Source organism: Phalacrocorax carbo, chromosome 7 (assembly GCF_963921805.1).
Source record: "Phalacrocorax carbo chromosome 7, bPhaCar2.1, whole genome shotgun sequence".
Lineage (NCBI taxonomy): Eukaryota > Metazoa > Chordata > Aves > Suliformes > Phalacrocoracidae > Phalacrocorax > Phalacrocorax carbo.
Window position 1 is genome coordinate 37647352 of NC_087519.1, and position 68369 is coordinate 37715720.

General features: G+C 51.4%; 5 protein-coding genes across 7 annotated transcripts; 3 read left to right on the forward strand and 2 right to left on the reverse strand.

The window, feature by feature from the left end:
- The first annotated feature begins 1634 nt into the window (after positions 1-1634).
- Positions 1635-5775, forward strand: SLC51A (solute carrier family 51 member A). The gene is made up of 9 exons (XM_064457567.1): positions 1635-2658; positions 2860-2954; positions 3318-3472; positions 3590-3663; positions 3745-3903; positions 4036-4147; positions 4844-4990; positions 5173-5278; positions 5400-5775. The coding sequence occupies exons 1-9, from the start codon at positions 2624-2626 to the stop codon at positions 5534-5536; spliced, it is 1020 nt and encodes a 339-aa protein (XP_064313637.1). The 5' UTR covers positions 1635-2623; the 3' UTR covers positions 5537-5775.
- A 7113-nt stretch (positions 5776-12888) lies between these two features.
- Positions 12889-33814, reverse strand: PCYT1A (phosphate cytidylyltransferase 1A, choline). Of its 3 annotated transcripts, none has more exons than XM_064457568.1 (9): positions 33679-33814; positions 27126-27266; positions 21938-22037; positions 21212-21328; positions 19069-19220; positions 18179-18257; positions 17268-17410; positions 16043-16231; positions 12889-15465 (listed from the first exon to the last, which is right to left on the reverse strand). In XM_064457568.1, the coding sequence occupies exons 2-9, from the start codon at positions 27240-27242 to the stop codon at positions 15259-15261; spliced, it is 1104 nt and encodes a 367-aa protein (XP_064313638.1). In that variant the 5' UTR covers positions 27243-27266; positions 33679-33814; the 3' UTR covers positions 12889-15258. The 3 variants fall into 3 exon arrangements, with proteins under 3 accessions (XP_064313638.1, XP_064313639.1, XP_064313640.1); XM_064457569.1 differs by having other exon boundaries at positions 33655-33805; XM_064457570.1 differs by lacking the exon at positions 33679-33814 and having other exon boundaries at positions 27122-27193.
- A 1311-nt stretch (positions 33815-35125) lies between these two features.
- DYNLT2B (dynein light chain Tctex-type 2B) lies at positions 35126-40615 on the reverse strand. Its single transcript, XM_064457571.1, has 5 exons — positions 40402-40615; positions 39721-39854; positions 38023-38092; positions 36175-36238; positions 35126-35571 (listed from the first exon to the last, which is right to left on the reverse strand). Exons 1-5 carry the CDS (start codon positions 40467-40469, stop codon positions 35524-35526), a joined length of 384 nt encoding a protein of 127 aa, XP_064313641.1. The 5' UTR covers positions 40470-40615; the 3' UTR covers positions 35126-35523.
- A 4680-nt stretch (positions 40616-45295) lies between these two features.
- PDCD1 (programmed cell death 1) lies at positions 45296-51552 on the forward strand. The gene is made up of 5 exons (XM_064457572.1): positions 45296-45526; positions 47734-48066; positions 49057-49212; positions 49870-49904; positions 50678-51552. The coding sequence occupies exons 1-5, from the start codon at positions 45418-45420 to the stop codon at positions 50894-50896; spliced, it is 852 nt and encodes a 283-aa protein (XP_064313642.1). The 5' UTR covers positions 45296-45417; the 3' UTR covers positions 50897-51552.
- A 9368-nt stretch (positions 51553-60920) lies between these two features.
- On the forward strand, positions 60921-63139 carry RTP2 (receptor transporter protein 2). Its single transcript, XM_009514142.2, has 2 exons — positions 60921-61188; positions 62288-63139. Exons 1-2 carry the CDS (start codon positions 61043-61045, stop codon positions 62847-62849), a joined length of 708 nt encoding a protein of 235 aa, XP_009512437.2. The 5' UTR covers positions 60921-61042; the 3' UTR covers positions 62850-63139.
- The last annotated feature ends 5230 nt before the right edge of the window (positions 63140-68369 follow it).

Here is a 68369-nt window from a genome sequence, read left to right on the forward strand (position 1 = left end):
AGTCCCTTGGGAGGCAGTCCTGAAGGGCAAAGGTGTTCAGGAAGGCTGGGCATTCTTCAAGAAGGAAGTCTTGAAGGTGCAAGATCAGGCTGTCTCCATGTGCTGTAAGATGAACCGGTGGGGAAGATGACTGCCGTGGCCGAACAGGGAGCTTTTGCTGGGACTCAGGAAAAAAAGGAGAGTTTACCACTTTTGGAAAAAGGGGCAGGCAACTCAAGAAGAGTACAGGGATCTCGTTAGGTCATGCAGAGACAAAATTAGAAAGGCAAAAGCCCAGCTAGAACTCAATCTGGCCACTGTTGTAAGGGATAACAAAAAAATGTTTCTACAAATACATGAAAAACAACAAGAGAGCCAAGGAGAATCTCCATCCTCTCTTGGATGTGCGGGGGAACATTGCCACCGAGGATGAGGAAAAGGCTGATGAGGAAATGCTGCCTTTGCCTCGGTCTTTAATAGTCAGACCAGTTACCCCCAGGGTATTCAGCCCCCTGAGCTGGAAGGCAGGGACGGGGAGCAGAGCAAAACCCCGTAATCCAGGAGGAAGCAGTTTACAACCTGCGGCACCACCTGGACACTCGCAAGTCTATGGGGCTGGATGGGATCCACCTGAGAGTACTGAGGGAGCTTGGCGCCTGCTTGGCAGTAGAGCTTGCCAAGCTATTCCCCATCATTTATCAGCAGTCCTGGTTAAGAGGGGAGGACCCAGATGACTGGAGTCTTGCCACTGTGATGGCCATCTTGAAGAAGGGCCAGAAGGAGGATCCGGGCAGCTACAGGCCTGTCAGCCTGACTTTGGAACCGGGGAATATATTGGAGCGGTTCACCCTGAGTGCACTCACCAGGCATGTGCAGGACAACCAGGGGATCAGGCCCCGCCAGCATGGCTTCATGAAAGGCAGGTCCTGCCTGACCAACCTGATCTCCTTCTATGAGCAGGTGACCCGCTTAGTGGATGAGGGAAAGGCTGTGGATGTTGTCTACTTGGACTTTAGTAAGGCCTTTGACACTGTCTCGCACAGCATCCTCCTAGAGAAGCTCATGGCTTAGACAGGCGTACTCTTTGCTGGATACAAAACTGGTTGGATGGCCGAGCACAGAGAGTGGTGGTGAACGGAGCTAAATCCAGTTGGTGGCTGGTCACAAGCGGTGTTCCCCAGGGCTCAGTTTTGGGGCCAGTCTTGCTTAATATCTTTATCAATGATCTGGATGTGGGGATCGAGTGCACCCTCAGTAAGTTTGCAGGTGACACCAAGTCGGGTGGGAGTGCCAATCTGCTTGAGGGTAGGAAGGCTCTGTAGAGGGATCTGGACAGGCTGGATCGATGGGCCGAGGCCAGTTGTATGAGGTTTAACAAGGCCAAGTGCTGGGTCCTGCACTTGGATCACAACAACCCCATGCAACGCTACAGGCTTGGGGAAGAGTGGCTGGAAAGCTGCCAGGTGAAGAAGGACCTGGGGGTGCTGGTTGACAGCTGGCTGAACGTGAGCCAGCAGCGTGCCCAGGAGGCCAAGAAGGCCAACAGCATCCTGGCTTGTATCAGGAATAGTGTGGCCAGCAGGAGCAGGGAGGTGATGGTGCCCCTGTACTCGGCACCAGTGAGGCCACACCTCAAGTACTGTGTTCAGGTTTGGGCCCCTCACTACAAGAAGGACACTGAGGTGCTGGAGCGTGTCCAGAGAAGGGCAAGGAAGGTGGTGAAGGGTCTGGAGAACAAGTCTGATGAGGAGCGGCTGAGGGAGCTGGGGTTGTTTAGCCTGGAGGAGGCTGAGGGGAGACCTTATCGCTCTCTACAGCTACCTGAAAGTAGGATGTGTGTGTTGGTCTCTGTTCCCAAGTAACTAGCGTTAAGATGAGGGGAAATGGCCTCTAAGTTTTGTCAGGGGAGGTTTAGATTGGCTGTTAGGAGAAATTTCTTGACTGTAAGAGTGCTCAGGCATTGGAACAGGCTGCCCACCTGGCACTTCAGGGCATGGTTTAAGAGGCATGGGGGTGTTGGTTTGACAGTTGAACTTGGTGATCCTAGAGGTCTTTTCCAACTTTTATGATTCTATGATTCTTTCAGCAGGGCTCAGACCGAGGCTGCTGTTAGCTGAGCCATTGCAAACTCCTCATACAGCCTGCAGAGACATGCAGTGTCTGGCAGGCTTCCCATGGTGACATAGCATCACCTTCTGCGTGGCCACTGCTACTGTGGGGACACAAGGATGCATCCTGGACCCTGCATGGAACCACAGGGACCCCTGGTACCACAAACCCATCTCTGGGCTGCCCGTGGAATGTGTAGGTTGCATCACCCCAGCACAGGTGTCCGGCTTCCCATGCTTTGGAGACACGCAGGCGCATCGGCACAGGTGGTAACTGCCTCCCCAGGCATCCTGGGTCAATAACCCGGCGGCTGAGGCACTTGTTAGGGCCAGGATTGCGTGGGGGTACGCCCATGGGTGTTTGCAGCAGCGGGAGAGGGAGGAGAGTGCTGGAGGCTGTTGGTTGAACCGGGATAGCCTCCCCGCGGTCCCTGCCCTGAGGACTCTGACCCCGTGGGCCGGCGAGGGGAGCAGAGGCAGGCAGTGCCAAGCAGTCCTGCAGTCACTGGGACAGAGCCGGGGAGGAGTAGCACAAGATGGACCCCACCGTGGAGCTGGCAGACGACCCCAGGTGGGTGCCAGGGACCCTGGTGCTTCTTTGCAGCCAGGATAATCCAAATTTTTGGAGCAGGATTTTGGGTTATTCCCTCTGTAAAGGAAGGGAGGTGCTTGGGGGTAAGGCGAGCCAGCTAGGGGACTCTGGGGACCCTGTGGGGCTGGGTGCCTCTGTGTCCCTGCCAGCCACATGCAGCACTTGCCGCCTTCTCTGCAGGTTCTCCCGCCCATTGGTGGAGATGCTGATGAGGAACTTCAGTGTGCCGGCAGCCTGCTTCTCCCTGCCGCCCACCTCCCGGCAGCTACTGCAGCGTAGGTGGAGGGGACTGGTTAGGGGGACCCTCCTCTTGTCACTGGTGGGAGCAGGACAGGGATGAAGGAGGTAGGGTGGCTGTGGTGGGTGCAGGCAGGGAGCAGCCCAGAGGAAGCGGGAGGCAGCGGGGTACTGCCAGGGTCTCAGCCTCCCACCCCATAGCCTTGCCTGCAGGAATGGGGGTGGCCCAGGGAGGGCCAGCACTGGGGCAATGACATGGGAGCAGCAGGGCAGAAGCATTGAAGACACGGCCAGGGGCTTCCCAAACCTGTGGAGTGGTGGGTTGGGTGGCAGCTCCCTGCTGTGGCGGCCCCAGGGAGGACAGGACAGGATGGAGCCAGCTTCTCACCCCTCCCTGGCAGAGCTGGACATGGCCCAACTTGCTATTATGGGCCTTGCCACTATCATGACGCTGCTGTCAGTCGCAATCTTTGTGGAAGAGGCTTTCTACCTCACTCGCAAGATCCGTTGCCCCATCAAGATGAAGACTCTCTGCTGGAGCAGCTCAGCCCCTACGGTGAGCTGGGGTGTGGGAGTAGTGGGTAGCATCACCTTGGGGGGGCCAGGGCCACCCAAGGGGTGCCAGCCCACAGGAGGGGGGGGCGGCAGTGTACCAAGCTCACGACTTCCACAGGTTGTGTCTGTGGTGAGCTGCTTTGGGCTGTGGATCCCGCGCTCCATGATGGTGGTGGAGATGGCTATCACGGGGTGAGTATCGCCTACCCTGGGGCAGGGGCACTGGGGAGCCCACAGGGCCTGACCTGCCTTCCTCCTCCTCCTCCTTCCCAGGTACTTTGCTATCTGCTTCTACCTCCTGATGCTGGTCATGGTGGAGGGTTTCGGGGGGAAGGAGGCGGTGGTCAGCACCCTGAAAGATGTACCCATGGTGGTCAACACTGGGCCCTGCTGCTGCTGCTGCCCTTGCCTGCCCCGAATCACCATGAGCAGGTGAGGGAGAGCCAGGGTATCTCCCTGCCCCTGGGGAGGGCTTTCACCCCCTGCTTCTGCTGGGGTGGAAGAGAAGTCCGTGGCAGGGGCTTAGGGACCCTGGGGTGCTACAGGTCTCTCTCACCGTGCCAGGAGAAAGCTTCGACTGCTGATGCTGGGGACTTTCCAGTATGCCTTCTGCAAGGTGGTCGCAGTCTTCCTGGGGCTGGTCCTGGCCACTGATGGAAACTACAACCCTGCTGATGTAAGTACCAGGGTATGGCAACGGGCAGGGTGATGTCCAGACAGGGAGCCTCCACCAGCTCTCATGTTGTCATTTAGCCCCACTCAGCAACTAAGCCCCACACAGCCGTTCGCTCGCTCCCCCCACCCCAGTGGAATGGGGGAGAGAATCAGAAGAGCAAAAGTAAGAAAACTCGTGGGCTGAGATAAGCACAAGTTAATAATTAAAATAAAACAGTAATAGTAATAATAATTTAATGAAAAGGAGAATAACGAGAGAGAGAGGTGAAACCCGGGGGGAAAAAAAACCACCACAAGTGATGCAGCTGCTCACCACCTGCCGACCAACACTGCCAGTCCCTGGGCTGCAATCTCTGCTTCCCCCAGTCCGTATACCGGGCATGACGTCACATGATACAGAATATCCCTTTGGCCAGTTCGGATCAGCTGTCTTGGCTGTGCCCCCTCCTCTCCCAGCTTCTTGTGCACCTGGCAGACCATGGGAAGCTGAGACAGTCATTGCCCAGTGTAAGCACTGCTTAGCAATGACTAAAACAGCAGTGTGTTATCAACATTATTCTCATACTAAGTCCAAAACACAGCACTATACCAGCTGCAGTGAAGAAAATTAACTCTATCCCATCCAAAACCATGACACCCTGTGCCTTGCCCAGCAGCTTTGTTAGCCCAGGCTCATTTCCTGTGTGTCACCCCACAGATCTCAGCGGAGAGCGTGGCCCTCTGGATCAACACCATGCTTGGTGTCTCCACCCTCTTTGGGCTGTGGGCCCTGGGCATCCTCTTCCGGCAGGCCCGGCTGCACCTGACTGAGCAAAACATCAAGGCCAAATTCTTCTGCTTCCAGGTGAGCCCCCATCCTGCCCTGTTGCCCCCTAGGTGAAGGGCTTCTCCGGCACAAATGGGATGAGGTGGCGCAGGGGGAGATGACAGGGCAGGAGCCAGGTCTGGCTGTGAGAGTGGGGAAGGTGAAGGGCAGGAGCCTGGCAGTGGCGTAGCCCCCATCACCTTGGGTGTTGACGGTTGCAGGTCCTCCTCCTCCTGACAGCACTGCAGCCTGCCATCTTCAGCATCTTGGCCAACAATGGCAGCATCGCTTGCTCACCACCGTTCTCCTCCAAGGCCAGGTCACAGCGTAAGTTGGGAGATGGGGGAGCAGTGTTGCATGCACCCAGCTGAGCCCCTCCCTTGCACAGCAGGGCATAGGCAAAGGGCATGGTGGATGAAAGCTGCTTCAAATGACCATTCTCTTCCAGAGATGACCATGCAGCTGTTGATTCCACAAACCTTCATCCTGGCAGTGGTGACGCGGATATACTACCGCAAGCAGGATGACAAGCCGGGTTACCAGCCTGTCAGCTTCACACCCACAGGCACCGATGTCAAGGCATGAGCAGAGAGAAGCAACTGGGGTGCCAAGGGGCAGAGTGAGGTGAAGGGATGGTCTGCTCTGTACAGCCTGCTCCTCTGGCCCTGGAGAGTTGCCTGCAGCAGAGGCGGAAGGGTGGAAAGGGCATCTCAACATGGGGTGAAAAGGTCTGAAACCCAAAAGCCACAAGCCAAAGGGATCCGTGAAGCTGCCCTCAGCCCAGGGGGCTCTTGTCTGGCACTGAATAAAGATATAATTTTGTACCCGAGTCTTGCGTTGGTTACTGGGCTCAGATCATCTCCTGCCCAGGCTGGGTGGGAGATGACTCCACAAAGGGAAGACGGACCCCAGACCAGCATAGCCATGGCATGGGGCTCTCACAGGGTGCCCAACATCCAGCTGTGACACTGACCTCTGGGTGCTGCTTGCTGGGGTCTGATGGCCAAGGCAATTCCAGGGCAGCAGCATTTTCTCCTGATGCTCTCTGGATGGGTCTGGCCTGTCCCCGGGACACATCCTCCACAGCAGTGGCTGCTCCAAAGAGCACAGCGGGAGCATCCCCACCTGCCAGCCTGGGGCCACGCAAAGGAGTCTTGAAGCACCTTCATAACACACAAAATTAGTTAATGCTGCCTTAACCAGCCTTGCCTGGGATCTGCTCCAGCATCAGGATCTGGTCTACACCTACAATAGAAGTGCAGACAGACATCAGGTGTGATGATGACTTGCAGAAACCACTGTAATCTTTTGACCCCCACTGAAGCATCTTCTCCCTCAAACCACTGCTAAGATGGCAGATGAGGAGACCACGATGGGAGCTGGCTGTGCTAGGATGGCAGAAGAGATCTGGCAAACACTGAGCAGTTATTTGGCTAAATATAAAAGCCAAAAACCCAACTCCAGAAGAAGCCAGTAAGAGACACAGTGGGAACACCGGCCCATACAGAGAAACCAGCACAGCACTTATCGGGAAGAGTGAGCTTGAAGCAGCTGCTGCTGCGGTGCTGGAGATGATGGCAAGTCCTGCCATCGGGTGATGCACCGTGGCTGGAGATGGGCAGCAGATGCCAGATCATCGGTGCTAAGACCAGAGCCTGCTGCCAGACACCAAGGAAGCTTTCCCTTGACCTGCACCCTGGTGCCCTCTCACCATAATACCTCTGGTCAGTTTGAGACGTTAGGGAAGCAGAGAGTGACATAGCCAAACCCCCCCAATTTTATTTATTTGATTCATTTTGGGGGAAAATAAAGTTTTCTGTACCGTGAGGGGGAAAAAATGACTCAGAGCTTTTTTCAGGTGGCTGTGTTCAAAGTGAAACAGCTCAGCTGGAAGAGGCACTGGTGATTTGTTATGAGATTACCAAATTCACCAGACACCTGGCTACAGTACACCGCCATTAGCAACAGGGCTTTCTAGGCACCAGCAGAAGCACTGGGACCCACAAATCTCATGGTTTGCCAAGAAGCAACACACATGTAAGCAGCAAAATCTGGGACTCATCTCCTCACCAGACAACCAGACCCAACTCATTACCTGTGGCAGGTAGGAAGTTCACAACTTTACACCAGGGATCCTTGGCACTGAGAAGCCCAACCTGAGAGGAGGGGGCAAGACATAGGGTATCATGGTTTTGGATGGGATAGAGTTAATTTTCTTCACTGCAGCTGGTATAGTGCTGTGTTTTGGACTTAGTATGAGAATAATGTTGATAACACACTGCTGTTTTAGTCATTGCTAAGCAGTGCTTACACTGGGCAATGACTGTCTCAGCTTCCCATGGTCTGCCAGGTGCACAAGAAGCCGGGAGGGGAGGGGGCACAGCCAAGACAGCTGATCCAAACTGGCCAAAGGGATATTCTGTATCATGTGACGTCATGCCCGGTATACGGACTGGGGGAAGCAGAGATTGCAGCCCAGGGACTGGCAGTGTTGGTCGGCAGGTGGTGAGCAGCTGCATCACTTGTGGTGGTTTTTTTTCCCCCCGGGTTTCACCTCTCTCTCTCGTTATTCTCCTTTTCATTAAATTATTATTACTATTACTGTTTTATTTTAATTATTAACTTGTGCTTATCTCAGCCCACGAGTTTTCTTACTTTTGCTCTTCTGATTCTCTCCCCCATCCCACTGGGGTGGGGGGAGCGAGCGAACGGCTGTGTGGGGCTTAGTTGCTGAGTGGGGCTAAACCACGACAGTCCTTTTTGGTGCCCAACGTGGGGCCTGAAGGGTTTGAGGTAATAGCAGTTGCTGGTCACAGCATTGACTGATCTCTTCTCAATATTGGTTTATCTGATCTGCACTATGACCTTGTTTTGGCAGCACATGTTGAAGATTGGTGTTGGCTATTGTAGTTTCCTGTGCTCTGCAGTGAGTAGCAATGTTTGCTTGGGAGATTTGTTATTAAAACAATGGCCTTGACCTTTATCTGGTATTTGGGTTTTGCATTGAAGCTGCTACTGTATTTCGGGTGCCACCTCATGGAGACAGTTAGCAAATTATACCTCCTTCTCTGAGAGGCTTTTTGTGGAGGAAATACAGAATGGCGCCTTTGCTACCTTCATCTGTGATGTCTCCTCCTTTGTTACAACAACTTTTCAGCACCTTGAAGATCCTTGGGTAGTTAAGATACATCTGTTGGTATTTCTTGGGAATATTGTTTTTGTTTTGTCTAAGGTTAATAGCAATTTAAGAATATCATCCAGAGACCCGCCCCAAGGCTTGATAGTTATGAGAGGCAGGGTACGTGGGGTAGTATGGGCAAATGCCTAGGTCGGTGGGCACCTCCAGTGATTTGGGACCTCACCCCTGCACAAGTGCAGTATCCCGAAAAACTAGTAGAGTATTTGGAGGAATTACGTTGTCACCCCGGCAACTCCAGAGAGATACAAGTCACTGCAACGTGCGGGAGCCTGGCCCATGCCTACCGAGCCCTGTTCAACGCTATTCAGTACCCCTAAGGGGAAGAGAAGGCCTCTGGATCTAAAAAGACAAAGGAGAAGAAAGCGACAGGCACTGCAGCCACTCAAACCCCCACAACAGGCACTGCAGCTGAACCAGAGAACAAACCCGTGCCAGTATCAGTCACCCCTATACACAAGAAGAAATCTCGGAAGCAAAAGTCAACTCCTTTAGAAAGAGATGATGGCAGAGCAGGGTCATCACGAGGAGAGGAGGAAGAACTCATAAACCGGACAGAAACCACCTGATCCCTCCCCTTGAGGGAGCTGCGAGGTACGTGAAAAGATTTTGGCCGTTGTCTAGGTGAACACGTTGTCACCTGGCTGCTCTGATGCTGGGATAACAGGGCGGGTAGCCTGGATTTAGAGGGGAAGGAAGCCAAACAACTGGGGTCCCCTTCTGGGGAAGTCGGGGCATTGACAAAGCGATTGGAGAAGGGGCACAAGCCCTCGGCCTCTGGAGGCGACGCCTGTCTGGTGTGAAAGAAAGGCATCCTTTCAAGTAAGATGTTATATATTGCCCATGAAAACGGGCCACCACAGAGAAAGGTATCCAGTACCTGAGGGACTTAGCCATCCTTGAGGTGATTTATGGTGACCTGGACAACGAACAGCCACCCAAAGATCCAGAGGAAGCCCACTGCATGCAACCCATGTGGTGGAAGTTTGTTCAGGGCACACCATCGTTGCATGTAAACTCACTGGCAGTAGCGGCCTGGAAAGATGACGAGGCACCAACGGTGAGCGACGTGATTGTCAGACTCCAGGATTACAAAGCACATGTCTCTTCCTTTCTCGTCTCTGCTTTTGAGAAACTGTCCCAAGAGTTCCAGCAACTCAAAGAAGATACGTCCTAGTCCCCACCTGTACGGACCAGTATCTCAGCCATTAGGAGTAAGCGTCCATTTGCTCAAGAGAGGGGATACACACCAAGGGCCACCCTCTGGTTTTACTTGCGTGACCATGGAGAGGACATGAGGAAGTGGGATGGAAAATCGACCCCGACCCTAGAGGCACAGGTATGTGAGTTGCAAGGAAAAACAATCACGCAGGGGGGTTCTTCCAGAAAAGCTGCTGCTCCAGTTCCCAGTGAGCAGGTCCCCAGGCAGAGGAGTAGAAGCACTGATTTTATTTCTGATCTTCATAGAGGGACGTTTGATTCACGTTTACAGGAAGTGAGCGAATACTACGATCAGGACTAGAGGGGCCCTGGCTCCAGCCAGGTGGAAGAAAGGGACAACTGGCTTTACTGGACTGTGTGGACCCGATGGCCTGGCACATCAGACCCACAGGAGCATAAGGCTTTAGTGGGCACCGGTGCACGGTGCACCCTAATGCTGTCAAGCTATACAGGGGCAGAACCCACGTGTATTGCTGGAGTGACAGGGGGATCCCAAGAGCTCACTGTATTGGAGGCTGAAGTGAGCCTGACTGGGAATGAGTGGCAAAAGCACCCATTGCAACTGGCCCCGAGGCTCCGTGCATCATTTGCTTAGACTACCTCAGGAGAGGGTATTTCAAGGACCCAGAAGGGTACAGGTGGGCTTTTGGCATAGCTGCCTTGGAGATGGAGGAAATTAAACAGCTGTCTGCCTTGCCCGGTCTCTTAAAGGACCCTTTTGTTATGGGGTTGCTGAAGGTCAAAGAAGAACAGGTGCCGATCGCCACCACAAGAGTGCACCGGCAGCAATATTGCAGCAACCGAGACTCCCTGATTCTGATCCATGGGCTCATTCACCGACTGGAGAGCCAAGGAGTCATCGGCAAGACCCGCTCACCCTTTAACAGTCCCATATGGCCAGCGCAGAAGTCTAATGGAGAGTGGAGACCAACAGTAGGCTATCGTGGCCTGAATGAAGTCACTCCAATGTTGAGCGCTGCCGTGCCGGACGTGCTAGAACTTCTGTATGTGAACTGGAGTCCAAGGCAGCCAAGTGGTACGCCACAATCGATATCGCTGATCCAGACCGCCCTGGAACAGGGGGAGGCTCTGCAACACATTGTTGACATCATCGTGTGGGCAACACAGCAGAAGATGTTTTTGAGAAAGGGAAGAAATTACTCCAAATCCTTCTGAAAGCTGGTTTTGCCATAAAACAAAGTAAGGTCAAGGGACCCGCACAGGAGGTCCAGTTTTTAGGAATAAAATGGCAAGATTTTGGATCCTGTCAGATCCCAATGGAGGTGATCAACAAAATAACAGCCATGTCTCCAACAACAGGCAAAAAGGAAACAAGCTTTTTCAGGCTTTGTGGATTTTTAGAGAATGCATATTCCAGATTACAGTCTGATGGTAAGCCCTCTCTATCAAGTGACCCGGAGGAAGAATGATTTCAAACAGAGCCCTGAGCAACAGCAGGCCTTTGAACAAATTAAACAGGAGAGAGTTCATGCAGCAGTCCTTGGGCCAGTCCGGGCAGGACAAGAGGTGAAAACTGTGCTCTACACCACAGCTGAGGAGAATGGCTCTACCTGGAGTCTCTGGCAGAAAGTGCCAGGGGAGACCCGAGGTCGACCCCTAGGGTTTTGGAGTCAGGAATACAGAGGGTTCAAAGCCTGCTATACTCCAACTGAAAAAAAGAGATATTGGCAGCATATGAAGGGGTTTGAGCTGCTTTGGAAGAGGTTGGTACTGAAGCACAGCTCCTCCTGGCACCCCGACTGCCGGTGCTGGGCTGGATGTTCAAAGGGAAGGTCCCCTCTACACACCATGCAACTGATGCGAGATGGAGTAAATGGGTTGCACTGATCACCCAGCAGGCCCTGCCCAATCAGAGCTCTTACATAATGTGGAAGGGGATAAAGTCCCTGTAGTGCACGTAAAAAATATGCTGGGGAAAACTGTCTGGGTTATTCCTGCCTCGGGCAAAGGGAAACCCACTTGTGGAATTGCTTTTGCTCCAGGGTGGTCGACCACCTTGGTGGGTGATGCGGAAAGATGGAGAATTGCAATGTACCTCAAAGGGATTTCACTTTGGGTGAAAAGAGCCAATGAACTGAATGGTATGCTGTTCATTGCTATATAATATTGTATGTCATCACTTCTGTGGTTGCTATATGCTGTATCAATGGTATCACAGTAGGAATCTCCCAAATCAACGGAGAATGAACTGTCATTAAATGGAGCAAAGTAAAACAGTGGTGGAACAAGGACTGACTTCAGCATGCAACAATCCAACACCACAAAGACCATCTGTCCTGCCCTGAAAGACTGTTACGATAGATGGAGCCCAAAGTCAGGGACTGAATGAGTTCAATAGACATTTTGTGGACATTTTCAGATATTTTAAAGCCGGGAGGGGAGGGGGCACAGCCAAGACAGCCGACCCAAATTGACCAAAGGGATATTCCATATCATATGATGTCATGCCCAGTAAATTTAACCAGGGAGAGTTGGGTGGGGGTAGCAGTGATCATGTCTCAGGGACTGGTGGCATCAGTCTGTGGGTGGTGAGCAGTGGCATCACTTCTTTTTTGTTTGGTGTCTCCCCCATCCCATTTTGGGCCCCCCCCCTTTTCCTTTTCATTATATTGTTATTATTACTATTACTGTTTTATTTTAATTATTAAATTGTTCTTAGCTGAACTCTTAAGTTTTCTTACTTTTACTCTTCCGGTTCTCTGGGTTGGGGGGAGCGAGCAAACGACTGTGTGGGGCTTAGTTACTGACTGGCGCTAAACCATGACACGGGGTCAGTCCAACCGAAGTCACCGCTACTGCCAAGCGTATTCGCTGCTCCAGCACCTGCCACTGCTTACAAGAAACAGACCACACAAAAAAGTCCCAACCCTCTATAAAACGAACAAAATCACATCAGTGCAGGCGTGTGCCATAATTTTCTTAAAAGATTAAAGACTATCTCCCACAGCTCTAAGCAATATGCTGCTGAAGTACCACACTCTTCATGTCTTGCTTCTAGCAGCATCCTTGGCACCTTTCAGCTTTGCCCTGCTGCTGCTGTTCTTTGCCATCAGAAAATCCTCTCCCAGGGGCTGGCTGCTGGTGCCAGCAGCCTCACACCCCAGTTCTATATAGGCACTGAGGTTGGGCTGTCTGAGGTAGGAGTCGACGCCTCTGTATTTAGCAGCATCAAACTTCACACATTCTTCAATGCATGCTAGTAAAGTTTTATTTTTCCAGTTTACCTCTTACTTCATGCTTAATTCAAGCATGTCTCTTCCAGATGCTTCTTTTGAAGAGCGTGGGATGGGTTAGGAGTGTGCAGGACAGCCCTGAAGCAGCAGCAACTGGGTATATCTGTGGGTAACAAGATGTTCCTGGAGAACTTGGCTCACGTGTTTTGCCCAAAGATGAAGCTCTGTCCTATGTCTGATAGGACATGGCAGCGCTCAAGTTGAGGTCAGTCCAGCGGTCCAGGAAGAAACAAAAAAAAAAAAAGTAAAAAAAAAAAAGACTAGCCTGGGATTTGAGTGTCCGATTTAATTTAAGTGCAAGGAGGAAGCAGGGATTATTGGTTACAAGAAACAGCTCTATTATTCCAAGCTACATGTAAAGCCATGGCTGGCTTCTTACCAAGCACCCCAGGTTTTGCAGAGAGACCAAGAAATACATTAAGGTCTCTCTGCAGAACAAACCACCATCCAAAACACCATTGTCCAAATTTACAGAACACTCTTGCATAACTTGTGTTTAAAACAGTAGTAAGGCTCTAAAGCAGCCTGGCCTTCGTGATCCTGCTTGGGAAAGCAACACAACACCCATACTGAGGGAAGGGATGGTGGGGAAGATGAGGGAAGAGAGAACATGGGTGATATAAAGTAAGTACTCTACCACTCATAAACCAGGGAATTAACAACTGGCTTGCACCAAGTGACCATTATTTGCTCCTTACAGCTTAAAATCCACAGCAGCCAGCCACGTTCCCAGAGCTGTGCACATCCCTGCTGAGAGAGGTCCAAGTGGCAGATGAGGAATCCCCAAAATACCCTTTCCCATATGACCTCTGGCCTCAACAGAAGCACAAGCCCTTTGGGCAACGTGACAAAGGATTAGCAGGATAAAAGGTGGAAAGAAGATGCAGCCTGCTCCTACCACAAGGCCACTGCGTCCCCTGGAAGCATTACACCATGCAGAGCCTGTGGCAGCACTTGAGAATTTGCCCCCTTGCACCTGTCGCTCCCCGAGCCCCACAGCCTGCTCTGAAGACCTTCCTGCAGTATTGCTGATCCGGCTCGGAGCTGTCCTCTGCTCCCAGCATTGCAGGACACAGGCAACTCAGCCCAGCAGCTCCACCCAGAGACAACAGATATCACAGGCAAACCTGAATAGAAAAGCAAGTGGGAGCTTCACAGCTACACAACACGCAGTCCAGTCCCTCCACCGCTGGCTGCTGGGACACACTGTACCAGCCTGCTCTGTGCACAGGCATGCAGCACTGGGAGGGCAGCTGCCCGCAGGGAGCCGCAGGCCACAAAGCTCAGTGTTTATTAAAGACACGATAGCAGGCACAACTTGGACCATGGTTTCAAACAAGCAGATTACATGTTTAAAATCTTAAAAAAGCTGCAGCACACTCTGATGCTCTTTCCTGCCTGCCTCAAGGAATGGAATAAGCAGGCACTGATTTGTGCATTTATTGCGCAAGCCAGGTAACCATCACACAGGACCAGGACCCTTCACTGGGGCAAAACGTGCCCTTCATCTGTCCAGCTGCACACACGAACACAGACAGCAAACTGGCTGTACGGATTCACGTTTTGTCCTTATAGCAGCGATTTCAGGGCACCAGTGCAAAGGACTGCTCCAGCCCTTAAAGCACAGCAACTGAAACACAGACAAACGCACAGAGCACAGTGTTGAGGGGCTGTTTGGACAGACAGTAAAACTTATTACACACCAGAGACTGGGACTTCTTGAAGTAGTACGTGCATTCACATCCTACCTGGGCTCTCACAAACCCAAGGAAATGCACAGACAGCAAGTGCCCCAAAGCAAAGATTCATTTTCTTTTCTCCAACAGCAACCGATGGCTGAATTTTAGCTCAAGATTTAGCAGTCTTGTTAAGATTAGCTGGAATGGCCTTTCCCTGGTAGCCCCTGTACAATTTGGAACTGCAAATGCCGCAGGCTTACAGGGTGCGTGACTCTCATGTTGCTGCGTGTTCTTCCAGGCTGTAACTCCTGCGTGCTAAGCTGGTAGCCCCCTGCCCAGCACGTCCTCACTGACATGCTGGGAAGCTCAGCTAAGAGGCACGCGAGCACTACAGGGTTGCTGGATAGATTCCTATTGGCTCCAGCGCAGCAGAGATGCCTCTATTTCCTAGAAGCCTCTTTACACCACTGCTTTCTGCGTGCCCTCAAGGTCACGCTGGTTGAGGAACCGAGGGGTCTTTAGTTTGGCAGCAGCATGAATACTGCCTGGGGGTGAGGGGAGTAAGACCGGGGAGCTGAAGGAAAGAAGAGACAGATGGGTCTTCCCACTCTCCCTCTTGCCTGGAGGTTCAACAAGGGAAAAGAAACCAAAACAAAAGCCACGCTTGAGTGCTATTCTTTGCGCTTTAAAAGAGTATTTTCTTAAAATATAAAACCATCTTCCCCCTGGAAACCACTAGAACGTAAACAATAAAAACGGGATTTGGGGACAAGAAGGGAGAGGAGGTTTGAATGTGCTTCCAGGCAGCAGCCCTTGCTAAGAGCAATGGGTGCCTCCAAGGCCCTACTCTCACCGTCAGCCCTGTTCCTATGGCTCTCTTGCTCATTTAGAGTTCTCCAGTGGGTTCAGCCTTAAGATTCCGTGATTAGCGGTTTGCAGCAAATCCTGGCTGGTAGCTTAATCCTCTTCATCCTCACTGATGTCATAGGTGACTGTAGACTCATTCCTGGAGCGGTTGGCCGGTGAGGAAGGAGGAGTCTTGGTTGAAAAGGGCCAGCGGAAGGAGGGAGATGGGGAGCGGTCGTGTGTGGGGCTACTGCTGGGACTCTGCTTTGGGCTGATGGCCTGCAGCATCCGGCCCTTGCCCTCTTTCAGCATGTGTTTCTAGCAATGGAAGCAGGAAGATAGTTAGCATGGCTCAAACAGCAATGGGAATAGACACTACTTACAGCTTGTGCAGCATTTATAGTAGTTGTGCCCCTTCAATATTTCATGCAGTGTAAGAGCAGAAAAAACCCAAGTGTTGCTCTAGGCTTCGGAAACTGCATGCAGTGTAATCATCACCCATTTTCTAACATGAAGTGCCTGCAACATTTACCCAGCAGCACAGGAGAACCTGGCAAAAACAAGTAGCTTAAGATTCATCCCATGCCAGTGACAAAGTGACCGCCAACCTTCTGGCTGCTCAGAGGCCTGCAGGACACAGGCTGGAATTTACAGGCTGGCTTGTGGGACACGGGGACTTTACATGCTACAACCACAGCTGGTGTTATCCAGTTGGCAAGGGTAAGGGCTCCCTGTAAACAGGATGCCCAAGCCTGGGACAACTTGTCTGGGGACTGGCAGCACACTGAGCACTGCAACAAACTGTAAACCTTTGCTCTGCATACCGTGGGCTCCACAAGCCCTACAATGACTGCCAAGCTCTCCAAAATACCCTTTCCCCAGAGTGGCTCCTTACCAACGCGCCTTCTGGGCCAAACATCTCCAGGAAATTGCCAATGAACTCCCGGGACTTCTCTTCCCACTTCTGAATGAGATCGATACTCTTCTCCTCCACTTTCTGGACAAATTCCTTTGACTTCTCCTCTACATCCTTCACCCTCTTTTTCACCTTATCCACGCGCTCCTGGAGGTGGTATTTCTTCTCCTGTACAGTAAGCGGTGGATCAGAATACAGCTCACCAGATCTGAGTGGCGACCACCTCTGCTGTGTTATTACACTGAACTGCTGTTTAAGACTCAGCATCTCCATTAGCCTCGTGACACTTCTCCTTCACTTCAGTGACACTTCTTCCCTAGACTAAATGGCAGACACAGTGGGGCTGTGAGATGCTTTGTGGCAGGCACTGGGGCAGTACACAGAGCGAGACTAAACCCAGAGATAAACACTATCTAATAGGAGTGCATGGAAGAGGGAAATATTTATACAACATACAGATTAGATTTGAGTGACCTGCTGTAGGTCTTTCTGCATATCACAATAGCACAAGTCTTCTTGCTGGGCATTTTTGAAGAGTTACATGCCAAAGAGAGGCCAAGCAGCCGTTACCTCTCCTGTTTCAGTTTTTTATTCAATTATATTTTAAAAAATAGGCATAGTATCTCAGTGATTAAAAAAATGTTTACTGCTTAACTTCCAACATCAGAAGAGCCTTGTGCCATGTATTCTGCTTGTGGCCTACAGCTGCTCAGCACAGGATCAGAGCATGTCTTTCTCTCCTACCCAAGCACTGCTGCTCCTGCAGCTCCAGGAAGGGAATAGTACAGTGACAACAGGATCAGATTTTATGCTAACAAATGACTACCTTAAGAAGGTGGCTGTGGGAAGTGGAGAGAGATGAGACACAGCAGCTGCTGCCAAGAACAACCCACACTTCATTCAAGAAAACACACGTCACCACACACCCTGCCTCCAGGTCTTTCAACAGGTAAAATGTTGACACTTCTGACAATGGAGCAGTATTAGCAAAACCCCAAGTTCCTCTGGGTGGGTCCCAGAGGCAGTTTCAGGGTCAGAAGTAGTCTAATTTCTACTCCAAGGACACTGGTTTGGTGCAGCTGCTTAGCTCTGCAGACTGGCCTTTTCTGGCCTATGGCAGGAGTGTGCTACCACTAGACAAGACTCTCCACACTCTCTAAGATTCTGCTTAATGCAGCTTGTGGTGAGACACACTTCAACTCACGTTTATGAAGCTGACATTGAGCTCTTTAGCTGTGTAGCCCCGCTGCAAGTTCCGTCTGGCATAAACATCATAGTCCCGCACAATCCGGGTGATGATATCTGATGTTGAGATCCCCTCAGTCCTCTGAGTTGGCGCAAACATGCCTAAAGTTGGGGAAAAGGACCCAGGACAGCTGTAGCAAGACACATGGCAAAAAGCTGCTGCCACCTCTATTTTGAAACAACCTCTCCTGTCGAGAGTTCATTTCCTAACTGTCCTCACACCACCACGTCTTTGTACTTTAATGTACGATAACAGGGTCCTCCTTTCTGGGACTATGAGGAGGACCTAAGAAAGACCAAAGCATGTCAAAACCATGTCAAAACACCATGTCTTCTAATGAAAAGCTCTCCACTTTTAGCTGGTTTAAAGACTATTGACTATAATCCACTGCGTGTAGAATAGTGTGGTGACAAGGACAGGACAAGGGGTCCTACAGTTTAGTGGGTGGAAATATAACAAGATCTGATAGCTGGGTTTGGATAGATTTAAATAAGCTGCACCCCCACTGAGTTTTACAGCAAACAGCTAGAGGAGCCACTTTGCTAAGTTAATAAGATTCTTCATTTGTGAGAATCCGTAGGCCAAACTGTATTATTTTTTCAAAAGGTGGCTGTTAATTCAACCACAATAACTAGATTGGAAGCAGGAATTAATGCTGGGCAATGCTTGGCCTGGGACATAGAACAGTTCTAGCCTTATGAAGTAGGGCTCAAAGCTGAGGTTTTTCCTGCTTTCAGAGCCTCCTGGGCAGACCTTGCTCCCAGAGGGCCACTGCAACTTCCCTAGGCGTAACCCTGCCATACAGGGGCACAGGAGAAGCTACAGTGCATCTTTGACAGGAAGCCCGGGAGAATCTGATCCAAACCCACCTGCTTCTTTTATATGCTTATAAACATCATCACTGCCAGCAGAAGAATAGGGGATGTCATCGTGTGCAACAAAGTCGATCTGAAAATTAAGAAAGCAATGCGAGTCACATTTTATATTGAACATGCAGGTCTCCTGCTTTCTGTCAAAGGATGGTAACTTTTTGCTCAACAACCTCCCTGCAGGGGCATGACAGAAAACAGCAAGACACTTTCCCCTGTTAAAAAGCAACACAGAGCAGTCCCAAGTTCTCACTGGCAACTGCATATCAATTTTAAGCACGCACCAGAGAGGAAAGGCTGGGACTAAGGACACGGCTGTTTTAAGCTCTGCAGAGAAATGGCTAGTTAATGGCAACAATGGTAACCTAAGAAAACTCCCCTGGAGACTCCTTCACCTCCTAAAGCAGTTCAACAGATGTTAGAGGCTCCTTTCGCTTTATCTTACCAACTGATAAAAGACTCTCAACACAGGCTGCCTGGTCTCCTGCTGCAGGGAAGTTGAGGTAGATATAAGCTGCTCCTGTTGTAAGCAGGGAGTTAGACCAGATGCCCTCCAGAAATCCCTTCCAACCCATGTTATCCTCTCCCTACTGCGTTTCACACCAATCTGTAACCAGCATCAACTTCTGTAACAGTGAGAACCCTCTCAGGCTTTTTCACCATGTCACAATCTCTACCTTATTTTAACATTACCTGCCAGCTCAGCAAATGCTTTTAGGTTGCCAAGAAACCCACTTGATTGCCATAACCGAGTTCATTCTATATTTAAGGAGTTTCAACAGAAACAGTTGCTCCGCAGAAGTTACCCCCATGGATGAATTCTTGCTGTACACAGCAAGCACAAAGATAGGCTAATCAAAATTCAGAATGGATCAGATGTCATAAATTACCCTGTGCTCTGCCAGGAACTCAGGGGTGAGTGTCCACGGTGCATTTCTCACCACTTCATCCACATAGCGACAGTGCTGCACAGCATCATACCGCTCATTTTCATTCATTACCGTGAAGCCCTTGAAGTTATGGGTTAGCTCATCACTGCAGACTGAAGAAAGAGGCACAGAGAAGAGTGAGCCTGAGGTACTTACCCAGTGCTTTACATCAAAAGGACCTTGCACACACCGCTGCTAAATCACCCCTGCAATGCCAGCTGCTGATGGAGGCTGGTGCTGGCACTTTCAAACCCAGCTTTCCCAGACACAAAGCACCAGGAACAGGGAGAGGTGCAGGGCACTAAACTCCTCAGCAATTCTAGGCAGGCTGTTCGGAGGATTTCTGCCCAAGCTGGAGTCCTACACCCCAAGTCCTCAAAGTCTCCAGAGCAGATATAGAACACAACTCTCCTGTATGAAATGGCACCTGGGGCTCTGTCAGGCAGAAACCTACTTATTAAGTTATGAATGTCTCAGGGCCTGGAAACTGAAGCCTATGGCAAAAAACCCAAAACATTCCCTAAGCTCCTTTATTTCATAAAATGCCATACCACAGTCTAGTTCTTGGAAAGTTGTATTAAAACAAGGAGTGAGTTCACAGCAAATCAAGTTAGCTTAATTATTATGTTCTATGAAAAAGTAAATGAACAGCTCTTCATAATCTGCAATGTAAAACATCAAGGAGGAGTGAGTTGTATTTGTTTATCAGACTCAATAGTAAACAAGGCATTACCAGTCTCACTGGTATCGGATGTATTTATGTCCTAAGCAAACATGATAAAGAGCGAGTGAGGCTGCTCCCAGCTTGGACCTTATGTTTGTTTGCGCTGTGGCCTCTTGTCTCAGTTCCTGGTGCAAGGGGAGCAACTCATTGCCCTCCACTTGCTCACCAGTCTCCCAGAGGCAGAGAGCATGGTTATACAGCTTACTACATTAACATGTTAGTAGTTTGACCTGAAGTTATTTTCCTGTTTGATGTATAACATTTATGTACATGGGGATGCCTGCAAGATTTCTAAGCTCAGAGTGTTTTGTAGGTTGGAGCAGCTATTTCAGGTCTCCTTCCCCCCTACCCCTTCCAGCTGCTACTGTAGCACACAAAAAATGCAGAAGTACAGCTATAAAAATGCCCTCAGAAGCGAGTGAAACTGTGAAAAAAGAAACAAACCACACAAAGATGTTATGATTGCTGTATCGCAGTATTGGAGTTTCATTTTGCTTCATGAAGCTAATGGTAGTTAATAAAACTAGTTAAAGGTATTCTCAGCTCTGATACTTCAACATCATTACACAGCCTGACCAGAGGTCACCTCCTGATAGACAACACACACACACTGACATATCTTTAAGGTGAGTGAAGGTACAGGCACAGAGGCACCGCCTAGACAGAGGCCAGCATATTACAGCAGCCAGAAGAAAGGGTTTCTTTCTCCCACTATATTCTTAAAGGAGACCTGGCTGACACACCTCTGCCAGATCCCCTCAGGCAGTCAGCAGGATATTCCTGGCATCATCTAAAGACTTTTGAACCTAACAGACAAAACGAGGGACTTTTATTTAGAGAAACAGGGTCTCACTGATTACCACGTGGCCAGGCACCATGTCCATGAAACCACCATTATCTCCACACTCCTAGTGGGACCTCTTTGGGATTAGCTATAAGCAATCCCCAGCAAAGAGCTGGAGCAGGGGAGTGACTCGCAGGGCAATACAGGTGACACAACGCTCAACCAGCCATGGAGGGACTGTTCCTCATTCTTTATCTGTCTCATTCAAGAGGCAGATGCTCAACTGCCCATAATGCATTCTGATACTCAGATGTGCAACTCACCACTATCTGTCAAAAAACAGAAGGGTCAAATTAGAACAGCCTGATCAGAAATCTTTTCCTTAAGTGCTCATTTGGCACAGGATATCTTTCTACAAACATATTAACTCTCAGTATATTGCACTAAGACTCCAAGAACATTTGGGTTAATGGGGTGCAGTGAGAGCCACTAAGGCCATAAAGACAAAAACCCTGCTATGCTGTCTGTATGCACAACCATGGATGGAGGTAAACTGTACTCCTATGACAGCCAAAGTCAACAAGGTCACTCCTTACCTCCGACAATGAGGTATGTGTTTGGGAAGAGGTTCTTCGCTTGCATCAAGGCCCGGGCATGTCCAGAGTGAAACAAATCAAATATTCCATCGGCATAAACTCTGACAGGGCGATCCACTGTGCCAAAGAGACAGAGAGACATTTGTGAAAATGTCTTCCTGGAGAAGCAGCTGCTGCTCATTCCTGCTTTTGGGGACCTCCTGAAACTTGTGGGGTGTTGCAGGAAATTGGCAGAATGCAGATCCATAGCCAGGAAAGACTTCTGAAGAGAAGTGGCTGGCTTTCTGCCTTCTCACATGGAAACAAATGTAGTGGAAGACAGAGTTGAAATACAACCATGTTCAAAGACAGACTCAAACCTACCACATATCCACTGAAACGAGGTGAAGGGAGACCAAGGGGAAAGCAAACCCTGGACATCTCCCTCATACGGAAATCCCAATGCAGCATTAACTTTGAAAAGGAAGACACAGACATCTATTTGCTTCAAACAGTCTTAATGGCGAAGGTATAGCTCCTCACATACAAAGGCTCCAATTTCAGTTGTAATGGCAGGCCCAATTTCACATGGGAACAGTTATCTAACCACCAAATCATTAAATAAGTCATTGGCTGCAAACCCAGTCTGACATACAAGGTTGCTTCAGGCTCAGGGGTATCAAAATCCCACCCATCCCTCCCCAACCTGACATTTATACCACCCTTCCAGTCTGTTTTTCTACTTACAAGGGGTCCCTCTCATCGCTTCTTCATATGTTACTCTGACGTATGGCTTGCTGTAATCGATTTCCACTTCATCTGAAAACGGAGCCGGTTCCCTCAGTCCCTAAACCACCAGAGAAGGTTGGCTGTGAGAATGCAAAGATGAGTGCACTATGTAGTGGCAGCACTGCCACTGCAGAGTCCTAGTCACCGAGTGACTCACTGTGTCTCCGCACAATTCAAACATATGTACCAAAAGACTAATTAGTGTTAAACCTCAAGACAGCCCTGCAGGTTGATTAGCCTGAGCGGGGGAGAGAGAGAGAGAAGTAGAGATAAGAAGGTGGTAGTCACACTGGACCCAAGAAAACTGGAGGTTCAGATCTGCAGCTGCCAAAAACAGACTTCTTGTGCAGCGGTTCACAGCAGCACAAGCCAAGCTTCATCAAACCTCACTGCTGCAGCTCCAGCTATGTCCACCCAGGCAAGACCATCACTTTCCTGTGCCTGAGTGCTTGTGCTGTCATGTACCAATTGTACCAGCTCCTTGTTCTGAGTACAGGAACAAGCAGAAAAGCAATACCAACAGCAGCACAAAATCCCTGGGAATGTGTGTATTGTCAGCCATTTCTGAGCCATGCGCAGTAAGAGACTGACCTTGATCTGTAGCAGACTATCTCCAGCTGCTGCAGGAAAACCCCTTTAATCTGCTAGCTTGACCACAGCAGTATGTTTAATCAGCAGCTGAGTCCAAGTATTGTTTCTGGTCTCCTCTGAATGGAAATAAAACATCTGCCCTTCCCATAACAGAACAAACAGCTCAATTTCCTTCTAGCTGGAAGGTATGGGGGCAGCAATGGATGTCTCTTTCCTTGGCCAGAAGACTAGGAAACAAGTTTGCAAATCATTACAGTGATACCTTCAAGCTGCAAAAAGCTAATCAGCAGTTTCCTCTTTGGCTTCCTGTCCCATTGCAGCATCCTGCCACAGTGCCCAGCAACACAGCAACCAGAAAGACCGCTGCTATTATTGCTAATGTCATTCCTTATCAGAGTGCTCAAAGTGAAGTGCAAAGGAAAGCAACCACTGATGACTACATTCAAGCAAACTGCTGAAAATCTCCGTTAACTTATTGAGACTCTAGTACCTGCGTTTCACACACCATCTCCTCTACCAGGATCCTTACTCTTAGGTAAGGCCTGCGCATCTCTCCTATCATCACTACCATAATACATGGGACTTGTGAATAAAACCAAATTCTTTGCAGTTTTGCTGGCATGTACCTGATATGAAGCTATGAATAAACGCATTGAAAAACCTATTAAAATTATCAGAGGATCACAAAGAAGTGTCCTCAAAAGCTCCTGCCACTGTCTTGCCCTTCCTCTGCAGTGCCTACAAGAGTCAGGACTTAACCAGGGGCACAATACAACAGGCTTATGCATAAGCAGGCTTGCTACTACCATCTGATTCTGAGCCTTTCTGCTTTAAGGGAACACTCTGCCAGCCAGCTGTTTAGATGTGAGCTGTAAAATCATTACCAAAAAGTAATGTCACAGTTAGGCAATACTATTACTCTTGCTCCAATAAATAACTCTTTCATAAAAAAAAAAAATATTCATAGAAATATTAAGGTTGGAAAAGACCTCTAGGATCACCAAGTTCAAGTATCAACCCAACACCCCCATGCCTCTTAAACCATGCCCTGAAGTGCCACACCTAAATGTTTTCTGAACACCTCCAGGGGTGGTGACTCCACCACCTCTCTGGGCAGCCTGTTCCAATGCCTGACCACTCTTGCAGTCAAGAAATTTCTCCTAACAGCCAATCTAAACCTCCCCTGACAAAACTTAGAGGCCATTTCCCCTCATCTTAATGCTAGTTACTTGGGAACAGAGACCAACACACACATCCTACTTTCAGGTAGCTGTAGAGAGCGATAAGGTCTCCCCTCAGCCTCCTCCAGGCTAAACAACCCCAGCTCCCTCAGCCGCTCCTCATCAGACTTGTTCTCCAGACCCTTCACCACCTTCCTTGCCCTTCTCTGGACACGCTCCAGCACCTCAGTGTCCTTCTTGTAGTGAGGGGCCCAAACCTGAACACAGTACTTGAGGTGTGGCCTCACTGGTGCCGAGTACAGGGGCACCATCACCTCCCTGCTCCTGCTGGCCACACTATTCCTGATACAAGCCAGGATGCTGTTGGCCTTCTTGGCCTCCTGGGCACGCTGCTGGCTCACGTTCAGCCAGCTGTCAACCAGCACCCCCAGGTCCTTCTTCACCTGGCAGCTTTCCAGCCACTCTTCCCCAAGCCTGTAGCGTTGCATGGGGTTGTTGTGATCCAAGTGCAGGACCCAGCACTTGGCCTTGTTAAACCTCATACAACTGGCCTCGGCCCATCGATCCAGCCTGTCCAGATCCCTCTACAGAGCCTTCCTACCCTCAAGCAGATTGACACTCCCACCCGACTTGGTGTCACCTGCAAACTTACTGAGGGTGCACTCGATCCCCACATCCAGATCATTGATAAAGATATTAAGCAAGACTGGCCCCAAAACTGAGCCCTGGGGAACACCGCTTGTGACCAGCCACCAACTGGATTTAGCTCCGTTCACCACCACTCTCTGTGCTCGGCCATCCAACCAGTTTTGTATCCAGCAAAGAGTACGCCTGTCTAAGCCATGAGCTTCTCTAGGAGGATGCTGTGCGAGACAGTGTCAAAGGCCTTACTAAAGTCCAAGTAGACAACATCCACAGCCTTTCCCTCATCCACTAAGCGGGTCACCTGCTCATAGAAGGAGATCAGGTTGGTCAGGCAGGACCTGCCTTTCATGAAGCCATGCTGGCGGGGCCTGATCCCCTGGTTGTCCTGCACATGCCTGGTGAGTGCACTCAGGGTGAACCGCTCCAATATATTCCCCGGTTCCAAAGTCAGGCTGACAGGCCTGTAGCTGCCCGGATCCTCCTTCTGGCCCTTCTTCAAGATGGCCATCACAGTGGCAAGACTCCAGTCATCTGGGTCCTCCCCTCTTAACCAGGACTGCTGATAAATGATGGGGAATAGCTTGGCAAGCTCTACTGCCAAGCAGGCGCCAAGCTCCCTCAGTACTCTCAGGTGGATCCCATCCAGCCCCATAGACTTGCGAGTGTCCAGGTGGTGCCGCAGGTTGTAAACTGCTTCCTCCTGGATTACGGGGTTTTGCTCTGCTCCCCGTCCCTGCCTTCCAGCTCAGGGGGCTGAATACCCTGGGGGTAACTGGTCTGACTATTAAAGACCGAGGCAAAGGCAGCATTTCCTCATCAGCCTTTTCCTCATCCTCGGTGGCAATGTTCCCCCGCACATCCAAGAGAGGATGGAGATTCTCCTTGGCTCTCTTGTTGTTTTTCATGTATTTGTAGAAACATTTTTTTGTTATCCCTTACAACAGTGGCCAGATTGAGTTCTAGCTGGGCTTTTGCCTTTCTAATTTTGTCTCTGCATGACCTAACGAGATCCCTGTACTCTTCTTGAGTTGCCTGCCCCTTTTTCCAAAAGTGGTGAACTCTCCTTTTTTTCCTGAGTCCCAGCAAAAGCTCCCTGTTCGGCCACGGCAGTCATCTTCCCCACCGGTTCATCTTACAGCACATGGAGACAGCCTGATCTTGCACCTTCAAGACTTCCTTCTTGAAGAATGCCCAGCCTTCCTGAACACCTTTGCCCTTCAGGACTGCCTCCCAAGGGACTCTCTCAACCAGTGCCCTGAACAGACCAAAGCCTGCCCTCTGGAAGTCCATGGTAGTGGTTTTGCCGGCCCCTCTCCTCACTTCGCCAAGAATTGAGAACTCTTATCATATCACGGTCGCTAAGCACAAGACGGCCTCCAACCGCCACATCTCCCACCAGTCCTTCTCTGTTTGGAAACAGCAGGCCAAGCGAGGCACCTCCCCTGGTTGGCTCGCTTACCAGCTGTGTCCGGAAGTTATCTTCCACACACTCCAGGAGCCTCCTAGGCCGTTTCCTCTCTGCTGTGTTGTATTTCCAGCAGAGATCGGTTAAGTTGAAGCCCCCGTGAGGATAAGATTCCAGACAATAACCTGTGCACCTCTCTTTCCTTACTGAAATATGTAGGGTCTTTAAGAGGGACAGGGCGGTTTTCAACAACAGTCTAGAATTTAAGGGGTCTGTGGAATAAGTCACACAATGCCACAGGCCTCCATCCCCAATGCTTGTCTCCCCAGTTGTCACTGCTGGTGCTGCTCTTACTTTGTTTCTATCTGTCAAATGCCCTGGAACAGGACTGAAGTACTTGTGAAGAGCAAAATGTTATCAAAGAGGAAAGCTGCAACACATCACCATATTTTGCCAAGGACTATGACCCCAATATGACGTAGCGGGGATGATAGCTCACTTTTGACAAAGATAAGGAAAGAGCAACTAGAGCGCATGTGATACACAGGACAGCTCCAGGAAGAGGGTGGAGAAGAGTTGTAAAAAGTACATCATCACAATATCATGGCAAGGACAAGTTAAAGTCAACGCTGGCATTAACTGGCACAGATGCCCTTCAGAAGAGACCCCAATGGCTTTAGCTTGTTAAAGCCACCCCAAAGTTGATCTAGAAGAAGAAACCCTTTTGGCTTGGGTTTTGGTTTTTTTTGTGAACACTCCTGATGTATCAGCAACATAAATGCACTCTCCTGTCATACCAAGAGAATCAGTCATCTTTTCAGTGTTTCAGAGCACAGATTCAACAGATTGCTTCTGCTGGTGCTTACAGACTTCAAACCCTCCTGCATTTCCCCTGACTTGAACAGGACTGCTTTCTGTGAGGTGCATGAGTTATGTGCTTGTCTGGAATATTTCTGCCTCCCACTGGGTCACTTAAGAAAACCCACCTATGAGAAAAGAATACTTATTTCTCCATGGATATCTATATGCATGCCTGTTTGGGTTCAGCTTAAGTGACTACAAACAAGCCTGACACACTACAAAAGCAGCTTAGTGACGCTTGCCTCAGACCTAATTTAAGACCATGTTGTAAGTATGGTATTAGAATGAAGACAGGATGATTTAAAACTGCCTTTGCAAGAAGGATAGCTACTGTCATTTGCTTCTCCCCCTGTTCCTTTTGTTTTGTGTGTCCATGGAAAAACCATCACATTTATCCTTCTGCTGTTATGGCTCAACATCCTAATCTTGCAGGCACCTAAAGCTCCTATCTCTGCTTACTTACGAATGAGCGTCGGGACATTTTTGGAGGGATTCCATCCAGCTCCGTTGCCCCATTGGGGCCAGATCCATCTTTTCTTCTCTTTCGGGAATTCAGCCTGGAGGAGGTTGGCGGCTCCATCTTGCCAAGCACGTCCAGTAAGAACTGGAACAAAATGAAGGAGGGGAGTTAAAAAAAAAAAGATATTTCTTAGCTCTTCCAAAGCAGAATCAGTCAATGGGAGGCAGAGCATACAGAAGGTCAGTGCAAAGACACAGCCACCTAAAAAGGGGCTTAGCCAGTTGTATTTGGCATCAGCTGCCAAGGCTTGACAAACAGTGCCTGGTGGGAACACTGAATCATTTAATGCAACTTGGAGCTACTCTGCAGAGAGAGGCATGCAGCAGTCAGCTGGCTGGAGAGAAACTCACACAACAGTTGCAATTCAAGCTATAAATCATTGCTACAAGGCTTATTATGCTATTTTAGCATCTGAAAAGCAACCTAAGGATTAAGGCATGCCCAGTCCACATTCAGCCCTCCCCCAACTCTCATTCTGATGACTGCAAACACTCTTCTACCTTTCTGTACCCCCCCACCAACAACCAGCTTGGGACAGAAATAATCCTGGAAGTAAGCTATCCTTGCTTTTGAGCTGGAGTCATTGTACCTTCCCCGAAAGGGCCCCGGAGCATTAGGAAGCCCAGCACTTCACACAGCTGAAGCGAAGCTAGGGATTTATAAAAAGGCATGGCAGCAAACATTCCCTTTTCAGCTGCTTTATCTCTCTTGCTCAGTTGAAGTGTGTAGCTCTCTGGCACAGCAAATGGCACTTCTGACCTGCCGTTCCCAAGAGCAGCATGACCCCTCCACCCAGGAATGACACTTAGGTGTGTGCCTCAACACCCTAATAACAAAAGCCATTTGGAATTTAAAATGTGTCCTCACCCACATGCAGTGGGTGTGCTGGAACACATTAGGTGGGGCGAGCGCGAGGTATGAGATACGGCAGATGTTCCCCTGAACACTACCCCTCTCCTTGGCAGAGAGTCTCTGCTGAGCATTCCTACTCAGCATGAGCTGGGACTGTCCTCAGTAAGGGCTGCTGGGCAAAACTCTGCTGTTCAGCAACCAAGTGTAGGCTTTGTGGAAGAGAGCTAAGAAGCAGATTCAGTGTGCTTGATCACTCAAGCACAAATGACTCCAAGTTGAGGAATGTTCCAAAGTAAGGAGTCAAACACAGTTTAATAATGCACGAACATACCACTCTCCCCACCTAGCATCAACAAGATGATACCTTATGAACAGCATTAGGACCAAACTCAGCTGAACTGGCTTTGGGCTACTTACGTGTAGGTATCCCAGCCTGCCCTGCTAGACCTGACACAATGCACTAAGAACAGGTAAAGAGAATCTTAGGTGAGTGAGGAGCCAAAAAAATACTGGGAGGAAGACAAAAGTGACAGCAAAGAGCAGCCACAAGAACATTTCAGAACTGCATGAACCATCCAGCACTCGCTCCATAACGCCTGGGAGTCAGGTTCGCCAAGTTTTCCCCATTCCGGTAATTAATTTACTATTTCCTAACAACAGACAGACATAAGGGAGTGTGCAAAAGCAATCTCAGTCCAAAAGAGTTTGCAACCCTGATCTCAAGTCTTCAAACACTTAAGCAAACATTTAACTTTCAGGCGAGATCTGTGCTATAAATGCAGCAGCTTCCAGAGTGCCTCTGTGAAAATGACACCAGTAATTCTTAGGTTTTGCAAGGTGCCGTCTTGCAAGCACATTCTGTATCAGTTATTTACTTCACCACCATGCTCCTGTCAGAAACCATCCAGTTCACAAAAAGCAGCAGACCTCTCTCTGGCTCAAGTAAACCCTGCATTCATGGAAACAGTGGGGGGAAACAGGAGCAGATTTTCTTGTTACTTGGTCAAAATAATTTCACTGTTTCAAGTCACCTGCTGGTCTCTGACCACTCACTTTCCTTCCCTTTGGAGACAATTAAAAGGTCTGTTAATATTCTGAACCACTGCCCAGCAAAATACTAATAAGCACTAGCAGAGGCTTTGGTGCTGATGGACATAGCAGCCTCCACCCACAAACCAGTAAAAGCTCTTCCCATGTTAGCTTGGCCATTCAGAGCAATCAGACTTCTTGGACACAAACACACTCTCTACTGAGTTATCACCAGCATCTTGCTGCTGAGCCAAAGAACTGCAGGTTACAGCACAAGGCAACACTGCGCTTTATGCTGATGTACAGCAGCACTGTCCGAGCCCAGGAGAAATATCCATCAGCTTCTTCCAACCCCTCCCACACCCATACCATCCACTTTCCCACACCCTAAATCACTCTTCCACTTCTCAGGGTATACTTAGTCAAATGATGGCAAACAATAGTTCAAGTGAATGGATTTGCTTTGCATTAAAGAAGCAGCAGTGATCAGGCACCATCAGCCACCCAGCAGCAGCAGCAGCAGCTCTACATGATGTACCAAAGGAGAAACCTGCTTTGAAGACAGCACAAATACGCTCTATCTGCTCTGATGTTACAGGCTGGATGTTGCTGAAGAAGCCTCTGCAAAATCTGGAGAGCTGGGCTGGGCGCCTTGTGAGTGACGCAGCTCTGCTAATTACTTAAATTAATGGAGAAATTAAACAATAATTTTACCACCCTTCAGAGCTTAAAAACCTCTGTCCTGTGGCTAGTGTGTTTCTGAGAAGTCCTCCCAGCACCAAACTCGTCTTCATTAAAAACTGGGAACATGCTGTTTTTGAAAACAAACCATACCTTACTGCAATAAAGCTACCAACCTTACAATGTTTCATTTTGACCCAAATGACTAAACTAGCATCCCAAACAATTACTTACTGACAATAGGATCCAACATCTGTAGCTCAGCTTAACACATGAGCACACAGCTTTGCTTCTCCAAGTGCTTAAAACACTGACTGTTCTAAAATTAATTACATTTGCAGCAGATGGGGAAGGGGAAAGAGAAGATAACTCTCAAAGCTCATTCTGAAAAACTCCAAGGTAAAAAACAGACATAACCCAAAGAAAGAGCCCTGCTGTAAAATATTAACATCATTCTAATTTGTTTAAAGCATCACCCTCCTGCATTACTGAGTCTGTGCGGAACATGAGAAAAGTGCTTGCTAGGAGCCAAGTTAAGAAGCATCTCATTTGCGAAAGCCACGGGCAGATCACAGTCTCAGCGGCACTTTACTAAACACTTGGGGCTTGCTTTGCTTCTGAAACTTACTTCTTTGGTGCACAACCCCTATATCAAAGAAGAACCCTGCATCACCTGCCAGCTAGTTCACCTCAAGAGAGAGTTGTACGGGCTCTGCGAGGAGCAGCTAACTACCAGACAGAAGAGTTGCTCTCCCTATCAGGGAATCACTCCTCTCAGTCCCCAAATGCAGATATTGAATGAAGGAGTGGAAACAGTCGAAGGGAGAAACAGCAATTTTCTTCAAACTGTGGCAGTAACAGCCTTCAGAAATCCTCCAGTACTTTCCTGAGAGTAATACTGCAAACCTCGGGTCATTTCCCACTAAAATGCAGCCAGTTCTGGGAGGGAAGAAGGATGAGCATTGATTACCACGAAGGAAAAATAAATAGCATCAGGGAAGGAATTTAAAACTTCTCCCTTAGTGTGAGTTAACTACACCATCATCCAAGCTGGAATTTAACCACAATGCAACATTAACACCTCTGACAGATGGAGAAGGTCAGAATAGGTGCAGCATATCTTCTTGCTTGGCCAAAGCCTTATCTCACTGTCTGCATCTCCATGGACAGTACTGATTTATTTTTTTTTAGCCTTGGTGGTGTCAGAGAACTGCCTGCCTCATACTACACCAGAGAAGCAGATGACATATTTCTGCACCCTAAGCAGGCTGAAGGCATGAGGACCTGGCCCATCTACATTCTTTGTGTTTTAGATGTCCCAGGGAATTTCTTGAAGAATATTATCTGTAAATCTGCATGCACTAGCAGGATTTCTTCTGCCACTTCCATCACTTTTCACTTGCAGATTTACACTTCAAGGCAAAATAAATCCTGCTACTTAAACTCAAAGCCTGTGCAAGACGAGAGCTTACTGCAACAACTCAGTAAATGCTCCAGCCCAAAGCTGCTGCATTTCCCACCAGGGATTCAAGTCAGCACAAGACTGGTGCACTGGAGCAGTGAGGCCCCTCCAACACCCATAGCTCCCAGGCTTCCCGGGTGCCACTGCCTGCTCCCAGGATCCCCTATTATCCCTCTGAACTTAGAAGGTGTTGGCACAGTCAGATGTCATGTGCTGCTTTGCCTACAAGATCATTCCACTTAACAGGAGCAAGCCATTCCTCTTCTGCTGACTCATCTGCATGCAAATACTACTAAACTTTGCACTCTGCCAGCTGTCTGCAGAGAATTGCCTTTACACATGGACAGCACGTAAGTGAGAGCCTTGGGGAAAAGGAAGAAGTCCTGTCACTTCAGATAATTCCCCTGTCAGGCTGCAAAGTATCCAAACCACACTCCATTCCTCTGTCATGGGGAGAAGAGAATCCTTTTCCCCGTTTTCCCACACCTCCAACCCCCAATCTATGATTAACCTTACTGGTGTGTATCCATGTAGAGATCTGTTGTAGACAGACTCAGAAGAGGTTAAAGACAGAAAAGTCATCACAGTGAGAAAGCGATGAAAGTGTTTACAAGATGGGGGTTAACCTGTACATCATTACTGGGAGAGGTCAGGATGTCTCTTCTATCCATGCTTAAAAATCTTGCCCAGTCTCCAAGGCAACTTCATTCCCAGCCCAGGCTTGCGAGGCCCAGATTCACCCCAATCTCCAGACTGAGAGCATCTGCTTAAAAACTGAGTGCTAATGGCTGTGACCCAGCCTGTTCACCTCCACAGAAGGCTGCGATTCTCCCCAGCAGGACTGCTCTCTCCACAGTCAGTATCTGCTCCATCTGGATAGTCTGAGCCCTCAAGTCCCTTATGAAGGTTACTGCTAGATCTGGCAGGCAGAGTCCTGCCTACACTTAAAACACAGTCCACTTCAGCTACTCTGGTTGAGCAAAAGCAGCTATCCTGCAGCGTATTAATAGTCACATGGATGTATAAAAGTGATTCCAGTTCAGCCAGTGCCACACAGCATCCAGACTTCTGCTATAGTGACTGAAAAAACCCCAAGCCTTGCATACCCTACTGCTACAGGCAGGCTGATAACATTTGCTCGAGCAGAGCCCAAGCATGCAGAAGATCTGGTACTCGTGTCCTGCAATCGAAGAAAAGATGCTGCTTTTCACCAGCAAAGTCCCAGATGGCTCAAGATAATTCTGTCTAACACCACCATAACTGAAAACAGTGCAGTGTGATCACCTAAGCAGCACTGCTATGAAATACACACATAAAGAGAAACTACTGGCAAGAACTCCACAAATTCACAGCCCTTCTGGGTACACCATAACCCTGAGGCACTGAGTGTGCTGGCATGCAACAAAGTCTCTGCTGCGGTTGTGGAAGGAGCAATAACAGGGTTTATGCAGAAGATCAGAGAAGATTTGGAGCCTGCCCAGGGACAACCAAGTACAAGGACAGGTGGTCATTCTGTCCTTACTTTTGTGCTCAGTTGCACAGTGTTTTGCTTTTAGGGCTTAACAACTGAGCCTTTTGAGACTTCAGGAGGCAATCTCCTTTAGCAGATTTACACATCAATGCCAAATCCTTACTCCAAAAATTACTGTTTGTGGCTCATTCTACAGTAATTTCAAGACAATTACATTGCTGATCTTGGATGAATAAACTTTCAAGTAATGAATTTTAGTAATTCTGTATATACAGCAAATTTCTTCAGGAAATAAAGCACAGGTATTTGTCATCTGAATTTCGAAAGCAAATACGGTGGCTGTCCTCAGGCCCAGGAGTCCTGTGGATGGAAACCCACCAGTACCTGCTTCTGACCACGCTGGTCTTTGCCAGCCGCAGGCTGGGGGACCTGGTGCTGCGGGACCTGGTGCCGCAAGGGCACAGGGTGGGTACAGAGGAAGGAAGGCCACCCTGCAGCGTCCTGCACCTCCCTCCGCAGCAAGCGAGGGCTACCGAGGAGCATCGCAGCTCACAGAATTCCTGCAGACTTTAATTACAAAACCATTAGACGGAGCGGCCAGGACTCTGGTGGACACAAAAAGCGCGTTAGAGAGGATGTGTGCCTGCACAGCAGCTAGGTCACACCTTCCTTCTCCGCAGTCAGGGCCAGCTCCTCGTTGTTCTGCCCTGCTCTCCCCAGGCCCTGGCTGCGTCCCCTGGGTCGGGGGATGTCCCCCAAAGTCCCCACGCTCCAAGCCCTAGAGGTGCACTCTAAAACTTTCCCAAACCCCTGCCGCCCCCCCCCACCCCGCATTGTGCCCGAGCCCCGGCCTCTCCCCAGGCCCCCCCAAAGGGGCAGCAGCGCCCCACGCCACCCCCAGCAGACACTGCCCCCTTGCCCAAAGCCAAGCGCCCCGTGTCCCCTCGCGCCCCCTCAGCGACAGACACCCCCCCTACCAGAGCGCCGCCGACCACACGCACCTCCGCAGCCCGGCACAGCCCGGCCCGGCCCCGCTCCCGGCGCCGGCCCCGCCCCGCTCCCGCCAACGCCAACGGGGCGGCGGGCGGAGCCGCTGCGTGTCGGCCCGGAGCGGCAGGAAGGGGCCGGCCGCGCCCCGGGAAACCGCGCCCGCAACCTCCGTTCCGTCTCGCAAAGCGTCCCCCCCCCCTTCCCTGCCCGCCCCGGGGCTGGTCTCGTACGGGGGAGGGTGCCCCGCGGCTCGGCTCTCGGACCGCGGCCTGGCGGGGCGGGGGGAGGCGCAATGGCCCAGCGGAGGTTTGCTGCCCCGGCCCACAGCCCTGCCCTGCGGGGACGGGCAAGAGCGGCCTGTGTTGGTTCAGCAGCTGCTTGATCTTCCTGGAGGGAAAAACGCCGCACCCGTTACCGGCTCCAGGCCCCGGCTAAGGGCAGCTGAACGATCACAGGCTCGAACCTGCTCTGTACAATGCCTTTGTGAAGCTGCTGTTAAAAGCCTCCAAAAAAGAGAGTAAATGCAAGGTGAAAAATCATTATTTAATCACCATGACTTAATAAAAGTGTCAAAACAAGTCTGAGGGTATACACTATCTCCTAGCAAGTGTCTTTATGCAGAGGGTTTCACCATTCCCCAAAACTTGCACTCCAGGTTCACACACAACCCAAACGGCACCATTGCATCCTCTGCAGCTCCTGGAATGGCTGACAGCCACAGGTAGTGACAAAGCAATCGGGGAAGTCACCCTCTGTTTCTCATCAGAGGAAAATGAGATGAGGGTACTTTCAAACAAACATAATAGACACAGGCATGCTGCCTCCCGGATTGTAGCTGGTAGCACCCAATCTCTTGGGAACCAACAGAGTCCTCTAACTTTTGGGGGAGAAGAGAGACTTTAGCACTCCTTTTATGATCTACAGCAGCCTTTTCTACTGCTCCTTTCCAAGAGGGGGAGTCCTAATAAATTTGGGGTCCAAACATCCACCCTCACATTCCAAAACAAATACAGAGAGGCAAAAATTGAGAAAGCCCCACAGTATCTACTGAAGAGGGCAACGAACAGTGATTACTCACAGAGTCCAGAGGTGCCAAACTGCACCAAACTGAGTTACAGCAGGGAGTAGTTTTGGCTCACAGCACTGCAGGAATACCAGCCTGTGTTGCTTCAGTGTGGTGTGCAGGCCACTGGCCTGACCTAATGTCCTAAATACCTTGCCTTCCTATCAGTTAATATCATCTTGTGTGACACGTAGCTGGGATTCACAACCCAAATCTTACTGGAGTCACAAGAACAAATCTGGATAACCAGAATATGAGGTTGGCTCAATGGGGTAGTTCACAATGAATCCTCAGGAAACGCTCACCTGAGAGGCGCAGACAAGCAATCAAGGCTAGTACATCTTGTAGAGTGCAGGAAAAGGACAAACAGTGGAAGTGGCAAGGGCCAACCCACAGGAGAGGAAATATTAAATAGATTTATTATGTTACATTCTTATAAATATTCATTTCAGAAATATAACAAAAGCAGCAGAAGCCTTTCAAGACGAAAGCTGAGTCTGCCTTAGAAACGATGGCTATTGGCAATATTCTTTTTTAGGACAAAACCAACACACTATATAAAAACAAAGGGCAATTTAAATAAAGGACATAATATTATTGTGCTTAAAGCTATATCAATATCCACAAGGAAGAAGGAATGTTGTAGTGTGTATAACAGGTGTAGGACATGCTTTATAAAGCTGTTATTTTGTTAGGTACTAAAGGAAGCACATGATGCTTTTGAGCACTTTAACAAAAAATACCCCAAAGCGTTCTCCCCCACCTCCGTCCTTCTGTCTAATGTTTACCATCTTCAATAGTAGAAGCAGCCAAACGCAGCTACGACACAAAACAGGCTGTCCTGGGGAAAACAAAGACTCCGTGTTAGTAAAGGCAAGCTCTTTGCTAGCCTCACTGAAAAGGCTAGCCTAAGGGAACATTCAGGCCAGAGCGTAACCTTATACTGCTGTATATTGCAATTTTCTGTCTTTTAGTTAGTTTCTTATTCACCTCACTTGTGGTGTAACCCAGGTCAGTGTGTCTGAAAGCCAGAAATGCCTCAGTTTCCTCCATCCACACACCTGTGGGTGTCTAGGTGTCAGTTTAAAATAAAAATAAAATAATAATGAAATAAAACCTTGACTTTTGCTCAGTTCTGGATTCCAGCCATACTCAGCAAAACATACAAGACTTTATCTCGTGTTTCCTCTCCCCACCTGTAAAATGGTGTGATAGTGACTTTTGTACAGTACTGTATGACCTACTCAGGAAATAAGTTTTACTACGTTGGATATCATATCTAAGTATGTTTTGTGAATGAGGATGTAAATCATACTGTTTCAATAGAGTCTTGGCTCCTTCATTTTAGTGGTTGGATTTTTTCTGCTCCACGTTTAAGGTCACTCTGCCTCTCATACAAAAGCAAGTAGCTTTACACTCTCCCAGTAAAACAGCCAACACTTACGTTCATGAACACATCGTGAGCGTAGCTGTCAGTGTCAGCATCCCAGAAACATCGTGCAGCCATACTAGACAAAGGAGACAGAGCAGAGCCATTACCCACAGAGTTCACGTGTAAGGACGTAAGTGATCACAGACACTCTCCTCAAAAAGCAAACAGAGCTTCCTTTAAAGATGAAGGAAGTGGGAAGCGTTCTCCTGAATCCTGAGCCTAGATCCCCACTGCTGAATTCCACCAAGTGCTCTAATGCCCTCTATATGTTTATCAAGCTGCATCTTCAAACTCATCTAAGCCGCCAACCCTGCTACCTCCACTGTGCAGCAGGGCTCGGAACCTCATTGCTATGGTGCTTAAGGATATTTGACTTCTGGCCTACGCGTATCGGTGGCTAAATTAGCTTATTTGTTCTTGTCCTTCACCTCCTGCACCCTGGTTGTACATACTCCCAATTTATTTATAGGGAGCTATCGTGTTCCTTGGCAGACACTGTGTTACTAGACCACGAGCCAAGCTCTTCTAGTCCTTTCATATCCATACTGTCTGTTTCCTGAACATCCTGCTGGCCTTTTTCTACACCTGCTTCTCTCCAAGCCTCACCTTGAAGACAAGCAACCAGACCGTAACAGGATATTACGGACCAGACTTTGCTGCAGCCTTGCCTAATGTCATTGACACTTCCCTCCCTCTGCTGCAAATGCCCAGCTCCCTGCCTGCCCCAGTCAGTGTCAGCTGACAGGATCCCTGTTGGTGGCACAGCCTGTTCTTCCTATTCCCAACATATGACTCTTGTCACAAGATTGTTGAATTTTATCCTTTTTTTCTATTACCTTAGCCCTCAGGGTCATTCTGCTTTTTTTTTTCAGTCCAATATTCCACTCTGCCTCTGGAATACCCTGGTTACCCAGTATTTTACATTAAGGATGTTAGTGATTGTGCTTTGATCTTGCCTCCTGCCTATTGCAAACCAGAGAATTTCCCCAATTGCTCTGTCTGTGTTGCAGGGCTTCATGTTTCAATTTTTCACCTCATTGAACTGTTCACCCAGGTACGGTGCTTCTGGAGCAGTCTGCCTGCAGACAGACATTCCTGAAGAAAGCCTGAGCAGCAGGTACAGATATTCCTTCCTAACCTCCAGAACGCTGAGGCAGGAGATCTGATTACAGTTCTGCTGTACCTACCTTCTGCTGGAGTACTGGGCACAACAATAAAGATAAGCCCAGCAGATAAAGCACATAAACCTTGTGGGCTGTTCTCTTTTGTATTCTTCCTACTCACTAGTAATGGAAAGCTACAGCCCACTACTGCAGCCAAGAGGAATTCTTTTGTCTGACTGCAGGCATCTGGAGACAGACTGCAAGTGCTCAGCACCCACAGCCTAGGCTTGATTCCCCTGACAGCATTGCATGGGGATTATAGAAATTTAAACTTCTGAAAAATGCCTATCTGGGGGATTAAATGCAAATGAAGTACTTCTGGAAATCTGATTTTAGACACAAGTGAGTTACCATGGCCCTTGTGCTCCAGCAGAGCCTTGAGAATGGACTGGGTGTGTGCTCTAGTTACTCATGAATACCAAGTAAAATGCCTTTCTGCAACACTCCTGACAAATGCTCTGCAGCCTTTCGGCTTCCTAAGAACCACCATACAGCCAATCATCATCAGGTAATTCAGTCAGCCACAGTCCAAGACCTCACATGCCACTTAAAGAGAAAAGAAAGTGCTTTACAGTTCATCATCTGCACAGAGATCTTTGTACCTAGGAAGGCTGGAAGCAGCTTCCAGAGGAAAACAAAAAACAGGACACCAACCAACAAAAATGATAGAAATACCATTAGAAAGTGCAAAACTTACTTCACTCCTTCTCCCCTTTGCTCTCCAATCACAACCTGCACCACCATTTTGTACCTGTCAAATCCCTCCTCTGGAGAGAGAGAAAAAAAAAAAAGATAGTGAGAGCAACAACTTGTTTACAACATGAGTCCAAAATAGGACCCAGAAAGCTAAAGATTTCTGGTTACAAAGCAAGCATCCTGTACAAGTCCATGCAGTTGGCAAAGTGGACAGACTGCCTTGCGCCTTCATTTTCAGAGGTGTAGAGTCCCAGGGTCTTAGTGGAGTTAAAGGGTGAACAGGGTCTTTGGCACCCGTCAAAAGATGCATCTAAGGCAGAAGACAGCCCTGAACAGCCACGCTGTATGTAAGTGTTCTATTTTGACAATTTTCAAGAACTGAACACATGGAAAGAATGTAAATAATGCTGCTGGTGGACAAAATCAAATTTTAAAAAAACTGGCTTATTTTAAAACTGTTCTGATGCAAAGGTGTTGTAGAGATTCTTCTGCCACATAGGTGTTTCCTTTGCTTCTCTGCTGGAATGAGAGGCCACATAAAAGCATATCCTTTTATGTCTATGTTATGTGTCCACAAAGATATGTGGTTGTTTTACAATAGCAAAGAAATACCTTTGGGGCACAGGCCAGATCCAGTCAGGCCATGGCAATGTTCCAGAAGTCAAATTAGACCCAGCATGTTTAAAATAAAATGTAGATCCTAATGCCTGTCTTCATCAAAGCGGCGTCCCAGGAAGACTCCGGCACACTGTTTCCACTGGAGGATTAAACACAACATGCTGGGTCTGGTATCATCCATCAGAGACGCCAGCTGACACAACGGCCGCACTAGGCCAGTCTCGCTTCAGGCTACCGCGAGTGTGTTTACAGATTACTGAAGCCATTCCCTATGCATATTAACTTGGCATCAACATGCCAAGCTACTGCTGGTTTTAAAGCAGATGCGTAGCTCCAGGAGAAGCATAAATCCACAGTTCCTGCCAAGGGTGATGGTAAGTCTGTGTCACCGCGTCAGGCCAGCCCAGCAGATGGAGCACCAGCCTGTCCCCAGGAAGAAGGCAAAAAAAAAAAAAGACGGTGCCAATACGCATCTGTGTACTTGTTCCAGCACTGAACCCATGGAACACCTGCTGGAGCCTGAAGTTTAGCGCTTGAACATAAAAATGTTGGAGTGCATCCTGCACAGCATCACCATGACCTTTTTCCAGTGCTGTAAGGCTGCAGTCACACCCCGTCTTGGCTGGCTGTGATCCTAACTCTCACCTCTTTGCTGCTCCCACTGAGCCTTGTCCTGATCACCCTACTATTCACTCTGACCCAACTCTGATCTAACTTGCCGTGGAAACAAAGCAGGAATGGTTCTGTTTATTGAAGCAAGAAGCAATGAAGCATCACTTCTTCCTTCTTGCTAATGCAGCTTCTTTCCCCCTGCAGCCCCTCCAAGGCTGACATCCTACAACAGCCAGCCTATAGGAAAACAAATCTTGTCTGACTGAATTAGGTTTCTAGTTCTGCAAACAAGGAACATATGAATATAGGCCAGAATGTTTCGTAACAGTAGACTCGAGTCGATCAATGGGGTAGAAATAGATTTCAAGAATAAAGGAGGAAGGAGGGTTTTTGTCAAAGGGAGAGGACACAGTAAGAAAAGAAATTACTTCCCAAGAAAAGAAATTACTTCCCCAGCAAACCTCTTTACCTTTCAGTCTGTCTTTTATTGTCTCTGATAAAGACTTTGTAAGCTGAGGCATTTCTTCTGGGATGTACTGTACATTAGCCAGCTTCTCCTTTAGTATCGCATGGATGCATTCCTTTACTGTGGAGGATTTAAATCTATCAGGGCAAAAAAAGAGCAAAAGAAGGCCCAGAAAGTTCACACCATGCATAGAAACATACATAACCCCACCTGGGAAAACCTAACTTTCCCATATTAAGGAAAAACGACAAATGAAAAACTATGGGAAAAATAAGCCCAGCTAAGATGGAGGTACATAACCAGCCCTGCCAAAAGCCAAACATCCACAAACACGGGTGCCAAACCAGCCCCACTGGAGGCTGCCCCTTCAGCGGCACCCCCCACTTGCGCTCCCCTCGCCTCCCCACCCAAGCCCCTCTGTGTCTCATGGCAAAGTTGGTCTGGGAGCCCAGTGCCCGCCCCAATCCCCAAATCCCCGGGGCTCCCCAACTCCCAACACCTCCCCAAGCCCCCAGTAGCCCCACACCAGCCCCCCACGTCCACGAGCCCCCTCCCCTGTCAGTCCCACCGCAGCTCCCACATCCCAGGGCATCCCGACCCCCAGCACCCCCTCCGCCCCGGCTCTTTTCCACCCCCCGGAGGCCCCAGGCCCAGGGCCCGGACCCCCGGCGCGCCCCGGCTCACCGCCGCTGGAGGCCGGGCCGCAGGCTGTACGTGTTCCCGGCCCCATCGCCCAGGCCCAGCTCGCCCATAGCCACGGCTCCCCGCAGGCCACCCCGGCGTTGGTTACCCCGGCAACACCCGCCACTTCCGCCTCCCTCCTCCGCTGCGTCACGGGGCGTCACCGTACGTCACGGCGCGGCGCCCCGCTCCGGGCTTTGCGTGGTGGGGCTTGCACGTGGCTGGTGGGGCACGGCCGCGGCCGGCGGGGTGCGGGCCCCCGGAAGGGGGGCGGGCCCGGTGTGCGGGGACGTGTGTGTGTGTATTTTGGCGTTCGTAAAAAAAATTTTGTTTTGACAGATACAATAAAATAATCGGTCAATAAATGGTCAATAATTACAATAATAATTGTAACTAAAGGGTTTGATGAGCCTGCTGCCTGGGGAGGTGAGCGTGGCAGGAGGTCTGGTGGGAAGAGAGAGCTGCTCCTTGGCTGGGAGGATGGCTGGCGGGTGCTGCCCCAGCGCCTTCCTCCCGCCCGAAATCGGCTGCAGCCGTAGCTGCCCGAGCACCCGCCCGCCACCTTGCCCAGGGCTGGGGGGCTGCGGATGTGGTGCCCATGCCATCTGGGTGCCAGCAGGGCAGAGGTGTCCCTGTGCCCAGGGGCGTCTTTGCAAGCCCGTGGCCTCAGCTGGAGTGGGGCTGTTGGTGTCCCAGTGCCAGCTCTGGCCCTGCGGGCCTCGCTGGGGGTGCCGGCTGCTGCAGGGACAGCGGGTGCAGCTCTCGCCAAGCAAGGCAGAGGAGAAGGCAGCTTGGAATGATTACCACCATGAAACCTATTCCCCCAATTCCTGCCCGTGTGTTGCTGCCAGACTCCGTGCTCCCGTCCGGCCCCTGGGCCACGCATCCCAGCCATCAGCATGGAGATCACAGCCTTGCTCCTTTCTTCCAGGAACTTCTTAAATCTTCCAGAAAGGCCTAAAATTGTCACTCCCTGATATCATCCCCCTTGTCACACTCTTGTGCTCTTTTCCTTGTCCGCAGCTGCTGTCTGTCCGAAGGAAGGCTGGCGAACGACAGTTTGTGTATGACACAGCCCCCTCCTGAGAAGCTGACATCCTGCTTCCTCCACTGCTTATCTTGATGCAGCAATCTCCATGATCGCGCTTCTTACGTGCAGTGGGTGACACCACTGAGAAAGGTCCCCGACGCTTCAAATGGAAACAGTGTAAAGGCACAGCTGGTGCCGTTGCGGAGCGTGCTGCTGCTGGGGATGGGGGCCATCACGTGCAGCAGGGCTGGGGTGTGCCTGCAGCTGGGGCAGGCTCTGTGGGCAGGGTCTGCCTGGAGGTGCCCCTCGGGTGCAGGAGGATGTGAGGTTGTACCAGGAGGCAGGAGGTAACTCTGCTGGGGTTTTGCTTGGGATGCATGGACACATCCGGACTGGTGCCAAGTCCTGTCCCAACCTGCTCGGTGCACAGGTGGGTTGCTGAGCCGCTGAGCAGCATCAGCAGCAGCTCCTGATTTCCACGGGCTTTAGCAGTACCACGCGCTAGAGATGAGCCGTCAGAGCCTTTTGTACCGCTGGGCTGGGCATCAGCCAGCTGCAGGAGCAGGACCCTGCTGCCATGCCGGAGGTGGCAGTGGACCTGTGTCATACCCATGAGGCACCTTCTCGTCACAGTTACCATTGCCAGGCCCAGGCCCTGTAGATTTCCACTCGCTAGAGGAACAGTTTCGTGTCTCTGCTCCATCCCTCTGGTTGCTCTCTGCTTACTGACCTCCATGGGCCACTGTCTTTCACTGCAGGGTAAGGTGGTGTTGCTCATGCAAATTGTTTGCAGGGGCCTTCCTCATTTCTGAGAAGTATCTGAAAGAGCTCAACACTTTCCGTATTTATCTGCAAACACTATTAACAGTTTCCTCTTCTTGCCCGAGCCACGTTGCTGGGTTTGGGTCAGACCCACAGATGTGCATTCAGTCAGAGCAATGAGGAAGGGATCTTTGGGAACCTTGGGTTTCTCTTCCTCAGCATCTTCTGGTGGTAATTTGTGTTCCTCATCTCATTTGGGAAGTTTTGCTTTCCCTGGGCTTTGAGGATGTTCAGCTCTGGGCTTCTGTTGGCTCCATCTGAGGCATTTGGTCATTGCGTTCTTCTTCATCTTCCAAATTTTCAGTGCTCCTTAAAGACCCCAGATGCTTTTAATCTATTTTGGGACTGACCCTTGATCCTTTAAGGTGGCTGTTCAGGGTGATAGCTGTGTGCCCCGACAGTGGTGGCTTCAGGAGACTGGGGCCTCGTCTGGGTCCCTGTTGTGTTGGTGGGACCCTTGCCAACGCATTGGGCCAACTTCCTGTTGGAGAAAAAGAGGACATTTGTGCTACACTGAAGTGGTGTGATGTGTGCTTGTGAAGTTTCTGTCTCTTATTTTTGAAGAACAAACTCTTTTCTCACTTATCCCTCTTTCTCCCTCCTCTTTTGTTCCACCAGTGGCCAAAAGAGGAACCGAAAAGAAGAACACTGTCTCATGCAGTTCCCCGTATTCCAGCTCAGAGAAAAAGAATTTCTTTTTTAAGCATCAAAGGACCTTTCTCAGGTCCCCTCAGCTAACCCCAAGATGTTCCATCCACTCCATTTGGGCTGGAGGGGATTTACCAGCATGAGTGGGAGCTGCAGCACAGCTGGAGCCAGGCTGTTCTCCTTGGTGCTGGAGGAGCTAGTGCAAGAGCCAGCGGGAGCTGTCTTGGTTTGGCAGGGTGCAGGCAGGGTGCAAAGCCTGCCCAAAGCCCTGGGGCTGCTGCAGGGCTGGGGCCTGGCTCCTCGGTGATGCCAGCACCCAGGGCATGTGCTGGGATGTGGCATGGCACTGCTGCTCACCTTGCTTTCCCCCACAGCAGCTTTCTAGCAGCAAGATTGATCTTTTGTTTTATTCTTTTCATCCTTTTAATGTTTTTTTCCAGCAAAAAGTGGAAAAAAACCCCTGTTCTCTCTCCTGTGGTGGAGCAAGCTTTCCATCAGCATGCTTCCGGAGAGCTCCTGGCTTACCCTCCCCTGTGGTTTCTGCTGTGCATTCTGCAGCTCTGTGAGCTCTCCTGCACTTCCTGGCCACACACAGCCTCATCCTGCACCCCACGCAGCCTGGGAAGGCCCTGGTGTTGGTGCTGATCCCCAGCCTGCTAGGGAGCAGGAGAGGAGCATGGGGCACAGGCTTCTGAAGGAACCTGAGCATCCAAAAACATTGCATCTAGCCACCAGTGGTTTCTAGTGGACATGGCAGCCTCCCCTCCCCGGGTACCAATGTATACCCCATTTTGAGCATACATTGGAAAGTTTGAGCAATTTGTGCTATGATTTTAATCAGAGCCCTCTGCTGCTGCGCAGGACGGGGATGATGAGCCAGATTTTCCTGCTGATCCATGGCTCAGTGAGTTGTGATCTCGGCGGTGATACCCGTCACATCTTCCGCCTCTAGAAACAAAAACATGTTGCAAGTGCCAAACAAGGCTCCCAACACCTGGCCTGGATGCCCGGTGTCACCATTTAGGGACACAAAGCCTTGAGGTGGAAAAGCCTCCTTGCTGTGAGGTTCCATATTTTTTTGAATTCAGTTTAGTTTAGTTTAGTTAGGTGGGTTTTTTTAATAAGAATGCAGGAAATTGTGAAGGAGGAGGTGGTGTCCACCTTGGAGCCCACCACCACCATTGCACATGGTGGAGAGTACTCCCCTTGCCACCCTGCCAGACAGTAGCCTCCAGCCAGGCGACATGGGAAGGCCACAAGGAGGGGACAGCCCCACAGGCTTGCTCTGTAGGTCAAGCAGGGCTAGAAGCTTGTAAGAATGGAGTGATGCTGGAGTGCCAGGAGCAGACTGGAAAAGAGGACCCAGGACAGGCTGGATTGAGCCACCAAACTAGGGTGACCCCTGCCTGCCCTGGCTCAGAACCCCCTCCTTGGCCATCCCAAATTAGGGGTGGCTCCCCCAGCCTGCTCGCCTGCTGGGGCTGTGTCTGAAAGTGAAACGTGAGCAAGCCCAAGCCCTGCAGCTTGTTTCTGAAAGCCCGGAAAATAATGAAAATCGCATCCTTCCTCCCAGTTATTCATTTTCCCCTGACACTTTCCAAAATTGTGGGGCACCAAGGCTGTGTTTGAAAGAAGCGGAGGAGCCAGCCATAGTGTGCTTTACCTTTGGTTATTTCCTATGCGAGTGTTAGTCAGTGAGGTGAGTGGGGAACATTGGCAGCGGAGAAATTAAAGTCTGCTGCAAAGATCACCCCACAAACAGCACCCTGGGCCCAGGCGCTTGCCCCTGTTCTCTGCAAATCTGTGGAGAAACATACCTAAGAAGGCAAAACTTCTCCTCCTCCTTTCTCCATCTATCTTCTCCGTCTCCATCTCCTCCTTTGCTTCATTCTCCTCCTTCTCCTTCTCCATTCTCCTTCCCCTTCTCCTTTTCCTCCTCTATCTCTTCCTTCTCCTTTTCCTTCTCCCTCCTCTCCCATCTCTTCCCAGTGGGTGCAGCCTGCCAACAGGCACTCAGGGTACCCCATGGCTGATCAGACCCTGCCCAGCTGCCGGTGCCACACTGCTGTGGGTACCCAGCAGGAGCACCCATGGGTGCTCAGGAGCCCAAGACAGCCCTTTTACTCATGGGCCAGGCTTGGAGCTGAGGACATGTCCCCTGTGGTCCTTGGCTGCTCCATCCCTGGGAGCTTTCCCCAAAAAGGGTGTGGGTTTAGCGGTGGCTGTCCCTGCTGCTCAGTGGCTGGGTGCCTGCATGGGAGTGTGTGGGGAGGGGAAGGGGCCAGGCTAGGCTCAGCTGATCCCTGCCTCTGCAGGGAGGAAGCTGGGGCTGGGAGGCAGCCCGGGTTTCCTTCTGGGGCAGAGATGGGCACGTTTCATTTCCACCCCAGCCCCTGCCGCGTGAGCCAGAAAGCAAGCCACCACTGTGGGGAAGGAAGCACGGAGAGAGCCGGGGGCGGCACGGCACAGCACAGCGCGGCACGACACGCCTGCTTGGGCAGGGGACCGACTGCTTCATCATGGCTTCGGGTGCCTTGAAGACGATGTCAGGCAGCATGGAGGTGGCTCTGACCAGCCTCTGTGCTGTCCTGCTCTGCTGTGGCCCCATGCTGGCTGGCTGCCGCCGGGGTAGGTACCAGAGCGCGGTGTGCTTGCTGGCACAGCCTGTCATTCATAGCTGGTGGAAAATGTCTAAGGGCTGGGAGCTTTGTAGTTAAAAATAGCTCTGGCAGCAAGAAGGCAAAAAATGCAAAGCTTTTGGGTATGTGCTGCTGAAGCAAGGGAAATGGGGATGCTCAGGGTAGAAACAGGGTTAGAGCATGGAGAAGGGGACAGCCTACGGCGCCGGCACCAGTGGCATGCTGTGGGCACACGGGCCATGGTTCGGGTTTGGTGTTGAGCCTCTGGGTTTGCCAGTACCATGCAGGGTCTGAGATTTTCTGCTCTGGCTCTCATGGCTTTGGGTTGCGCCTCCTGGTTTGTGCTCGACCCTGAGGGAGCCAGGGTCCTGTGTGTGGTTTTGCTCAGGGTGAAATCTGGGGGAGAAGGAGAGGTGGAGGGAAAGGGGTGAGTCTGCGCAGAGTGAGTGGGTGCCCTGATGAAGCCATGTCCCCCCTTCCTCACAGCCCGGCTCTTTGGTGGCTTCATGTGTTGAGATTGGGAGCAGGGCTGGGTATTGCTTGGAGCAGATGTTACCTCTGGTGCTGGGAAGATGCAGGGAAACATGTAAACCCAACCTCTGCTTTCAGAAGTCCTCCAAGTGCTTCATTCATTGCTCACAGTCGCATTGTGTAGGAAGCAAACCTGAGCCTGCCGAGTATTTCCTTAAACACAAGAAACCCAGAACACTGCAAAGATTACACCTCTCGGTGTGGGCAATGCTGCAGCCAGCACTGCCCGCGGGAACTGTGGCGCTTCCCTCCCTCTTGCCTCTTGTTCGGTCTCATCCCTCATTTCTCAGCCTTGTTTTCCCTCTAATCCTGTATCTATTCAAGGAATCATCCTGATTCCTGTTCTGGTTGGTGATGCTGAAGTCATGGTCCTACAGCCTCAAGTCAGTGCTGGAGGGACTTTCTAACTCTGCCTGCAAGCCCTGGGGCTGCTATTGGTGGGGGATTTTGAAAGAATAGGATAAATTTCTTAATGTCAAGGACTTTTCAAAGCATTGGCTGTTTGAATTGCTTGGTCAGATAACTCAGTGAAAAATGGTTCTTCCTGCTTTTTATTGCTCCAGCAGCTTCCTTGTACTGCTGGATGGGGCTGGCTGAGCCAGGACATTGTGAGCCTGGCCCGTGTTTGCAGCATGCCCGCTGCCTGGGGAGGATGAACCCACTGGGATAATGGGCAGGGAAATGTGGTGAAGCCGCAGGGCTGGTGCTAAGGGTGGGGAGGTCTGCGGCTGTGGCTGACTGCCCTCTGTGCTGGGAGCAGCCTGGCAAGCCTGGCCAGGACGCCCAGGGTGGGTGCCTGGCTGCCCATGTAAACACAAGGAGGGGAGAGGAAGGTGGAAAGGGATGGTATCGTAAGCTCCAGGTTGCTCTGCCCTGTCAGATGATTTCAGGCTGGAGACGGCAAATACTGTGCCCTGGGCAGCCCCTGCCCACTCTGTGCTTCTAGCATGGAGCAGCAGGCAGAGTCAGAGCACCCCGGCAGGCAGTCAGGCATGCGATGGGCTGCACCATGGGGTGCTGCCCTGACCCAGGACTTGGTCTGTCTCCTCACTTTCAGAGGCAATATCAGCTGGAGGAAGGATGAGTTAGACATTAAAATATAGGATAGATTTAAAAATAATATAACCCCCAAAGTCTGTTTTCCCCAGTTCTGGGTTAATTTTTGGTAGACCGGAGCACAATTTGCTCTGCTGAAACTACTTCACAGTACAGTTACTACCCGTGAGGAATGCCCTCCAGCCTGCAGGCATATGCTCAGGAGGGGAGAGACATGGGCTGATGTACCTCCCCATGATCCAGAGTGATGTTGGTGACTGGCCAAGCATCAGGCTGCCTGCATGGCTGGCAAACCCCATACCATGGCTGCAGGTGAGCCGGGTGCTGGCGATGGAATGGGGCCAGGCTCACAAGTGCTTGCCAGTAGGTTTTTGTAAATTCCTGTAGGGGCCTTCAGGAGCTGAGGTTGAAACAGCTGAGGAATGCTTGGAGCCTCTGGGTTTGGGTTGTAGGAGCCCATCACCTCTCCATGGCATGAGGTGCTAGCGGGGGTGATGGCTGGCTCTCACCCTCTTTGCATCCCTTGTTCCTGCACAGGGGATACGGCTGTTTCTGAGACCTGTGCCCACTGCAACCATGTCTGTTCCTTGTTTCCTCTTTCCCAAACAGTGACCTTCTTCCCAACCACGTTAAATAGCCCTGCAGGTCACTCAGCCACCTTCTTCTGCAACATCTCCATGGAGAATGACTCTGTCTCAGAGTACAGCCTCAATTGGTACAAGGAGACCAACCATAGCCAAGCCCAAAAAATTGCTGAGATCAGCCGGAACAACCCCCAGACAAAGACAGAGAAGTACCTGCTCACTAACCACACTCCTGCCTTCAAGATGGAGATCCTGAACCTTCACCAGAATGACTCAGGCTACTACTACTGCGGGCTGATCACCTTCTTTGAACCCAATAAAGTGATGGAGAGCAACCGGTCACACCTGGTGGTCATAGGTCAGCCTGGGGGCTGAGCTGATGGGGACAGGTCGTCAGTGTCATCCCGTGGTGCTATGGCTGCCAGGGTACAAGGCAGACAGTACCCCGCTGGGGGAGGACCTGGTGTGGGTCAGGAGAGCATATCTCTCTGCCCTTTCCCCTCTCCTTTGCATACCTGGTTGATGCCCAGGTACACAGGCTGTTCTCCCCCATCTGCACTGTGGCTGGATCTGGCCCTGAGGCTGGAGGTCTCCATCCTGCTGCGGCTGCATCCCCAGCGATGCTGTAGGGAGGAGCAAGTCCCTACCCATGGATGGAGGCAGGAGACCAGCATAGGGAACTGCCCGCACCCCTGAACAGCTTCTTTATTTGGGGACAGGGCTTGTGTTTGGGGTCATGATCAGGGCTCAGACCCCTTGAGCAGCTGGTGTTGGCATCGGTACTGTTCTTGCAAAACCATGCCCTGGAAGGGTCTCGTAGCTGCCTGGTGTGGGAGACTAAGATCTCTCAGGAAGATATGCCATGCATTTGCTTTGTGGCATGGAGGCTTTGGGGGGCTGAAGATAGCCTTTTATAAAGAGGAAAAACACTGCAAAAGTTAGTCTTTCACAGTGTCTTGTCCCAACATCAGCTGAAGCTGTGCTGGCTCCAGTGTGCGGAAGCAGCTGGGAGGGTTGGGGAAGACGCAACCTCCATGGGGCTCTGCTGAGGATAGGGTAATGCCACAGGGCTGCAGTGCCCTGGCCCCTGCACCCCAGCTCTCACTAGTGTGGGATTATCATCACCATCTGCAATGGGAAGCAATGGGACATGGCCAAAACATGCCTCATATCAGCTCTAATTGAGGGTCCCTGGAGGGATGGTGAGGCTGTGGCAGCCTGCTTGGGACTGAGCCTTTTTTGGGGACAGCCCCTGTGTTCCCCTTTTTGACTTTCCCAGGGACTATAGAGGCCATTTTACACTCCTGATGTGCTCTTTTGTTCCCCTTTTTTTGGATGGCTATTACAGCAGCCCCTGAGAATACAAATGCTACCGATAAGCCTGAGATAGAGGAAGACAATCCACCAGACCACATCAAGGCCATGCTCCCGGGCATCCTGCTGCTGGCTGGGGCAGTTGTGCTACTGATCTTTGGCTACATCACCATCACATACAGGAGAGGAGGTATGATCCCCGATGGGGTCTGTGCTCTGTAAAGGGGCTGGGGTCTGCCAGGGGATGTGACGAGCTGACATTATCCAACAAACCCAGCTGAACCCAGGGGCCGCTGAATGCTTGCAGCTCCCTGAAGTACATGGGCAAGTTCAATGTGCTAAACTCAGCTGTGGCATGTCCCCATGGGACAGGTATCTTCCTGCCTAGGGGTGAAGGGTGCTTTGGGCCACACTTGCCCTTCATAGAGCCCCCAGGTCATGTGCTGTGGCTCTGAAACACTCGTTAGCACTGTGTCTTAATACTGCATGTGAATTCCTCCCATACACCTTGCCTGGGCACCTTTGGGGCATCTTGTTGTCTCCTTGATGCAGCACTGGGCATTGCCTTGGCCATGCTGCGGGCAGCTTGAGGGGGATTTCCCAGGGGGGACCCCCAAGGAATTGCACCCCACTAATCCCAATTAAACCCTAGACTGTGGGCTGGTATCTCACTTGCCCTTGTAACGCTCAGGGTGTTTGACCCTGAATGGAGAAAAAGGAAGCATGGTGCAATGGTTGTGATGTTCAGCGCTCACCTAGGACATGGGGGCTGGGTTAGCCCCAGCCTCAGATGTTCACACTGTCTTGGCACAGAAGCATCTTCTAACAAAAGTGTGTGACTTTGCAGGTGTGCAGGAACCACCAAATGAAAACGCTCCACCGGTGAGTTTTCTCTCTGATGCTCTGCCGTGCTGCAGGGGAGCATCACAGCATCGCTGGGGTGCAGAGGGTGCAGGGCATCCCTTTATCAGCCCTTCACAGGCTTCTCATTTCTCCTGTCTTCTCTGATGCTGCTCAATCTTTTCTGCACAGCTACAACTGCTTTTTTGCACCTGCCTGAGGTAGGATGGGATGGGTGTAGTCCAACCCTTGCTCAAAGCAGGGTTGTTTTTGACAGTGGATTGTGTTGCTGTAGAAAATGGCAGAAAACATTCCCTCCTCAATATATTAAGATAAAATTTCTCTTACTGCACCTAGTCCCCATTTCCTCTCTTCCTTTTGCCAGGCAGTGCCCGGAAGAGTCTTGCTCCACCTATTCTCCAGCCCCATTATGCAGCAAGTAGGTCCCCCCTTGCTCTCCCCTATCCAGGCTGAGCAAACTCAACCCCGAGCTCTCCTCATGCACCCTGTGGCAGCTCGGAACCTGATGGAGAGGTGGAAAAAGGGCTCCTAGCATGACCCTGCCTTCAATGGCTGGGCAGGCAGGGAGCCTCACCTGCCTGCAGGAGATCCACATGGCTTCAGTGGTGACCCCAAGGCTCTGGTTTCTCTGGGCAAATGCTATCCCAGGTCTGTGCATCTTTCTGCTTTGTATCGCTCTTGACCTCCCAGGATGCTTCAGAGCTGGGTTTGGCACTTGCTGTGAAAAGTGTGCTTGTCCTGGGGATGGTGGGAACCTCCAGATGACAAATTGCCCTGACGGGGTTTCCTTGCAGAAGGAAGAGAAACCCCCCATGGTGTCTGTCTCCACCGTGGACTACGGCGTTCTGGAGTTTCAGTGGGACCAGCGCACCCAGGTGCTCCCAGAGACCCAGCCAGTCGAACAGACTGAATACGCCACCATCATCTTCCCAGAGGAGAAACCTGTCACGCCCGAGAGGGGGAAGAAACACTGGAATGAGAGGACTCAGCAGCTGCAGTCACAGCCCTGCTGAGGGCCAGGGTCCCTCCTCACTGGGGGGTGCAGGCAGGGACAGGCTGCCCCAACTCCTCACTCCCACCGCAGTTTGCATTTGGGAAAAATTGCTTGTACAAGGACTGGAGTGACAGAGGCGCTGCTGTTGCAGTTGATATCAGACAGTCCTGGCCATGGTGGAATTGTGGCTGTGGGGTGAGTACCACAGGATGAGGAAGGTCTCTGCTGGGCTCCATGTGCTGCCTCTTTGCCCAGGGCAGGGAGGATGGGCTGGGGCAGAGCAGCAATGCCATCAGGTCTGTGACAGGTGATTTACATCATGCCTCGGTTTTCTACCTCCACCTGTGGCTCTCTGGAGTGGCCACGCTGCTTCCCTCACCTGGGTCTGACCCAACCAGCAAAGCATGACCATGGGAGGAAATGCCAGAGGCCAGAGCTTGAGCGGCTCCTGGGGCATGCTGCTTGAGGGAGCCCAGGGCTGAGGGCTTCTCCTCACCCACAGCAGAGACTGCCTTGCATACCGCTATTTAAAGAAACCTCTGGGAAGCAGGTGGCTAGTTTTCCTCCTCTCTCCGGGCACTTTCCTCCTCTGCAAGAGGGGAGATCTACCCCTGCATCCCTCCCTCTGCAAGTGGGAGAGGGATCTTGCCCTGGAGGGTGAATAAATGGTTTCACATCTGGGGAGTTTGTTGACTTGTGATGGCAAGCGCGTGGGCAGGCAAATAACGGCTCTTGGCAGTGCACAGACGAGAGCTGGGAGGCAGCAGCGTCTGTTGTGGTTCCTGGGACTCTTCATGTGATATGCAAGCCACTCTTCCATGAAGCTGCTCTTAATAATTTAGAGAAGCAGCTGCTTTTTTTCCTCTTGTCTCTGTCTGTGCTGGCCCTGGATGCAGCTGCAAACCAAGCCCGCTTTACCAGGCTGGTCTCGGGGTGCTTGCTCAGCTGGGGACATGCATCCCTGCCACGCTGGGGGCCTGGCTGCCATCAGCCAGGGCAAAGCTCATGGCATGGTGCTCGGTGCAACTTTCTGGCTCCAAGCTTCCATTTTCCCTCTTGAAAGTAATGCTGGGGCCGTGCCACCTGCCAGAAACCAGAACAGAAAGAAGTGACGACTGCTTGAGAGGGGAGAAACCCCAGTAAGGAGTGACTTTGGAGGCAGCAGAGACCTGGTGGGAGACCACGAAACCCAGCGGAAACAGAGAAGCGTCACTTGCATCTCACAATTCAGCAGCACTGTCAGCAGGTTTCTTTTTTCCTTACCCCCAGTAAAACCAGCACAGCCTTGTGGGAGCCAGCCCAGGTGCTGGGGAAAAGGGTGAGGCATGGCAGGCACCACAGTTTGTCCCCTGCAGGGGCTGGAAAGTCCCTGAGAAACCTCCAGAGGAGACCAGATGTGATGAACATCCATCTGGTATGGCTTTCACCCTTCCTTAGGGCAGCATGGTGGATGTGGTAGCCCTGCTTGGTCCCACAACATTCACTCATGCCAATATGCAGCTCAGCCTGGTGGGACTGTTTGCAAGCAGCAGCCCTGCTCCTTGCCCCAGCATGGGACCGTGCGACCCCAGCAGCTCCAGCAGAGACCTGCTGTGGCCAGCTGGGCTCTGCTCGCCCGGAAAGCTGAGGCAGGAGGCAGCCACAGCAGGTGAGAAGCGGGAGCTCAGTCAGCAGTTTTGGTTTTGTCTTTCCCATCAGACAAAATGCTGGCAAGAGGGTGGGCTCTGCTTCATATTTCCCATCCTGCCTCTTGGGCAGCAGAGGTGCTGCGTCTTCAGCCCTTCTTGCACACCCCAGCTGGAGCAACGGCTCCTCCAAGAGCAGTCAGGACTGTGTCCCTTTCCCTCTCAGTTGATGGTGGTCTGCAGCTGGCTGGAGGCTCCCAAGCCATCCAGTGGGGTTGGAAGTGTAGCAAAACCATCTGTTGCTGCAATTTAAGGGATGGGAGAGTACCCAGCCCACGGCAGTGCCTGTGCCCCTCCAGCCCCGCCGGCAGCCTAGCTGCAATCCTGCCCCTTACAGGGAACAAGGCTGGGGCCTGGGGATGCATGGGATGAATGGTGGGGATGCTCCAGGCTGCCAGACACCATCTCCTGTCTGTATTTATAGAACAGGGTGCCCAGCACTGGCAGGGACCTGAGCTACGCTCCCCTGCACTAGGCACAGCACTAGCTGTGGCAGCGAGAACAGGAACAAGGCTGGAATGAGCTCTGGGCGGGATGCAGGTTTCAAGCCCCCAACTGAGCATCCCCGAACCAAGCCATGCCCAGAGCTGGGTGTCAGTCCCCATGTCCCAGCATCGTGCTCAGGGATGGGGACCCAAGCATGTTCATGTGTAGGAGCTACTCTTGTTTTTCCATGCAAGCCAGGAGAGCAGCCAACCATGGTTTTGCCAACCTCCAGCATCATGATAGTAGGCCAGTCTTCCTGGAGTCACAGCACAGGGTCTGGAGGAAGCCGTTTTACCTCCTGTCCTGAGAAATCAACATTTCTGGCTTTCCCAGCTCCACCATCCCACATCCCTCCTTCCCCTGCCCCTTACTCCCTATCACAGCCCTCCTGCTTTTGCCCACCACTGCACCCACTATTTATGCCAGCTGACATGTTTATGCCCCTTTTCTCCACTCCAAATTAAGCAGTGACCCAAGCAAACTTATTTCCACTTATGATGCTTACGTCAGGTTTTCTAGAGGGGGCTGAGCTGTCACCCTCAAGTCCTTTGGCTTTCCCTGCATGCACCAAGAAGAGGCTGGGCTGCAATGGGCCTGGTATGGTTTTGGGGTACATCCTTTCTGCCGCAGCTGCTTTGCAGGCTCTGGAGGGACATGGGTGGCAGGGTTTCAGTGGTCTTTCTTTTAGTCTGCGGAGAGTAGGTTTACTGCAGAGCAGTTAAGCAGGCCCTACTACCTGGCTTTGGTTTTTGACCTTGCCTCCTACAGCAATCACAGCTGCTGGAGCTAACCCCTGTTCCACAGAGCCATTGGCCATTGACAGAAGAAGAGCAGGGTCCTGGTCCAGCTAGTCCTCTGTATCCCATTTTGGGAAAATTGAGGCTTACAGCAGTGCAAGCAGGAAAAGAACAAGGCCCTGTAAAATTAAATAGCACCTGGACCTGAGTTTTCCTTCCTCTCAGGGTGTGGCATCACTTGAGAATGACTCCTGAAAGGCCAGAGGGGTCAGGGCATAGGTTTGGGTCTGCCCATCTCATCCCTGCTGGCATCATGACTGTGAGTGATAGAGGATGCTTCCCACAGCCCCTTCCACCATGCTTTGTGCTCAGAAATGCACAACAGCTTAACTGGGGGGGATTCCAAATGTTTTTTCCTGTATCACCCCAGAGCAAATGTCCCCAGCCTGGCCATGTGCCCTTTCTGTTCAAATACACACAAATGCTCATGAACACACAAATGTGGACACAGGTCCCCATGCAAATCTATGTGTACACCCCCAGATTTACACAGTTACTCTGTGCTAAATACATACACACCCCCCTTACCTGTGAGGACATGCACACCCCTGCAGACACACAGCCCCCAGCCAGCCCATCCATGCACAGCAGCTCCTCCCATGCCGGGACCCAGGTGCAGCTGAGGGGGCAGCTACAGGCACTGAAGCTGCTGTGTTTCCTGCACACTCTGGTCTGGAAGTTAGAGAAACCACTTCTGACCACGGACACCTGGCGCTCCCCCAAGAAGTGGCTGCCACCAGCATTGGTGCCAAAATGCTTTGTCAGCTCCCTGGGACCTCACGCCAGCTGGGACCTCCAGAGAGCAGAGCTCATACCCAGTCCCACACTTGATGATGGGCAGCAGCCAGACCCTGCCGGGAGTTCTCAGCAAGCTGGGGTTGATCCTTGTCTGCATCTGCACGAAGTTGGATGTGTGACTTCAGCATGCATGAGCAGGCTTAGGTATACCTAAGGAAGGAAAACCCCCTATATAGATGCTTGAGAACCACCCTGTCTCCTTATATACCCAGCCTTGATAAAAGGTGATTGGGAACAACATATGAGCAAGGATCCATTAAAAAAAACCCAAGCCCAAAAAACAGGTCTTGAGAAAACTGGACAGGCAGATGAAGATGTAGAGGAAGTCCTCTCCTGCTGCTTGCAGCAGCATCTTCAAGGAGAGCCTTGCCATGGAAGAGTAAAGCACCATTCCTGCAAAATAGGTCATTGCAGATGCTGGGGGGATAAGGGGCAGTCAGGTTATGTGGCAGTAAGGTCACTTACAACTGAGGACTGTCCTGGGCAATGGGAGGTCTTACAGCTGTGTTTCAGTTTTGGAGAGGTTAGGCTGGAGGTGCTGCAGTGGGGTGTGTGGGTTATTTGGCCTCTGGGTTAGCGGGATAATCTTGGGGTGGGACTGGTCTGTTGGGCACTGTGGTCTGGTCTCACTGAGAAAGCAGCTGTCAGTCTTGGAGGGGACAGGCTGGGTGAGCTGGTGGGCACCATGGGTGGTTGATGGGAAGAGGGTGCTGCTAGGCAGGTTGCCTGGAACCCTAACCATGGCCAACCTGCACAGCCTTGATGTGTCCTGAGGGGTCCAGGCCCACAGCACCTCCTCTGTCCCATCCCACCGAGAGCCTGTCCCTGAGCCTGCTGTAAGCTTGCAAAACATCTGCATTTCCTCCCACCGCCCTCATTTTGCTTTCTCTAGTTTTGCTTTGAGTTGGCTCCAAGGTTTCTCCTTCTCTCTCTTCCTCCCTTTGGTGGGACGTACTGCCTGAGGAGGATGCTGACAGGCCAGATCCTGGCTTGCAGGGGGCTCAGAGGGTGAGCGAGGCAGCCTGCACCCCATAGACAGGCAGGAGCTTTGGTCCTGCCTGCTCCACCAACTCCAAGACCACACCCACTGCCCATGGCACAGAGGCAGAGCTCTGTCAGAGGGGGCCAAGCTCTCTCCTTATGCCTGCAAGGACCGTCACAAGGCCTGCTAGATGAACAGGAAGCCCAAACCCATTTGGGATGGTACCTGCCTGCATCTTCACAGCCATCTCCTCCCTTCAATTTCTCCCCGTTGCTCAGCATCCCTCTCCATCCCATCAATCCAGGGCATGATGGGGCAATGTCTCCTCTCTACAGTCCAGCTTGGGCATATCCTCATTTCCAGAGGATCCCCTTTCCCTCAAATCCACCCCGGGACCAGTGGACCCCTCTACTCCAAGGGTTTGACTATGAAGACAGTCCAGCCTGAAAGGGATCCTACAGCCATTGCTTGTCCCTAGAGGTGGTGTGTTTTACTGGGATGGGTGACACGCATTCACCATCAACAGCGGCAAGGTTGGAGGGGGACATGGGCACAGAGAGCTGGTGTGGAGCTGTGTCCTAGGAGGATATAGGTGCCCAATTCACCATCTGCTTCAAGGAAGGGGAAAAAAGAGGATCCAGGAAACTCTAGATGAGTCAGTCTGCCTCAGTACCCAGAAATCTGCTGGAACAAATTAGTAAGGCCACCAAGTGGTAAACACTGAGAGAGCAGCGCTGAGGCTGAAAACACAGTTTTAGCAGGAACACATCATGTCAAACCAACCTCATTTTCTATTCATTAGGGCAATGGGCTGGGTACTGCATGGAAAGCGGGTGTGATGCTATCTTCGGGCTGCCTTACATGACATTCTCATAAGCAAATTAGGGAAATGGGAAATTCTGCCACTGGGGGTGGATGGCTACCCAAGAAGCTATACCCCATCAGCAGTTATCAATATCTCGTGATGACAGAAACATTAACCAGGGTTTTCCTGGGGAAGCATGGCTCAAATGAAGGCAATATGCTATTGAGGGAGGGTGTAGGGGCTGTCTGGGAGAAGGGTTAGAAATCAAATTCACCCTGATGACCTGGAGAAAACAGCAAAAATACCATGAAAGAATGACTGACGGAAAAGGATTGGGCATCTTTAGTGTGGGAAAAGATGATGAAAGTCTTCAGAGTGGGAAAAAAACCCTTGGTATGAAGCAAGCAGTGAAAGACAGAGGAGCATTTAGGGTTATGCCCTGTTACTCACATGGCAGTCCATCTGTCTTGCAAGCCTTGCCATGCCCACAGACACAGCACGCTGAGGCGATGTCCTGCTCTGCAGTCCTGCCTGGCCACCAGGGTTGAATGTCCCTTTCTGCCCCTCCCGGGGACTGCTGGCAGGGTGGAGGCACCTGGGTAAGGGGTGACCCCAAAGGGAAGGGATGGATGTCCCAGCAGGGATGGGACATGTGTGGGCCAAGCAGGACAGTGTGGGCACTTTGTCCCTGGCCTGGATGGGCAGGGGACCGGGAGGCTGATACAGAGTGAGAGATGGAGAGGAGGATAAGGAGCCTCAGGAAACCTTCCTGCTCTCACTGGGGAGGCTCACCCGGGGGTGGGAGCTTAAGTCAAAAATAATTTCAGGCTGTGTGAAAGTGGCAGGGAAATTACCGCTTGGGCTGTGCCTTGTGTTTGCATCCTTCGCGCATCCCATGGAAGAGCTATGACCAGCACACTGGAATGGAGAGGATTGGCAGGGTCCATTCCCGGTAGGGACTCCCAAGCCTAGCAGGGTCATGCCAGGGCTGTGACAGGGCTCGTCCCAAGTCCCTGCCAAGGCTGGCTGTGGGGGGACCTGCAGGAGCAGCTTTTGTTTCCAGGCAAGTGCTGGTAAAGCGGCAAGGTGCTCGGGCAGTGCCGGGAGGTGTGTGCAAAGTGGAACAGGACGTCAAAGCAGTTTCAACTCTGTGGGTGGTTCTGGGAAAGTCCCTTTAGTAAAAGCAAGTCAAAGGCTTTAATAGAGGGACCAGCGCTGGGCTTCTTCTGAGAGATGACTCCGAGGGCTCGGTGCATCGTGAGTTGTGATTTGAGTTATGTTGCCATGACGTAATGGGGGGCTGGTTTCCATTACAGCCATGTTTTGGAGGCAGGGGCCTGTCCCTGTGCCAGGGGTGCCACTGGACCTCTGTTGAGCTGCGTGCCTGAGGGGCAGTGTTTTCCCTGCCAGGGTGGGCAGCATGGGGAGCAGTGTCTGCCCTGGTGGGGAACATCCTTCCACCCCGTGGCATCAGCCTCAGGGAGGAAGGGCTGGGCTGAAATCACAGATCCCCCATATGAAGCGATTGGCTTGTTTGGGTGAATATGAGAGTGCTAGGAGAGAGGGCTTACTCCCCAGGGGGGTTCTCCTCAAAATACCTCAAGGTGTTTAACACAGGTGTGGCTGCCCTTGAAGAAAAAGGGAAGATGCCACAGCCTTTATTTTTTTTCCTGCATTCAACTACCCCAGGGTAAAACCCAGCCCCTAACACAGAGGTGTCCAAGGAGATGAGCAGATGCCGCAGGGCAGGTGGTCCCATTCCGGTCACCCTGCTGCTAATGGCTCCCACATCATGCTGTGGCACAGTGATGCCACGCACTGCACAGCATCAGCTTTCTGCACTAAGAGACTTGCTGCCCTGGAGACTCTGCTGTGGCAGGGTGCATGAAGAGGTCTTCTCTAGTGAGCCTATAGAAATGGGGGCCCTATGCTGTGGGAAAGGACTAGGAGGGGGGCCATGGAGATCTGCTGCTCCCTCTCTTCCTCCCCACACACCAGACCTGAGCCAGGGTTGACCCCCGGTCCCCTGCGAGCATTGGAAACGCTGGTGGGACAACCCTTCCCTTCAGCTTCATAGAATCATAGAATCATTAAGGTTGGAAAAGACCTCTAAGATCATTAGGTTCAACTGTCAACCCAACACCATCATGCCTCCTAAACCATGCCCTGAAGTGCCACACCTAAATGTTTTCTGAACACCTCCAGGGGTGGTGACTCCACCACCTCTCTGGGCAGCCTGTTCCAATGCCTGACCACTCTTGCAGTCAAGAAATTTCTCCTAACAGCCAATCTAAACCTCCCCTGACACAACTTAGAGGCTGTTTCTCCTCGTCCTAATGCTAATTACTTGGGAGAAGAGTCCAACCCCCACCTCACTACAATCTCCTTTCAGGTAGTTTTAGAAAGCGATAAGGTCTCCCCTCAGCCTCCTCCAGGCTAAACAACCCCAGTTGCCTCAGCCGCTCCTCATCAGACCTGCTCTCCAGACCCTTCACCACCTTCCTTGCCCTTCTCTGGACACGCTCCAGCACCTCAGTGTCCTTCTTGTAGTGACGGGCCTGAAACTGAACACAGTACTTGAGGTGTGGCCTCACTGGTGCCGAGTACAGGGGCACAATCCCTGCCCTGCTCCTGCTGGCCACACTATTCCTGATACAAGCCAGGATGCTGTTGGCCTTCTTGGTCTCCTGGGCACGCTGCTGGCTCACGTTCAGCCAGCTGTCAACCAGCACCCCCAGGTCCTTTTCTGATGGTGAGCTTTCCAACCGCTCTTCCTCAAGCTGCTTGTAAGGTGCTGCCCCAGTCCAGGTGGGAGCCCATGTCCTCATGGCAAGGCTTTTGGGAAGGGGGTGACGTAGGTCCTATCCACAGGTTGGGGCTTTGCTAGCTCTCCATAAGAATCCTGCATACCTTAGCTTGACTCCTTTGCTTCCAGGAAACCTCCTTTCCTTCCTTCTAGTCTTGGTCCAGATCGTAGTATCGAGGCATGATTAAGAGTAGAAGGACCTCAAAGCAGGGAAGAACCTCAAAGCTAAAGACGTCTCTGCCCTGGGACCTCATCACCTCCCTCCACTCTCACAGGAGGGGCAGTGCACATTGTGAGGGTGCTGGAGGGATCTTTGTACAAATGACTTGCTGGCTTTTCTCTTCCAGCAGCAGATCAGAGGGTCCCTGCCAACCTCTGGTTACTGGGACTTATCTAGGTTGCCTGCCTCCCTTTTGGGATCTGGAGGATGAGCCTCTCAAGACCTCACAGCTGCTGTCATCTACTGCCAGCAGCCACTGTTCCCCTCTTGTGAGGCCACAGGTGCCATCACCTACATCCTTGGCTGTCTTGCTGCACCAGCTGGCTCCAGGGCAGGGCCAGCTGCTGACACTGCTGCCTGGGGCAACTGGGCTTTTGGGGTGTCAAGCCAGAAGAGCTGCCACAGCAACATACTTCATTTGAAACCAATGTGAAGTATTTTAAGGCTGATTCCTATATCCTTCTGCCCTTTTTAAAAACAGAGGTCTGTCCTACTGCAGGCTTTAATATCCTACAGTCTTTCCATTAAAACCTCCCTGCTTCTAGGAGCTTGAGTGCTGCTCCGGGAACTCAACATGAGGAACTACCATAACTTTCCATGGTGGCTTCATCCTCAACATCCACCCAGCACATTTCCCCCAAGGCTGGGCATTTTGGGGCATTTTGTGCCCTCTCTGTGCACAGGATAGTCACCTCTGAAAGCTTCATGCTGAATGAGATGGTTTTATTTCCATGGCAAGCTGAGCTTGCTTTATCAAGCTGCAGATCTTCTCCTAACTCAAGACCAGTTATCATTTAGCAACTTCTCTAATCTGCTCCCCATCCTGCATCATTCTCCATGGGGCATCCTAGGGGACCTGAGCACCTGGAGCGGGGTGAGCTGGGAGGCAGAGGGCTGCAGGCAGCCCTGGACCTGCTGTTTATACCTTCCCTGGGTGCTCTCAGCTCAGAGCACACCTCACCTCTTTCAGTTTTATATGTGGTGCAGTCCTCCCCAACTTTCCACCCTGTGGTTTCGTGTCAGGCCTTTTTCTGCTCAAGTTGGCTGAAAGTTGTTAACAACAGCCCATGCTTGGTGGCAGCTATCGAGAAAGATAAGGCTACCTGGGACTTTATCAGCTGCTGAGCTGTGCATTTTTGGTGGGTTTCACTTCCATTATTCCTACGCTGGGCACAATCTCTGCCAGTTTGCCCCTGCTGCTGTGACAGTGATGGGCATGGGCAGCCTGTCACGGGGTTGCTTTTCCAACCTCTCTGCCTACGGACAGAGCAGCATCATGAGAGCACGGCTTCAGCAGGGTTGGGGGTTCATATGTGGGGCTTGGGGCCCAGCTCTACAGGGCCACCTTATCCTTACTTTGGGACACATTTCACCTCGCCAGGACCTGGTGCAGCGTCAGCAGAGCCTGTTGACACAAGGATCAGGATGGGGTGGTGCTGCTCATGTGGGAGCAAAGGTTCTCTCCAAGCACAAAGACATGCAAAGAGGAAGAGTTTGGGGAGAAGAAAGTTACGCACATATATCAACACCCAGAAGCCACAAGCTTGACCCTGGCCACCGCCTCTTCCCCAGCTCCTTGTGGGACCATGAGGACCTGGCAGGACATTTTTGCAGCGAAGGTTGAAGACATGCACTTAACAGAGCCATGGACTCTTCAGGGGGATGATAGCCTGCAGGTGCACGTCCTCAAGCCTGGCTGGAAGGAGTTTGTGCAGCACCGTGTGCTTGGGAGGTAGGGGACTGCTGGCTCGGTCCCCATTGGAGCGGGACCAGGGATGATAGGCTGCCATGTAGACCTTTCTCTTTCTCAAAGTTTGCTTGTAGGAACAGCTTTTGACATGAAATGAGCAGTGTGGAGGTGGGTGAGGCTGGGAGGGTTTCCCATTTTGTTCCAAGCTTGGTGGGTTATTGCCAAACTGGAAAAAAATCATGATAATTGGAGCGGAGGGGAGTACGACAGCTCCACAGGGTCAAAGGGCAGCTGGTATTCGGCCAGAGTTTCTTCATCTTGGTGCCAAGATACAAAGACCTCCTCCAACAAGCAGGGGTAGTTATACCACACTAGAGCCAAATCTTCTGGGTTTGCACCCAAAGGATGAGGAGAGGGAGAGCCGCTGTCTGCTGGGACATGGGGCGATGCCTCAGTAGTCCCTTCATCTGCATCAGGCTGCTGGGTCCCAGAGCAGAGAGGGGCTGTGGCTCTGCATTGCTGATGAGGGGCCCCATCCCAACCATTTCCACCTGGGCAGGGCCCTGGGCATTGACCAGACACCCTGCTTGGGTGGCAGCAAATGGAGCCCTTGGCTACCAGCCCCTGTGCAAGTTCTGCACGACAAAGAGCTGCAGGTTACATACCTTTTGACTCCTCGAGACACCTCACCTGCCCTGCAGCTTCCACCCACACCTTCCTTTTATTTTTCTTTTTTTTTTTTTTTTACTTCCCTAGCCCTGGCCTTGATGGCTTTCCACTGAGCTGTGATGAGCTGGCATGGGTGAGGAGCTGGAGCTCTAAATAGACTTGGTGCCTGATGCTTCCTGCCCCAAGGACCCCTGCTCCTGGCAGTGGAGCCAGGATGGGCTAGGAAAGGGGACCAGGATGGTCCCAGCAGGCAGCCTGGCTCCTAAAATCTTTAATGCTGGGGCCAGCCCTGAGCTCACAACCATGTTGAACAACCCAGACTGGCATCATGCTGTTAGGGGGAGGGCAGTTCAGTGTAAAGCTTGCATGAGTGAAGTTAATCCATCAGCCCTGGTCCCTGCTGACTGCATGGGAAGCTGCCGGCTCAGCACAGGTATCCTGGGATAAGCTGGTCTCCCCTGTGCCCTGGCAGGTTTCGGTGCTCCCAGTGCTTTCATGAGTGGTCTTCGGCCAAAGCGCACATCCTCTTCCACATGGGCCGGTGCTGGGGCCAGGGCATGGTACGGATGCGAGCCTTTCGCCAGGCATGCAGGCGGTGCCCCAACTCCCGGCTGGAGGAGCCTGAATTCAGCCAGGAGACCATGGAGACACTTTCGCACAACCTGGTGCTAAAGATCCTCAAGTACTTCTATCGCCTGCCCATTCAGCCCTCCAACCTCCTGGAAGTTGTCGTGGACGCGGTGGTGGTGGGGCCGCATGACAGCACCCGCTGTGAGGGCTGCCAGCTTGGTATTTGCAGCAAGTCAAGGCTGCTGCTGGCGCAGGATGCCTGTGGGCCCTTGATGGATACAAATGAGGCCAAGACCCATCACAGCCTGAAACACCAGGTCATGAAGCCCCACGCAACCCCAACCCACCACTCCTCACCCTTCATAAGCAACTTCCCCTGGAAATGGTGCTGCTGCATTGGCAGCTCTTTGCTCTGTGTTTTGGCAGTGCTCCTCTTCATCCTGCTTTATTTCACCAAGAATTAGTGGGAGCTGGGGCTCACAAAGAGGAATAGGGATGATGGCTGGAGGGGCTGATGGAGCACCTTGAAAATTGAGTGCCCAAGGTCAGCCTTCGCTTGTGGCATGGCAAGGCTTCCCCGGCTCATGGGGGGACAGGGACACATTGGGGTGCCTCAGCCAGGCACCTCATTCCACAACCTCAGTGAGCCTGGTGGGTCTGATGGTTTCTTGTGGGACATATTCTCATGAGGACAACCCTCATCTGCCCCTTGCAAAGGTTGAGTGTACTTGCAAGAATAAAACAAGCCCTTTCTCCTCAGCCCAAGGATGCATTTGTGCTGTTTAATTTCTCCAGAGCCTTTTCTAGGTACATGTGAGCAGCTTGGAGGGAAGCCAGGGACTGCCTTTATCTACCAGCTGGGCTCAGCTTCCAGGGAGACACATCCTGATGCTCTCCTGCCTTTAGCCTTGGTGGAAGTGGCCACCCAAAGGAGGTGAGGGGCACCTAGAGCTGGAGGTCTGCAGCAAAGTCAGGGGGAGCTGGTGCCCGTGGAGGCTGGCACTGCCTCTTATGAGCTGTGTACAGCAGCATCTGCCCTGGCCTCATGCCCGAGTGGATGTCCCCTGTGTCACCAGGAGCCTGGAGATTGCTTCGTCCTCCAGAAACATCTGGATGCTGAGCTTTCGCAAGGGGAGTGTAGTGATAGGATGAGGAGTAATGGCTTTAAACTGAAAGAGTTTAGATTTAGATTAGATATTAGGAAGAAATTCTTTACTGTGAGGGTGGTGAGACACTGGAAGAGGCTGCCCCTAGAAGTTGTGGATGCCCCAAGACTGGAAGTGTTCAGGGCCAGGTTGGATGGGGCTCTCAGCAACCTGATCCAGTGGAGGGTCTCCCTGCCCGTGGCAGTGGGGTTGGAACTAGATGATCTTTAAGATCCCTTTCAACTCAAAACATTCTATGATTCTATGACTACAGCTCTGAAAAACACTGTGGCAAACACAAGCCCCTCCCATCTGGTGGGCACCCTGTGGTGGGGGCAAAGGGTGCCCAAGGTTGGCAAGTGCAAGAAGGCTGAGGCAGCAAGTCCCAGGTCTTTGCCCTGTTAGTGCAATCACAGGGAAATTGCACTTATTGGCTACAGGGTCCGGGCAAAGGGGAGGATGCTGACTCCTGCCTGCTGCTACTTTGCCCTGCAGGGCTCAGGGGAGCTGGTGGGAGTCATAAAGCTGGGAGAAGTTGTCCCCCTGTAGCCTGACACCCCTCAGCCTCTTACCTTCCCTGCAGGGGGGCTGCTGGGCTCCTGCAGGACTTACTGATGGGGACAGCAAGTCCTGTGGGCATGACTTTGGCCCAGAAAACCAAGGTGAAATTGGTCTGTAAATACTTGCAGAAGTGTTTGAAATAGCCTGCACATCATAAGCCCCAAATACAACTGTGGTTACCGAGGTCCATCTGCCCTGGGGTCCTGGGGTGGGCAAGTGGTAGGGAAAATCAGAAGTGAGGCAGCAGAATATGGGACTCCTCTGGTATGATCTCCCCATGACCCGAAGTTCAGAGCCTCTCCTGGATTTATGTTTTCATTTAAAAAGCCTGATTGCTCTCCTGACCCCACTATGCATCCCACATCATCTGTGGCAGGGACCCCCCAGGGTAACCTTGTTGCTGAGCTTCTTTTTATTTCTGCCCCTTTGTGTGTTGTGGTTGCCTGAGTTTTTGATTTAGGCAAGACTTTCCCTCCTCTCCAACCCTGGTGGATGATGCCCTGTGGGCAGTGCATGGACAGGGCCAGGGACCCGTTGCTCCTTGCTGCCTTATAGCAGGTGAAAGAGACACACAGGAGCTGGAGAAGAATTGTTTGGGCACTACGGGCAAAGCTCCTTCTGGTTTCATTTCTTGTGCTCAGGCTTTGGCTCCCTGCCTGCTGCTGACCCAGCCAACCCAGCCTGGTGCTCCTGGCTGAGGCAGGGAGCAGGGGCAGCTGGGCACCCCTGAGCATGCGCTGCCCCATGCCCACACAGCAAACCCAGCCCCTGGGAGAGATGGACCCGCTGCAGATGGACACCTGGAGGAAGATATTTTATGACCTGATAGATGCGGTGAAGCCAGAGGACGAGTGAGATCTGAAGATGTCCAGGGTGTCACTCCTGAAGCCCTGCCCTGGGACTGGATGCAGGTGGTGGAGGAGCGCATCTTGGCCTGGTGAAAGCTGGGGGATGGGAGCAGCCAGCCTGGCGTCTAGCAAGGGAAGGGTTCAAAGGGCAGGGTGGAATGCTACCTACACATGTAGAGCCACAGGAATTACCTCTTTTATCTATGAACTGCACCGGACCTCTGTTTTGAAGGCATACCCCTGCTGCACCCGGGGAAGCAGTCTGCCTCTGCTCGTCTCTCTCTGCCTGCTTGCCTGGGGTTTAAGGGACAAAACTTTGGGTCTGGCATGTTCTCACGCTCCCTCATGAGCTGTAAAATGATTATGGTAATGGGAGCCTTCCCCCATCTCCCACGCCTGGCCCAGCCTCAGGGGTGGTCACATCTCAGGTGGTGCTAGGCAAGTTTGTCCAGCCACGCTGTGCCTCTGTTTCCCCATCTGTAAAATGGCTCACAACCCTTCCTGAGTCCTGGGGCACTTGGCTTTTGCAGTGCTGTCAGCAAGGGGAAGAGCTTTGGGTGCAGCTGGGGCTGGAATTTGGCTCACACTGGAGCACCGAGGCCCTTCTGGGGTAGTCCTGCAGGGACTATTTTCAGGGTGTGTGTGTTAGGAGTGGAAGCAAGTCAGCCCCTCCATCTGCAGCCAGCCAGGGTTTCTGCGCTGGGTGAGGAACAGCCTGGGGCTGAGCGGTGGCATCCTCAGTCCCACCCTGGTACCCAGAGAGCAAGGTGGATTTTGGCAGCCTCTGGCTTCATCTTGCAGGAGATGGGGGACTGGGCCTGATTCCCTACTTGAGGATGTTGTGATTTAACCCCAGCCGGTAACTAAGACCCACAGACCTACTCACTTAACTTCCCCCCCAAGTGGAATGGGGGAGAGAATCAGAAGAGTAGAAGTGAGAAAACTCATGGGCTGAGAAAAAGACAGTTTAATAGGTAAAGGAAATGCCATGCACACAAGCAAAGCAAAACAAGGAATTCAGTCACTGCTTCCCATCAGCAGGCAGGTGATCAACCATCCCAAGGAATCATATGGTATGGAATATCATTTTGGTCAGTTGGGGTCAGCTGTCCTGGCTGTGTCCCCTCCCAACCCCTTGTGCACCCCCAGCTCACTCACTGGTGGGGTGGGGTGGGGTGCAGGAAAGGCCTTGGCTCTATGTAAGCATTGCTCAGCAGGAACTAAAACATCCCTGTGTTGTCAACGCTCGTTGCAGCACAAATCCAAAATATAGCCCTGTACTAGCTACTATGAAGAAAATTAACTCTATCCAGAGGGTCACCAGAAAGGGATTTACACCCAGATTCAGGTGTGTGGTTGTAAGAAGTAAGCCTGGGAGGAAGCTGGAGAGTGCCCAAATGGCCTGTGCCATGGGTATCCACTCGCTCACCATCCCCTCCAGCATCCCACCACCCTGGACGCATATGCCCATGGGGCAGGTGGGTGGCATTGGGTGCCTCCATCTTGCTGTGGCAGCATGGATATGGGGTGACAGTGTGGCCAGCCCCATAGACTTGTGCTCCTCTCCCATGGTAGCCTGCATCAAACCACTCAGACTGTCCTCTCTTTCAGCTTCTGGTGCTCCCACTGCGGTGGTTTGTGGAGGTCAGCCCAGGCTGTCATCCTCTTCCATGTCTACCTGGACCAGGCTGGGGCAGAGGGCTGGGCGATCAGTGCTGGATGTAGGCAGAACTGGTTTTCAGCCAGGAGAGTTCCAGGTGGATCCTGTTGGATTTGGTCACCAGCATCCAGCAGAAGTGCTATGGTGAGGACATTGCTTGCCCCCACTTGCAGGAGGCTGTGGCTGGGGGGCACGACGCACCCCATGAGAGCTAGCACTGGAAAGACTGTCACCTAGGGGTGCATTGGGGGATGCACAGGGGACACTAGGGACACAGTGGGAAGCCCAACTCCACAGGGCTGCAGGAGAAGCCCAGAGACATGACCATCCCAAGGAGAAGCAGGGTGCCAGTGGCGAATGTGCAGTCACCAGGTGACCACCACCCAAGACAGGTTTAGGAGCAACTCGGGACACATCATCCCCTGTTGTGCCTGTGCAATCCTCATCGTACATTTTGTTTTTATTACATACCTCGCACAGAGAGGCTGGCCAGGGGCACCTGGCTGGTGAATGACTTTTATTAATTCCATCAACTTCCTGGCTTGCTCTGCTTTAGTGGCACCAGCCACCTGACTGTGCCAGGATGCTGGCTGCTGGGGTGGGGTGGGGGTTTCTAACATCCCCCTGAACTGAGCCACATCACTTGCTCTTTACTCTGTTTTCTGGGGTTCATATACTGCCTGGGTGATCAAGGAGCAGAAACACAGACACTGGGAGGCCTGCTGCTCACGACAAGTAGTTAGGAGCTTAAGTGAACAATCCCCCCAGACTACTCTGGGTACTGAAATTGTTTTTCGGGCTGTCTGGCAAATGAGTCAAATGAGGGCCAGACCTGCAGAGCCACCAAGGCACCTGCATCTGTCCCCTCCTGACTTTGCAAACGGTTTGATGCTGAAGATGGACATGGTAGAAAAGATTTCATGACTGAATTAATGGAAGAAAGATGGACTGAAGGAAAGGTGATAACCAAACCCAGCATCACTGGTGCGGCTGGCACAGCATCAAACCCTGCTACACAGCTTCCCAGATGCTGTCCTCCCTGCTGTGTCCTGCAGGGCCTTTTATGCTGCTCACTGTAGGTTTGCTTTTTTTGCTGGCATAAGATTCTCCTGTATTTTCATACATGCGACCTGCAGGCTATTGGTTAAAAAAATCAAAATAACAAGAAAAATCCTGTGTGATCCAGGGGCCATGTGGATTTTGTTTCTTAAGTGCTCTGTCCTGCTTATCCCACCAGCGGTCCCCCTTCCCCAGCGCCTTCCCCGCTCTGCAGCCCTCGCCTTGGAGCCAGCAGATGGAGCTTCGAGATCTCGGGCACTGCACTGGGAAGCACTTGGACCAGTGACCCGACAGCACTGGGACAGGCCAGCCTACCCCAGTTGCGGGAGGCCCTCGCCTCATCCCTGTGCCCAGCCGTTTCCCTCTAGCATCATCCCCTCCAAACCACATCCTACGTGGATATGGTCCTGGTCCGTGGATGAGCTGGTCTCTCACTGTGATTTTCTGTCCTTGGAGCACTGGAGGTGCCCATGTGATGCAAGGCGTGGGGCCTCAAACCCCTCCTGGCTGCCAGGTCTGCCTGGGGAGGCAGTGGTTCCATGGCAGCTGGGCTGGGAACAAGCCTGGTACCACTAGCAGCGAATTGCCCAGAAAGCAGAGCCAGACTGACCTGCCCCCCTTGGAGTGAGTATCAGTGATGTCCTGAGCATTTTTGGCAGGGAAACAGTAACTGAGGGAGTGCTTGGGACCCCAAGGGTCTCATATCTGAAT

Excerpts from the sequence above, each read along its gene's own strand:
- PDCD1 (XM_064457572.1), top strand. The coding sequence starts at position 45,418 with ATGGCTTCGGGTGCCTTGAAGACGATGTCAGGCAGCATGGAGGTGGCT. Across the intron at positions 49,213-49,869 it reads CATCACATACAGGAGAGGAG|GTGTGCAGGAACCACCAAAT; the intron begins GTATGATCCCCG and ends GTGACTTTGCAG. Across the intron at positions 49,905-50,677 it reads CAAATGAAAACGCTCCACCG|AAGGAAGAGAAACCCCCCAT; the intron begins GTGAGTTTTCTC and ends GTTTCCTTGCAG.
- RTP2 (XM_009514142.2), top strand. The coding sequence starts at position 61,043 with ATGAGGACCTGGCAGGACATTTTTGCAGCGAAGGTTGAAGACATGCAC. Across the intron at positions 61,189-62,287 it reads CAGCACCGTGTGCTTGGGAG|GTTTCGGTGCTCCCAGTGCT; the intron begins GTAGGGGACTGC and ends GTGCCCTGGCAG.
- SLC51A (XM_064457567.1), top strand. The coding sequence starts at position 2,624 with ATGGACCCCACCGTGGAGCTGGCAGACGACCCCAG. Across the intron at positions 3,904-4,035 it reads CCCCGAATCACCATGAGCAG|GAGAAAGCTTCGACTGCTGA; the intron begins GTGAGGGAGAGC and ends TCACCGTGCCAG. Across the intron at positions 5,279-5,399 it reads CTCCAAGGCCAGGTCACAGC|AGATGACCATGCAGCTGTTG; the intron begins GTAAGTTGGGAG and ends ATTCTCTTCCAG.
- DYNLT2B (XM_064457571.1), bottom strand. The coding sequence starts at position 40,469 with ATGGGCGAGCTGGGCCTGGGCGATGGGGCCGGGAACACGTACAGCCTG. Across the intron at positions 36,239-38,022 it reads CAAAGGGGAGAAGGAGTGAA|TATGGCTGCACGATGTTTCT; the intron begins GTAAGTTTTGCA and ends TCCTTTGTCTAG. Across the intron at positions 35,572-36,174 it reads CTCACGATGTGTTCATGAAC|GACAGCCTGTTTTGTGTCGT; the intron begins GTAAGTGTTGGC and ends TGTTTTCCCCAG.
- PCYT1A (XM_064457568.1), bottom strand. The coding sequence starts at position 27,242 with ATGGAGCCGCCAACCTCCTCCAGGCTGAATTCCCGAAAGAGAAGAAAA. Across the intron at positions 21,329-21,937 it reads AGCGATGAGAGGGACCCCTT|TGGATCGCCCTGTCAGAGTT; the intron begins GTAAGTAGAAAA and ends TCTTTGGCACAG. Across the intron at positions 16,232-17,267 it reads TCAATGTCAGCTTCATAAAC|GAGAAGAAATACCACCTCCA; the intron begins GTGAGTTGAAGT and ends CTTACTGTACAG.